Source organism: Tyto alba, unplaced genomic scaffold (genome assembly GCF_018691265.1).
Source record: "Tyto alba isolate M040663 unplaced genomic scaffold, T.alba_DEE_v4.0 Super-Scaffold_10, whole genome shotgun sequence".
Lineage (NCBI taxonomy): Eukaryota > Metazoa > Chordata > Aves > Strigiformes > Tytonidae > Tyto > Tyto alba.
This window is the reverse complement of record NW_024881262.1, coordinates 4,497,765-4,569,853: the sequence shown is the minus strand read 5'-3', so window position 1 is coordinate 4,569,853 and position 72,089 is coordinate 4,497,765. Positions and strand designations below refer to the sequence as shown.

The following is a 72,089-nucleotide window of genomic DNA, read 5'->3' as shown; positions in this document are numbered from 1 at the left end:
TATTTTTTCAGCTATGTCTGTCATAGATACAGATAATACCTTCACTTCATCCATGAATTTCCAGATGCCTTCTTAATCTCTGATGTTTTTTGCATCAAAGTCTGGAATATTTTTGGTGATGACCAGTTCATTACTTACATTTGTATCAGAAAGTTGTATATGGACAGGCACTATTCCGAAGAACACATGTGGCAGGGGGTAAGCAGGTCTTGGCTCGGTGCTCCAAAGGCACATAACACAAAAGCAAACTTTCCAACAATTCACTCTGTTCCTCACTATATCACAAATTATCCATTAGCATCTGTAGAAGCCCTTTGCCAGTTAAAGATTTTCAGATTCTGGTATTGCCAGTGAATCTGTTGTAACACTGGATGTCCTTGGTGGATTTTTTTTCCATCAGGATGTCCTCTCTGACAATTTGGGTCTTGCCTAGATAAGACATCTATTTCCTTTTTTATTGATCTTGGCCTGTGGTATAACAAATAGCTGGTAGGGTCAAGACAAACAACTTAATGTGTGATAGCATTCCTCTTTCTTTCTTTTCCCTATCTAGCACACATACAGGAAAAGCACTAAAAATGTACTAAAATGTTTGTAGGAGAGGGATGGGACAATATTTCAGCATTAGAATAACCTGTGCCACTTGGGCAGTGGCAGGAGAGAAGCATTGCCCCGTGCCGTGCAACAGTGGCAGGTAGATGGTAGCAAGACACTGTCAGAGAGATTAGGCTCTGGCTCTGACCCCTCTTGATAGTGCTGTAATCTCCTGAGGAATTTTCCCCTGGAATCTAAGCACCAATTTGTTTTAAAATCTATCACTGTCACCAAGAAATTGCAAAGTAGCAGCAGTCACCATTACTACCTGACCCTGCAGTATTTTGTTCTTGCTCCTGGTGGAGGCAGACGTCTGACCCACAAAACACACAGCAGCTGACAAAAAATGGCCTTGCATTCAGAAATACTTTTTAAAAATCCCTATAATATTTACTAACTTCTATGTTTACTTTTATTAAACAATTTAACGCATTCATAGAGAATGAATAGGCAGCAAGTTGGGCAGTCATTAGTCTGTATGTTAGAAAAGTCTAAATTAATTTCTCAAATCCATCCCCTACCTGCCAAAAGACAGAAGAAATGAGTTAACAACAGGTTCCTTAGTCTTCTCTGCTTAATTTTCAAATATTTGGGGTGAGGAACTGTATCCCCAGGCATATGTGCAGTGCTTTTAACTCCTAGAACACCTTTAACTTCCAAACGTGACAGCGCTACATCTCCCGAGGGACCACAGAAACACTGTTTTGAATAGATGCCATCTGTGCAGCGTTGCTTTATTTATTAGTATCCAAACATCTCCACGGGCTTTCAGGTCTTTTTGAGGGCTTGCTATGAAGCCAAAAACAGGCATCGTGAACGGCGGCAGTGCTGGTCCTGCGGCCACGGATGTGCCCTTGAGTGCAGGCTTACAAATGCCTTCAGGGCCTTAGAACCAGAGGCAGCCATGTAGAAATCCTGGGAAAAAAAAAAAAAAAAAAAAAAAAAAAAAAAATGCTAGTTTGGAGGTTTTCCTGTCATAATCAGAAGCAAGGAGTACAACTATTTTTTTTTTTTGTCAACAATAAATCCTTTGTATCAAGAGATTTCTAGACTATTTTGGCACACTCAAGTGTTTGATAATTCAAATAATCTTTTGATAAAAAACAAGGAGGCATTTTCCAGAAGACACTAAAGAGGCTGACTTTGCTCTGCTGAAGTCAATGAGAGCATCTGCTATTGATTTTGAAGATATCCATGCTAGGTTGAAAACCTTTTTCCTTGTGTTTCTGTTGACTGTCAAAATCCTACCTGCTTATTCCATGTTCCTAACAGTTATTGGTGTCTAAGAAAAGGAACTTCAAAAAAACCTACTTAAAATTATATCTGGGAGCTTTACATGTGAATAAGAGGCAACTAATATTTACTACTAAAAGGTGAAATGCGTGCATTTTAATGGCTTTAGAACCAGCTAAAGACCTCTGATTTGTTTTACGACCTGCTTACTAGAAAATCTAATTTTATTTCACCTTTATCAATTACCAATTTCCCTTCACATCCAAATCAGTAATTTAACTTAAATGTTCTAGATTAACTTCATGAAATGCTTCTGAATATGTGTAACTTTCCTGCACTTTGAATATTTTTATTGCCAACAGTAATGCAGCCTCAAGTATTTAACCACTCCAGGAGTAACTTTTGACAGTCAGCAATGGAAGTACATTTATTAACATTTATATTTTAATAAAATTGGATGCGTTAATATTGCCTTTAGTGAGAACAATGTAGCCAAGGATAATAACATTTTTATTCCTTCTATGTGGCTTGCAAGTGTATATTTAACAGCACTCTGTTTTCTGATCTTTTTTGAAAGCCAAGCTTGAAAGACCATAAGTAATATTTTCATACTATGGTAAAAAATATTATATCATTTAATCTCTCTGAAAATAACTCAATAATGGCAATTGATTCTTTCTGCTGATGGTGCATCTTGTGACACTGAGCTGTGGTTAAGTAGAGGGTTACAGTTTCACAGAGTACCACAGGAGAAACACAGGTCACCCCAGCCAAAGATATTCACTTGCTAGTCTTACAGGCCTGGCGAAGACATAGGAGAGTTTTCTAGATTTCCAAGCAATGCCCACAAAATAAATTTCACACCCAAAAATACTCTTTCTTTATGTCAACAATATGGATATTTAGTCTAAAATAAAGGAGATCTATATAAAACTGCAGAGTGATAGCCATATTCAAACAATTTGTACATGCCTATCTGTCCCTCTCCCTCCATCCATCCATGCTTCATCTGTTAACTCATTTTCTTCTCTACTGTACATCTGTTACCAGTGGATAAGAGAAATAAAATTCCCAGCTATTGCCAAGTATTTCAGGAAGGGTGGTCAGCACATCTGAAACACATTTACCATCTGGTGACTTTTTTCATGTTAAAAAGACAACAAAGGAGGTAATCTGGAATGACTCTAATGCTTGAAATTAAGAAAAAGCTATGAATTTTTTTTTTTTTTTTTGCCTCAGATAAAGTAAAAGCATTGATCTGGAAACAAAGCACTACTGTGAACCTTATTACAGGGTATTTTATAGTTTACACTGAGGGCGGATCCTGAACAGCACAACTTTGGTGATTCATGTATACCTGCAAAGTGTAAAATAATGAACATGGGAAAATGATAATGAGAGCAAATGTTGTTTTATGGTCCTGCCAGATGCCTGAGGTTGGTATTAGCAGTGAAATGTAGCACCAGACCTCATCTCCAATCTCCCAGACACTTACATGTCACCTGTTGTCTGCCCTTACCCAAATCCATGATCACTCTGCCCACCACTGAGTGACAAAAACAACCAATCAAAACCATCTCAATATTTAGTCATGTATAATGTTAGGTTGAAACAAGAGAAAACAAAGGGCTTTCCCAACCAATTGCACCAAACCCAGGACCTCCATGTGCATCAATCTAGGACAGATTCACAAATTCTGGTTCCAGGTCTTTGGCATTTTGTTGGGTCTGTTTAAGAAATGCATAATCCCTTCTTTCTCTCTCCTGCTTTGACTTTCTTCCTCACTCAAGGCAAGGAAATCTGGCTGTTTGGAGACCATATTTCCTGTGTTAGGTGGCCTCGAGTTCCCCACCTTCATCCCTCAGGCCCTGAGAGCCAGACAGGTGGGTACTCCCCATGCTCAGCATCCCGTCATTCCCATGTCTTGTCCCCACCTGCATTCATCCACATTGTTTCATAATACATGAAAGAGAACAAGTCTTTCTCATCCTTATAATGCAATACTGCGTTTCTCACCTTGAAAGATTTTCCCTTAAACCCAGGATTTACATGATTTTGCAAATTAGCAGGAAGGAGGCAACTGTTTCTGTACATTTTCTCTGAAGCTGAATTTTTAAGTATATTTTTCCATATGTCAAAAAGGTTCCAGAAAAGTCTAACCTAATGCAAGCAATTTTTAATTAATGTTCAGTGGGTTAACTTCAAGTAATTCCTGGTCTAATAGTGCTTATGAGCACTGCTGAGAAATTACAGTGGGTTTTTTTTTCAGTAGAAATGTGAAATAATAGCTGCTCTATAAAATCCCCTCATATCCACAACTTCCCACCTCATTTGTTTAAAGCCTGGTAGTTTTATGGCTTGTCTGCATCTCTCCTGAAATGGGACTAATAAGAGGAAATGATATGACTTGTCCACTGTTTCAGCATAAAAAATCCTCTTATCTCTGCTACAAGCATCTACAACCAGCACATTCCTTTAAAAGATACAACAGCAAATTAATCAAGAGCAAACACAAGTCTCTCCTGCCTAAGGGTTCTATGTAAAAGGGTAAATAATCAAAAGGAATGCTACAGCTGATTTATATTTCTTTATGATGATCAAAGGCAAACGGTCTCCAATTCAGCAAGGAATATAAATGTGTGAAAACTCACTTTTTTCTGCTGCAGATAGAATTGAAAATCCTTCTCCACTGAGCTATATCTAGTTTATGTATCCCCAAAATTTTATGTATACTTCTTGCCGCCTAGCTGGAGATGAATAGATTTTGAGGCATCTGACTTGTTTCAATAATTTTTGTTGTTGCAAAGTTTCTCATATGTAATCAGCTAATGAAGCGTGCTTCTCTATGAAAAATAAAAAAAAAAATCAGCACCCCCAAAAAACCCCCCAGTGCAACAACCAATCAACCCCACCCTGAAATGTGTGATGGCTTTACTCTCTTTGAGTGGTGGGGGAGAAGGCAGGAGCCCTTCGCCTCCCTGGGTCCCAGCTGAGCCCCCAGTTGCAGCGGCGCTGGGATGGATCTGAGGGCAGAGTGACGGGGTCCTTCCCACCTACTCCACGGTGGCACGCATGGGCTGTTCACTGCTGTGGGGGGTTGGGTCGTAGATTAAGCAGGCTAGAAAGTACAAAGCAAATCATCAGCCAGCATAGTTCCAGAGAAGCCGCAGAGCTCTTTTTTAGAACTCAGTGATTTTTATGATTTTTAGATTTTGGGGGCAGTGGAAGGATGCTACTAAACCTGATGATTAGAGGAAAATAAAACTGGTGAAATGGAAAGGTACATACTCCTCCAGTGCTGGGTGTTGAGTAGTTTTAAAACTTTTATTACCAGGAAAACAAAGCCAAAATATTCCACAAAATTTTCTGCAACTGTTTCAAAAAGTATAACAGTATGCTAAACCTGTCACTATCTTAAACTACGAGACCATGTGCTGTTAAATTTATTTCTACTTTCTGTATTCTTTTCTGCTCTATTTAACCTTAAGTATCCAGAACTCAACATTTTATATCAACATTTTCTTCTAGGATCTCCAAGTCCTCTCTTCCTCTCAAGCTTTACATCCCGCAGTACCCTGCAGCACCTTGCAAGGCAATGTTCTACTCTAAAATCTTTTTATGGGTTTTGAATAGCATTACTCTTAAATAGTACAAAACTATTTGAAGGAGGATAGAAATCAAAGGAATGCATTTATTTAGCTTTTAATCTCTTTGGCAAAGGAATTGCTTTCCTCTGATTTTGTATCACCACTAGAAAAGGGAATATTTTTGTTTAGAAAAGGTGGGTTGTGAGGTTGTATGAACCAAGCTGTTTGATAGGTGATTCAAATCTTGATGGTTTTCAGCTATACACTGAAAGTAGCATATTTTATAACTAATAGTCTTGCCTTGCTTTGGCAGGAAGCAAAAATAATGTAATTCTGGAAAAATAATCTTTCCTTGATTTCCAAATAGGCACAAACTGGGAACTTTACTAAAATTTCATGGATGTTCACATAAGGTCAATGGAAAGAATCACACTGATGACAGTCATGAAGAAAAACAAAGCTGTATGTTCCATGTAAAAAAATGCAAAACAGTATGCATGTCCCCTCTACCTGCAATATCAAGCTAGGCGTTCACCTACATAAAAAGCTGTATTAGTTGTTTCATGACTAAAATCCCACTATGTTCACTGGACAAGAAATTATCCTGAATAAGGTCAAGTGACCTTCAAAATTAGAGCTTCATATTCTGAGATGTAATTTTTTTGCCATAAAACATTCCTCACCACAAGGCCTTGTTGTCAGTCCACCCTTTTTTAAGATGGTGACATTTTCAGAAGTCACTGCATTGCCCTAATTCTGCTCCCATCAAAATCAACAGATAATTAATTTGGCCTGGAAGGAGACCGAGGCAAATGCTGAGCACTCCTGAAAAATCCCATCTGTAATGTGCATGGAGGTTACCAGAAATTTATCAGTGGATCAGAGACTTAATTTCATTTGAGACCTTCAAGGAAAGCATTATACAACTGAAATTTATGTGCACATATGTATTACAAGCTTAAAATTCCTGCATGAATGGGAAAGTATGGAAGCTGTCTGGGTTGGACTACCACAGTGTTCAGCTGCCAGTTTCACTGTGCATATTTAATCAAGTGCATTATTGTTCAAAGTGCTTCATTTAAATTCTTCAATTAATTAAAAAAAAATAATAAAATATCTTGTAGAATTATTCTGCCTTTGCCAAGAATAATTAAAACAATTTAGCAGAAAGAGTCTCCATATTTTCTGTATTCAGCATTCTTAGTTCACCATAAAGCTGTAGGTTCCTGTATGAAGCAAATAATTGTTATATCTACCTTATTTAATTTTTTGGTGGATGAAATATAGAACACTTTACTCACATCATCTCTGATCTTTCTGGGGTTTTCTCACATGCTTACTCTTTCTCTCTTTCTCTCTTTCTTAAGTAAAACACCATCAAATTAAAGACCTCATTGTTCTCAAAATGTCTTTTTTAACAAATCAGTTTCTTCATCAGATCTTAATTGATTCACCTTTTCTCTCTTTCATTTTTGCAGCTTTATGAAAAATGAAAATGGGAACTGTGATTGGATGTGGAAAAATACACTTTTAAGTGTTACCTTAGCAGATACAAATATACAAACAAAGTAGATATGTCATATTGTTAGTCTCACTTTCAAACTGCAAGATATATTCTAATTTCCAGTGGGAGCTCTGAGATGCAGATCCATGTCTGGGGCATGCTAAGGGCCAAAGATGGTATCTGCTAATTCCTTGAAGGAGCAATGACTGCAGAAATGGTGTCCAATATTCAAGGAGAGAATTTCCCATAAGAGAGGAGTTACTTTACCTTGCTTTTAGTCTGTGCCTTCTCAAATGAGTCCTGACATGTTTGCAACTATATCTTTAAATAATACATAAACTACCTGAAATCAATATGAAGACTCCTATTGATTACAAGGACCTTGTGTCTAATCTGCATCCTGCTTTCTTTCAAGCCCCTTTCCAAAAATGTCTTATGCCACAAATCTCAGGAGCATGAGCTACCAACAGAAAAGGGATGACACACTGTTCACTGAAAAAGAAAAGTGCTAAAGAAGTAGTTATCCTCTGAGGCTTTTGGACATATTGCCACCTTGTTTACCTACTCAGAGCAAAACTGTACTCATTGACAATAATTCTGCAATTATAAAATAAAAGCAAACTTTTTTAAATAGCAAACATATAAAACACATTTTAAAAGAACGTAGGACCTTGTCCATGTAAAAACTTGTGTAGCTTATAAACAACTGTTTATTGGATACCTAAGATTTAGCTGTTTGAGTTTTTTGTTTTTTTCATTTCTGACCTATTATATCTCCTCTTAGTCAGACATCAGCCTTAGGAGATTTTATAGTCCAATCTTTCAACAATTTACAGACAGTGAAATAGGTCCCTTAGCAAAATTATTAGAAGAAACCTCAACTCATTATTTTGTATCTAGTCAAGTTCTTAAAAAAAAGTTTTTCTTGGGTTTCACTTTTTTAGTGCCCTTTTCTTTTTGAAGAGAGTGGACGTTTCTGCCTACAAACGTTTCAGCTTCTTTGAGGTAATTTGGCATTATATATTAAAACTGGAAGATGGAAAAAAGAAAATGGGTTCAAGGCCATCATTTAAGAAAATGTCATGCAATCAAGAATCATCTAGTCCATCTCTCTTCCCTAAGACCTGATCAACTAAACATCCTTCCTTGTTTACCTAGCTATTTTGTACCAAGATGAAGACCTACAGCCTCCTCCTACTTCAGAAAAATTCTGTCATGCCTGAGCAGAATCACCCTCCCTATAATTTAAGCTCATTGCTTCTTGTTCCACTCTCTGTGGATATGGCAGTTTTTTCCCTTCTTTTCAAGAACATTAAAAAGTAGTAATTCAGCATGGTTGTGCAATTTTTTAAATATTTTTTTTTCCCACTTTAGGAAAGGGTAATGTATATGATGAATAGAAACAGTAGATGGTAGAAATTAAATGATTTGTACTTAGAGCTTTAAATGTCTAAGTCATAACACTGTATAAACACACACAAAAAATTTAGCTGATATATAAAACACTGAGCCAGTGTTGCTGCCCTAACCTTTGTCAAATATCATCCATATTTTGAGCTACTTGTGAAGCATTGCGAGACTTTCTGTGTGCCAAGACCACCGTTATTTTAAACCCTATATTAAGAATTAATTAATTTAGGGAAAAAAAAACAACCTTTTGACTTTATTCCTGAATGTGTCATCTCATGTTGATCGTATTACTGTTTGAGGAGCCTTAAGTTACTTGTTTATTTTTTAATTCTAAAGTACATCCTAAAGGTTAAACAAACCTTTAACTTTGACCTGATTGTTCTATACCAGGCTTTGGATCAGGAATGGGGATGTAAATATGCTGCACACTCAGCAAAATGGAAATGCCATTTGTCTTTTTCTAGAGAAACTACTTACCAGACGGCAGTCACAACAAAGGAACCTAAGGCAGATTTTATGGAGGCATGTTACAAGTGGGAAACATCTCCAGAGACCGAACGCTCATGTTTTATCATTGCGCTTGGGAAAATATAACGATCCTGGAGCCTCTTCCCTCTGGCTGCAGGAAAACACTTTTAGCCCTTGCCACAATACCCTGGGCATTAATCCTTTAATTTATTCACTGCTAAAGTATAACCATCTCGTCCCCTTCCATCACAGATCCCTCACTGCCTCAGTATATTTTGAGGCACCATTAAATTTCTTGTGGTGTTTATTTTTTATTTATGTAGCTTTTGGTAATATCATTTATTGCATGTTTGTGAGAAACAGACATCTGCTCCCACTGGGGAATAGGCTGATGCATGGATGACAGATCCCAGAGAAAATCTTGCAGAAGATAAAAGTAGCAACAGCTTCCAGTGTATTGCCTGCTATTTCTTGTTCATAATAAGATGTTGTGACTCTGGGGCCAGGACTCAGAAATTCATAGAGAGGAGGCGTAAACTTTTGGCATACAAAACATCAAGTTTTTAAACAGAAAAATTCTGCTTACAAATATTTACATGTTGGGAAAGATGAGCTTGTGGTTAATGTATTGAGGCTAGGTGACTGGGATTTAAATCTCCATGCCATAGATTTGCAGTATAGTTTTAAGTAAATAGCTTTAAGTAAAATTTACACCTGCAGCATAGGTGATAGTAGCCATTCCTTATCTACACCCTCCCTGCCCCCATTTCTGAATATTTTATAGCTGCTTTCTTTTCCTATGTGTTCACATACTTTCACCCCAAATATTAATCTCTAGGTGCTGTGACAAGCAACATGTAGAAATTTCTATAAATAGCTGTTTTCAAACAAGACACAGAAATGATGAAGGTCCATTCTCATTAAAGCCATTATATGGTAAGAATAAATAAAGACAAATAACATTAAAAATTACCAGAGGGAGGGGAAGATTTTCAAGTATATTCACATGAAGTGTCTTAAAATGAGTAGCTTACATGGTGGAGGAGACCGCAGTGTTGTCTGAAGGCCTTGCTGGAGCACGTAGAGGACATTTAGATACTCTGAGTAGGGCAGAGCTTGGTTCCAGCAGTGTGTTTTTAAGTGCTTAAAACAAGTTAGAAGGTGGGGGTAAAATTCAGCCAAGGCTTTCTGTAATCTGCATAACAATAAAACCAATATACCAGAATTGCAAAATTTTAGTCCTGTCAGCATCTTCTGCAGAAATGGAACTGTAATATGACGGCTGAGATTTCTTTTTAGGCCAGCTAACGATCCACAGTGCGAATACTTTCCCTGCACAGGACCTTGAGGCATGCCACCCTCGCCCATTACCTTTGAGAGCAACCCGCTCTCAGAAAAGCAGTGTCAAACTGATTTGTGGGATACAGAGGAGTATCGTGACATGGCAAGGTGGCCAAAGCCGAACGAAGCTCTGGTATGGCAGGAAACATCGGCAAAGGCAGTTTGGGTAAGAGCAGGAGTGAGAGCTGGTTCAGGAGGGGAATGTCATCCCCACGGACTCGTGTTGCTCTGCAGGGCCAGGTAGTTTGAATCCTGCAGGTCTCTGAAGGCTGTCAAACTGCCGAGCAGCCATCATGATGGAGTGGGTGATCTCCAACAGGTTCTTGCTGCTCTGCGGCCGGAGGAGGTGTCCCCACGGTGGCCTTCCCACCCAGCTCCAGAGGGAGCTGAGCCCTGGCCAGCTTGGCAAAACAGAAATATCCAACCAGATGGTGTTTTTCTGGGTTTTTTCCCCTTCACGGTTTATTTACTCACACCCTTCATGCTGACGGTCTCGGGGGAGCTGCAAGCACCCATGGCCGCAGGCTACCACCACCTCGAATTTTGGAGGAAGGTTTCAGCATCCACGTGTTACAGGTCACCCCAGGTGCAGCCCTGCTTGGAAGGTTTTACTCCAAAACCATAATCTGGATTTGCTTGAGGGTTTTAGCAGAATAGATCCGCCTGGGGAAATGTTGTAGGGGGAGGATTTAATCACTTAGCCTTCAAACTAGGCTGCTTTTGTGTTCGGAGAGGGAGATGCATATCTGCACACAGATATACTGCCGGCTTCGCAGAGAGACGTAATCATTATTCTTAACAGGAGAACTGGTAATATATCTAACAAAACAGTTTTGTCTGTGAATCATCTTTACTATCAATGAGCTGAATTTTTGTTAACTGTATGTGCTACGTTAAAGTCCTGAAATGCTTAAAAGATTTTTTTTCTTCCTTCTTCCTTTTCTTTATTTTATTTGAAAATGGGCCTCTAATACTTGCAAATTCTTAAACATTTATGGATAAATTTATGAATCTGCAAGCACTTGCAGATTTCCCATGACAGCTTGAATCCCTATATTAAACCTCATCTGGTAACTGCAAGTGTCAAAATTATTTCTACTCTGCTGAATCAGCCTAAGCTTGTCATTGCATCCAAGAGAAGTGGAAAATTAAATTGAATTTCATTGCTTCATAGCTTGCTACATGAAAAAGCATGTAGAAATGAACAGCACATACAAAATTAAAATTTTAAATTAGATTAATATATATTCTCTGGAGAGTTTCTTGTGCCACCAGGCAGGCAGATACAGTCTTCCTCAGTAACCAGTATTATTTATTGATAATTCTTTTTTAAATACTTTAGAAAGAAAATAAAAAAAAAAACTTTTCTCACTTTGTGATGGCACTTCCAGGACTCCAGTTGAATGTTTTCCTAATGTTTCTAAAAAGAATCTATCACATTTAGCAAGGATAGGAATGTAGTGATGATACATACAATGCCACAGTGAAAAGAGGAGCTTAATCCCTGCAGCCACAATGAGATCCAGCAGAGAAACTCTAATTCCACCTAAATTTTTATTAGGTCAATTAGACCTTTTGCATACACACTGCTATTTTCCAGAGAAGGTTGTGAGAAATAGTGAAATGTCAGAAAAAGAGTGAAAGATGGGGAAGCTCCTTTTCATGCTATCTTGTAATTACTGGTGATTCCTCCTTCCCAAGTTGGTAAAATGCCTTAAGATTTTATGTGAGTGAAAGGAAAGATATTAATGTAAATTTAATTCATTCATTCAAAAATACATGCACCTGGAAGTGCTTTTGGGGAATCACAAAACTTGAAAGAGTCATAATATCAAATATTCAATTATTTGTGCTTCTGACATTTTGTGTATATGTTAATATTTTATTTCTCATACCATTTTCTTTCCTACACTTATCTCCTTTTTCCAGTCTCTCAGAAGAATGTGGGTGAAATAAAATGCATTTTAAAGTGTTCTGAAGTTTCCACAATGATTTCTTCCTCTAAGCATCCCTTGGGAGGTGTTGGTTTGTTTTTGTTGTTTTTTTTTTTTTTTTTTTTTTTTGGTGTGTTCAGCAGTAAGGATAGGAAAAGAAAAAACATTTTTTGTTGTTGTTTTGAGGCTTTTCACCTCTCTGCTCCCTGGAGCCAGATTGTACTTTGCCCTCTTTTTTCTTTCTCACTTGGCCTGATTCTCCTGTCGTTTATGTTGGGTTTACAACAGTGCAAGCAAGTTGATTTTGGTGTGCTTGCTCTGATTTCAGTGTATTTGCCTTATATTCATGGGTGTGGGAAAAGCTCTGCACTATAAATCAGGGCTTGATTAGATTTACGTAGATTATTTATGCCAGTCCATATTCTTCTGTTGTAGAAGAGATATTAGTCTCTCATACTAAGAGTATTCTTTAACTTTCCTGGGAAAATAGTATTCAATATTCCTTTTTTATCCTTCATTGCCTAGATATTTGTATGGAAAATGGTTTGGGGAAGACTCTGATCATTCTCTCTTTTGTCTTTGTGCCTCATGTAATAATCTCTGTTCTTTCCACGTTGAGCCCAGGTTTTAGAGAGACCCTGAAGGTCTGACTGAAGCATCCCAGGTCCCCCTGGGGCAGGTTCCTTTTTCACAGCATTTCCAACAAGGAATACATCTGAAATTACAAACAGCACTGAAGCACTTCCTTTTCTAAGGTAAACCATCCAGCGCTAGCTTCTGCTAGAAATGAATTGTGGTTTGAGTTCTCCGTCAAAATGTCGTCATTAACTTTGACTTGATCATATGCTCTTATGTATTGTTCCCACAGCCCTAATAATGAGTAAGCTTTACAGATAGGTCTGGTTCCACTAAGCAATCAAAGCTTTTGAGCAAACTTTTTGAAAAATGATTGCCTTAATTTATACTCCTTAGCTTCACTCAGGCATCTCATTGAATGGTCTCATTAAGGCCAAAAGAGGACATTGGTTACTCAGCATGACACTAAATTAGACCTTTTATTTAGATGTTTGAATGTAGATGTGAAGATCTGAGTGAATCACTTTTCCAAACCCCTGGTTTCACTGGTCCTGGGGATGATTTGGTTCTGACAGTTTGGAGACAAATTTTCTCAAGAATACCTTTCGCACTCCTGCTGCACTCTCAATTCCCAGGACTAATCAGAAGAGGTTGGAGAGAGCCGTGATTTCCAGCCTGACTTTTTACTCAAGAAAAAAACATTTTTCAAGTATTATGAAAGAAAAAGGACACTAAAGAGACAACATTAACATGTTTTAGAAGACCAATTCATCCTGCTTTATAACTTCTCTCATTTTAGTGCAGGCACACATAGAACATATTTTTACCCATCTGGTTGATATCCTCCTTCCTTTAAATTGGTCTTTTTTTTTTTGCTTGTCTTAACTGGAAGTTTAGAAGAGAAGACTACATTCATTTAAAAATGTCATTTATATATGTAAGAGTTTTATCAGCAGAAAGCCTTCATTATTGGAAACACATGAATATGAGCTGTTGAAGAGACTCAGAGAAAATGCAGGAGACAGAAGGTGAGGATTACTGTTACACTGCCTATCAGTGATGCTTAAAGGATGGGGAGGCTAGGGGAAATTTAAATAATTTTCTATCTTTGGAGCATACATGCTGTGTAGGGATGGAGCAAAGGTATGCAACTTAAAAGCTCTACAAATTGGTGCAGAAATGAAACCACCTTTCCTATTTAGTGTTTTATGACCGCTTCTTTCCACTTCATTTTATAGCCTGGCAAGGTAGATAATTCCTTGGATCTTCTCTGTCATCTCATACTAACATTTTTTTGTTTAAACCCACTCATATAATATTTCTTACTCCCATTTTTGCCTTAGGGTTTTAGAGGTGTTTAGATTTATTGTCATCCTTTTGTAATCAAAAGCACAACCACATCTTATATCAAAAGTATGTGTTGTGTTGGACATACCTGCACTTATATATTAATTAGTTTACTGTATAGAAAAGAGAAAAGTGAAATTTGGGGCAAAAGGACAGGCAACAGGCAGTGACTTTCTGACTCCTCACTCTGCAAGAGGTAGGATTGCTAACCTCAAACAAATAGTTTAAAGTCTGCAACTGTTTTTCCTCTTATGCAAAATAAGACAATGTGAAGGCAAAACAATTATGCCAGCAGACTATGAAGGCTCTATATTCTATTATTATCAATATTTATATGTGGTGTGGCATTAAACTTACAAATATCAAGTGGGATTTTTTCATAAAGTATAAATAATTATCATTGTTTTATTTGAACTATGACATCCGCTAGTTCTCTTTTGCTAGTATTTTCTTCCTAATTTTTATGCTTCAGATTCAGAGAATAGAGCAATTAAGTGACATAACGTGCTTAATTTCATAACCTGGGGTAATGTCATGAAAAGTAAGAAAAAAGAAAGATGAAGGTTGAACATCAGGACAGCAGGTAAATAAGCATCATAAAAAAATCCCCCAGGGTATCTCATCACTTGTGAGTCTTAAAACTAGTCTGGAAAATTGACTTCAGTGTCTATTCTAGGAAACAACCCTGCTAGCTTACACAGGATAGGCTGGAAAAACCTCATCACTTTGTTTTCCTGTTGTTTGCTGTGTTGTTCTCTGAGACATGACCGTGCAAGTTCTATCTGTTTGCAACTGACGTCTAGGTAAGTGACATGGCAAATATCTTTCCTTTTTTACAAGCATTATTTCCAGCTCCCATCAAGCCTGTTGGAGCTGCCGTGAAGACCCCGAAGCATGATCAAGCTCAAGGGGTGGCTTAGAGACAGCAGAGAGCAGAGAGAGCAGAAATCCCTCCCTGTCTCCACACTAGGGAGGATGTATTTCCTGACACTCTCTTGCTAGAGCCTGCTGACTTCCAGAATTGCTAGAATCCGTCTTGAGAATATTTATAACAAAAAGCTTTGTAACCACATCTCCATCTTGGTCATAGTAAAGGATACAACAACAGCTGTTTTCTCCCAATTAGTTGCATTTAATGGTGCCCAGAACAGGATGAAGAGAGAGTTCCTTAAAATGAAGATGTCAAAACTAATGGTGTGAACTATAGCAAGGTATGATTAATTCTTTGGTAAACATTTTTCTGTATTAGGGTGCTAATTAGATTACTTTCTGAATTCTCAGTTAATAAAAATATTAATATTTTATGTTTATCTACTGCTAGATACTAATAGCTGCCATGTTAAATAGAAGTTTCCTAGAACTGTATTTTATCTGGTTTTATTAGCTCTGAGCTTTGCCACAGTCAGAGAGGGCTCAGACAGGCTTTATGCTGATTTCAGCATTGCTTTGCATAGTAGTCATAACACTACGTATTAGCACACCAGGGTGCCAAGAAAATCAGAGCCCTATTATCCTAGCTATGCTCTTAGAGAGAAGTGTAGAGCCCTAAAGATCTCGTATCTGAATTGAAGCCAGACCCTCAAAAAAATGAGAGAATGACTAAAAATATCTAAATAATGTGGAATTAATGCAACAAAGAAAGTAAGGCAGCAGTAAAGGTAGGCATCAAAATACACACAGCACGGCTTTGAGTTCAGGCCAATTCTCCTGTGTCCTCGGCTGATACACTGAGGAAAATTATAACATAGGTTACTCAGAGATTTCATTTACAGTGAACTTTCTCATATTATTTGATGGTGGAGAATTGCCTGGGTGCAAATAGAAACATGTCGACATCTCCAACCAGTGAGCTGTCAGCTGGACATTAGTATCTCCAGTGAGATGTCTGAAGTGGGCTTGAGTGGGTGAAGGCAGAGTCAGGTTCTTAAATCTGGTTTTAGTAGCAATACTAACAAAAACTGATAATTATTGATGAAAAAGAAAGAAAAGTAGAAAAATGGACTTATGACACTTGCTTCTTTTACTTGTAAAGTGCTATCACAAAATTCTTAAATCTTTAGATGAAAAGCTTCTGCTCTTTATGGCTGAAAGCTGCAATGTAATAGTTTCTTGTCATCTGTGTCACAAGTTATATCAATAAAACATTTCCAAAAAACCTTATTCCAATGTTGTCACATCTGAGGAACCTGTGAGTCCACAGAGATGTCAGCAGAAAAGTGCATGCTTGTATCTGATCTCCTACAGGCTTACTATAAGTGAACACAATATTGGAATAATCTGTTCCATTGCTCCCATAATATACTTTTTTTCTGAATGTGTCACATGTGGCACATACCTTATAGCACCTTGGTAACGTGTTTAGAAGAATTATTACCACACAGGAATAGCCTGAGTTTGATGTTTTCACTGTAACTGTTGTAAAAACTCGTGCAGGGATGATTGATTTTTTTTTTTTTTTTTTTTTTTTTTAAGGCAAGTATTTAGACATGGTTCAGCAACTGCTAGGAATCCTGAACAAGATCTTTTGTATATGTTGCTCATGAACGAGCTGAAAAATTTTTATATTTCCCATAATTCCTAGAGATACCTTCATTAGGTAGACACACATCAGAGCTGAACAGCAAAAGTGAAATAGAGAACAGCAACACTGGAACACTACAGGTGCTAACAATGTTTTATAATTATCACTGTCCTATCAAATTTTGCCTGGTAAAAGTTTAACCTAAAAAAAAATGAACTATGAACTGTCACTAGAGCAAATTTCTTTGTGTTGCTTACAAATTTCAGAAGTAATAATGCATTATCCAGTGTCAGCAGCTAATAAATGCTGAATTACATATACTGATATTCATCTCTGCATATCATTAATGGTTGGCTTTTTTGAGAAAAGTCTGTTTTGGATGGAAACTTCTTCTACTAGCTGGTTCTCTCCTCGTCACATGGATCTTTTTCACAAAGACATCAACTGTTGTCTTATCCGCAACTTGTGTAAGTCACTTTATCTTAATTTTCTTTTATTTATCGGTGATCTGATTTAGCTGTGAACTTCCAATACAATATATGCAATTATATTTCATTATTCACATTGCTAATAAGGATACATTAACTGATTAATAATTATTATTATTGTAGTACTAATTAATGTAATACCAACAGCTGTACCTGAGCACATTTATTTTTATCTAGAAGGAAGAGAATCTGGGTGAGAATTTTCCCGTTATAAGGAGAGGGGATATAAATATTTTCACAAAAAGTATTTTTTCACAAAGGTTTTCCATGTTTGATCTAAACCAGGCTGTCCTCATTGCCTTGTCTGGTGTCAGTGGAGGTATGCAAATATATCCCAGGCAAAGAAAGAGCTCATTATTTCTGAAAGTGAGAAAAGGAAAGGGATATACTAATTTCAGGTCAAGCCAAGCCAAGACTGAGAACGCATGTAGGTTTTCCTAGGTCATCTGATGGCCCGTGGGACATATGAAAGTGCCACTTTGTGAGAAATTGAAAAGCCATATATATATATCTTGTGTTATTGATTCCCAAAATGGAGTGAGCCATTTAAAAAAAGACTGTGAACCTGCAGCAATGATGGAAAATGCTAGTCGAATCTCCCATCATGACTGGGAGTTAAATGCCATTATTACGTTGTTACTAAATGGAAGTGGGCTGAAGTGCAAAAAATCCAAAGTACATGTCAGTCCAGAATAATTAGGAGGATGAAAGCTGATGCCTTGATGCAGGAAGCTGTGGTGAAACTAAAATCAGGTTTTACTTGTCAGATGACAGACAATGAAAATAGTTCTGAGAACAATTTAATGGTAAACATTTGGGCCAGGAAAAATGTGGTTGATTGATGGCTTCTAAAACCAACTCTTCTCATACACCACTGAAAACCATGAGTAATTACAGTGGGGTTTAACAAGGTAGTCTATCTCCAGTCTTGTGTCAGAGAGCAGAAACTGTGGGCCAGCATCTGTAACGTAAATGCAATCTGTTACGTGATGTATGATACACATGGAGAAACAGATGTTAAATATGATAACCTTAAAAGGCTGCAGACAGGTCTCATAAACCTCACCTCAGACTTTCTCTAAACTGCAAGAGCTGCCTTAGCTGAGCATTGAAACGCAAGCAGGGTGAGATCCACCGTAGAAGAGCAGCAGCTCGTGAGTGGCTTAAAAACAGTCAGGACTGGCCCAAACCGAGCGAAAATGAAATAGCCCTGAAAATTGGGGGAGGAGTTAGCAATGGAGTGAGAGAGGGAAGTCCTGATAAAGAAACTCAGAGAAGGAAGGAAGCAAAAGCTTTTGGGGGGTGAAGGAAACAAAGGCCTTTCTCAGAAAAAATAAGAGAGGGTTTTGGGTAGTGTATTTTTGTCGAGGAGAAAGAGAATAACTAAAGCAGAATATTCACAGGCAAACGTGTTGGTTTAGCTATAAAAAGTTCAGGTTCCTGAAAAGCTCGATTTGCTTACAATGTACTTAATACAAGGAGATACTGTTCCAGTCATGCATCTGGTTGATGCTGTCACTGTGTAAGTAGTAAGGAAAGGAAGAAATAACAGCAACAAACAAGTCAGCTATGCTCTTGAATACAAAGCTTTGCTAATTTTTGTCACTAAATAAAATCACGGTAAAATAGTGTTATTGAATTTCAAGGAATTTTGGAACTCCTCTTCAGAAGAAAATTTCAACTGATATTAAAACAGTGACCATTTCAACAAAATCAGACCATAATATTAAAATATAAAAAAAAGTCAAGATTGATTTCTTTTAGGAACATGCTTCATCTTTTATTCTCTCATGACATTTGTACCAGGTTACACAATATAGTGTCCACTACCATGGGCATGTCATCCTTTTATCTGTTATAGAGCATGATAACCTTTGTTCTGTTATTAAAATCATTAAAATGTGCAGCTTAGCTTTTTTAAACATCATGGTTTTTATAATAAATTATTTTCTGAGTGCTGTAATGAAACTGTTTAGTACTGTGACACTCTGATTACAGAAAAATAAAATCTTTCAGTGTACTAATTAGAGGCACAGCTGAATTACTATGAAATAATTTTTTCCTCAGTGTTGAAAACAGCTGCTCCTGCTCAACTCTTACGTTATGTCATAACATGGCATGTTATGTCATACTGTACTCATCACTGAGGTTTTAACTAATGCTTTTCATTTCACATCTACGGCAGACAACTGCACACAGTCTTTTTCAGTGATTCTCTTGTTAAACTTTGGTAACCTGCTGACATTTGAGCCCTGATTTAGACACCTGAGGGCTTGGCCTTTTCTTTTCATATGCAATAACCTCATTATTACTCTCTTAAATCACCCAGAGAAAAAGATAATACAAGGAACTTGTTTGCCGATATAGAAGCATTCATTATATTGAATTTTTAAATGATTTGATTTTGCACAAAGCTATGTCCTTTTTGCACGTATTCATAATTAATGACAGTCATTTTCTCTTTCTTTTTTATGCTAAGGTTATTTTGAACAGCACATCGGTTCAAAAAGTTTCAGGAGAGAACTTTTATGAACACTCTTGGGTCACCGATGACAAGATCGCTATATAATTCTAATACATTATCTTACAAGCAGTCCCTTGATGTCTCCACTATAGTCTAAACACTGTCTGATTTGATTTCTTCTATTTACAAATGAACTCCTCTGTTCCAGAGTTTAAATATGTTCTACATGTCTGGATTTAATTTATTCCAATAAATGAAACTTTTCAATAAAAGCTGCACTTTGAGTTATAAACATACCGGGATAATCCAAAGTCAAATGAAGTTTTGTGTGCGTGTTTCTGAGCACGGAACATCATCCATCAAACACAGCGTAAGCTTGTAGCCCACGGGACGGTGGATCACCATCCCTGGGAGATGTCAAGGCCTGGCAGGGTAATTAGCCTCCCTTAGCAGGAGGGCTCAGAGGCCCTTCCTGCACAGGATTTGCCGTCGTCTGGTAAAAGGCAGAAGCGTGTCAACGCTCGGGAGAGTTCGGAGCGGTTTGATCACGCAGCAGCTGCCGGGTGGCTGACAGCCAGCCCTCGAGTCCCAGCAGCACCCCCAACCCCGCTCCTGATCCACCTCCCCTGCCCGAGTGCCTTTTCCCCCAGTTTTTATTCTTCCCAAGCTCCAGGAGCCCTAATTCCTCAGTCCAAACCTAGGTGGTATTTTCTTCAGTGTTGCTGCTTGATCATGGTAGAAATTTGAATGACTGAGCTTTTTTTTTTTTTTAATCTACTGCAAGCCCAGCAGTTGGCTACAGCCAGGTCCAGCCCATGCCCTTTGCAGGGTGGGGCTGAAGAAATTACATTAGGAATAAAATGTTTTGAGGCTAATTTTCTGAGTAAAGTGTTTTGTGTTGCTTGGATAAAATAATCCCAAAGGGAGCTTCTTAGGACAATCTTCCAGTTTTCTAAGAGCAAGGATATCTAAAAGCTAGAGCAGATTGCGGAAAATATAGATTTTCTGTGAAGTAAAGGCTTTCAAATATGATTAAATAAACATCTACCAGTAATGCTTTCAGGGCAGGTGACCCTGGCTTGTGTTAGTGATGGACTGAATAGATGTGTTACATCTTTTCTTCCTTTTATTTATTCTTTGACAGGTTTTTTTTCCATTTTTTTAATGCCAGTTTTGACACTTAGATGAATTTCACTGGCTTGTGTTTTGAAAATTTTTGATAAGATTAAAAAAAATACACTTAAGTTTCCTGCAGTTTGTTGAAGTTGACTTGCGGGACATAAGGTCAACAAATGTAGCAAATATTTTTAGATTTTCAGTAAGAGCAATTGAGAACATGCCTATGCCATAGAAAAAATGCAACAGCCAAACTTACTTGATAGTTTACAAGGTAGTTACAAGCTTTTGGTTGAAACAGCTTTGTGCAGTAAAGAGCTATTTGCTATGACATAACTTCAAATGTTATTGACTTCAGTGGTTAAAATTTATGGGCTTTGTCTTTTCTTGAGTGACCCATACCATAATCTCACTATGAAAATTTAATGGCCAAATTCTTGTAACTGCTGTCACAGTAATGTGACACCTTATTGCATGTTGCATCTCCACGGTTTCTTAGGGGACAGATATGGTTATACAAAGAACAAATTTTTAAAATATCATTTTGCCTGATGCACTTGCACAGTGAATCATTGCAGATGGCTTCATCTGGATTGTGTTTCTAGGTGACTTGTTTTCTTGGGCTGCAATATCACATAGTGCATCACATAGTCTCTTACATTACAAATTATATGTAAATAGAGATGTATGAATTCAGGGGATTTTGAACTCACTGCTCTTCTACTTGCATGTTTCCATCACTGAGCTCTAGGTAATAATAAAAACAACACTGAAAAAAATTTTTTTAGCTTAGGTGAAGTGAATCTTGTCCTTTCCACAGTTTTCATGAAAATGATCCCTTTGAGTAGCAGCTGCCAGCTGCTGCATCACTGTCTATCTGTGATGCGAGCGGGGACGGTGCCCAGAGCCGGCCGTGCACGGAACCAGAGGTGCTCAAAAGGGACAGGGTGTGCTGGGAATTGCATCTTCAGCACTTTTGCAACACTCTTTTCCTCTCCTCCAAGTAAAAAATAATTTCACTTCCATGAAATCATTGCAATTAATTCCTATGTCAATTGCTTCATCTGAGGGAACTGTGTTCTCCGCTCCTTAGTGCGCCCCTACAAAGAGGAGAGGGTGTACACTCTACTAACCCTTTCAGATAAAGAAAAAAATGTTTCTCTTCTGTTTCACAGTCCACACATACATGATTTTCAGGGGTGACGTTATTAAACATATGTTGTTTATTATTATCTCTGGGTGAGGGAGAGGCCTAATACCTGCCAACAAAAAAAAAATGTGAATTTTTTTCCCTTGCGCATACCGTCACTGCTTTTCTGGTCTGTCAATCAGACTGGTCCTCAGGAAAATTTTTTGCCCATAGCTTTTCTAAAAATATAGAGACAATTCATATTGCTAATATAATACTTTGACAGTTCCATTAAGCTTTCTAATCAGAAAAAGGATGATAAAATTTTGGGAAAAAATCCCAAGCTAATAATTTCAAAGTTTTACTAAATGAAATGCATTCATCTTTTTAAAAATTTAATATTAAACAACCTCAAACTTTAGGAGCCAAGAATAAGTGGAGGTTTTAATTTCACAAGAAAACCTTTAGTTTTCTGTTTTAGTTCAAAATGTTTTAAAATATTTTTGTTAAAAACAAGCCAAAATTATTTCCCCTGATTTTTCAGAACTGATAGATAAACAGAAAATCAGTCCATATGATTCCTAGGTTATCTGAACTCTTTGTTGTTACTCTTATGCTTCCAGTTTCATTCTCCTGTTTTGAGAAGCAGTTACTTATTTTATTAAAAATCGAAACAGACCTTAGCAACATGAAAGTAATAAAGAAATTCAATGGATTGCATTCACTCAACAGGGTAAAATTCCTGAAGCCTGAAAAGTTCCTGCACTGGAGAATGAAAGGCCACTAATAACCTATTGTCCTTGAGAGCAACACTGAAAATAAAGAGGAAAAAAAGATTTTCTTTGATTTGAAGTGGTGTTTCATTTTCCCTCTCTTGAATAAACTGCAGCAGACGTGCAAAAAAACACAAAAAAAAAAAAAAAAACACCAAAAATTGCTCCACAACAAGTTAACGAGATCTTTGAAGAAGAAAACATACATCTTTCACTATGGTCCCGTTGTGATAAACCTTTAGTCTTATTCTTCTTCAAGGGCTTGCAAGTGATACTTGAAGGCCAATAAAAGTGAAGACTTGCTGATGCAGTTGGAGTTTAAAAGGAAAAGAAAGAGCTGGTGTCGGTTGTATCACCTCATCGTCAAGGTTTGCATCCTTTCCTGTAAATATTGTAATATTTAGCTAAAGTCTAGTCATGTGGGTTTTTTTTTTTTTTTTTCTCATATATCTAGTGAGGAAAAAATTCTCTTTTCTTTGTAAAATTTGTAACTCATACTTAATGAAGGTACTGCTTTGCTTGGCACACAGCCTAGGACAAGGACTAGGAAGTTACTTTGAATGTGCATAAGTGACATTCCACATTTCACAGACTTATTGCATCTTTCTTGATCTATTGCCTTTTGTCATCTGGGGTCTCATCCTGAAGTCCTTACAAAGGGAAAATTCCCTCTGACTTAAAAGCTAAGCAAAGCCTTTATGAATAAATCACCTGAGCTTTTAGTGCCATTGGTCACTGAACCAAACTTCCCAATCATTGCAGACTTTTTGGTAACAGGAGTGTGCTACGAAGCTTTGCTGCTTGGCATTGCTATTGCAGCATATTCCAAGCCCTGCTCCTGTTTGTTGTGTCTTTACTAATTCCCTTTATCTTTTCACTGCTTGGCTTTTCCAGATTAAGTAAGCTTACGACAACTGGTTTAATCTCTGTATTTAAATATTTAAACCATTTGTCCTACCCGGGATTTTCCCCTTATTATAAAAATTACAATCAGAAAGAAAGAATGTTGGAAGCTAAAGAGAAAATAAAATAATTTAAGGGGTATTTTACTTTTATTGAAGCAGCTTAAACAAATGCAGCATCTTGCTGTTACTGACATAAATGGTTTATATTGTTTAAAGTAGGAGCAAGATTCTCATGGGTGTAATCGAGGGACTGTGAGCCCAGGCAGCTTTCCCATTCACAGCAGCTGAGGAAGTTGTCCTCAATTTTTAAGTAACGTGAAATACTATTAGTGTCTGATGGAAATAACGAAGGGGATAATCAGGCGTTTGATGGTAGAAATGGGTGGAAAAGTCCAATAAGCTTTTATGAAAGCTATGCTGAGATTTCTTCAGATGTATTAATAACAAAACCAAATCATTTCATTATAAGCATGATTATTGCAAGAACTATTACACATCCTTCTTTAGCTGTTGCATTACAATTATTTGAAGGCAAAAGTAAAGAGCTGCAAATTAACAAACTTTGAATATTGTTTTTAAACCTCAAGACTTTTTACTTTCTTGTCTGAGAGACATAGAAAATTTCAGAGCTCACAGATAATTTTCTCTACTCTCTAAAATCAAAGCAGCTTTTATTTAAATATCTAGAAAATGCAAGTGAAATACAGCAATGTTTGTGATGTTACTCCTATTGACAGTAACTTTCAAATTTGCAGCTGAACAGATTAACGTATTCTCTCCTTGATTCATTCTAACTTCTCCCAAAAGATTCTCCGATATTTCTTTAAAAATGTAAGTCAGAGGATGGATGTGTGTGGCCCTGGGGTTGAGATGAAGAGCCCGACATCAAAGTTCAGGATCTGACCATGCCACAGCCTATTTTATATGAACTTGGACAAGTCTTTCTGCACAGCTCTGTGTCTGTGAAAGAGAGCGGTGATAATTTTTCTTCCATATGTTTTATCTCTTTCATTCATTCCATCAGATTGAGTGTCAGTGTATGTCTCATTAAGAAGCAGAGCACCTAGTACAGGAGAGCCTAAATTGCTGTTCACTCTTTCAAAAGCAGTAATACAAAGAGATTCAGCATTAGATTAATAAATGTAATGTGTCCCGAAATGAGGGAAATAATTTCTACAGTAAGCATCTTTATTTTCCTTGGGAAACTTTACAGGGACATTCGGAGTCACTGATGAGCAATAGAAGCAATGTTAAAAGACCAATAAAATACATGAAAGTCAACATAGACAGATGCCAGCAGGTCACCTTAGATGGTTTTGTTTAAATTAAAAAGAAATATGAAACAATTTAAAATTGGCCTTTCTGCTAGATAATTCTTTAGAGAATTGATTAGTAATCTCACAGGCTACCCTTTTCTTTGGCTTAGTAATTTACAACTCGTATCATCCATCTACCACCAAAACATATAAGATCAGAAGCTACCACAAATCAGGAGCTAGATAAGATCACAGCATACTCGCTCATTTTTAACAAAATGCACAGAAGTTGACAAATTTGAGGTTCTAGAGTAGTGTTGGGGTCGAGGACAGACTGCACAAGGACAGATGTTTTTCAGAAGTACAACATCCTTGTGCAGTGATGTCCAAAAGTCTGAGAACTCAATACAGACTACTTATATTTTTAAAATTACCCAGTTCCAGTTCCAAGAAAAAAATAAAATGTAATAGAGGCAATTTCCACTGTGAAATGTGAGTGAGCGGGTGTAAACAGTTATAGAGGTGCAGGCTTCGGTTTCTCTGAAATTAGATTCTTGAGGGCTTAATCCTGACCTTTCCTGTTTAAACATACTATCCTGACCATATTTATAAATATATTTATGGCATATATATTCATACTGTTTATGTACTCAGAGAATTATCTTCCAGTCTCAGAGACTGATCATCTGGCAGTGTTATCATTCTTCTTCCTAGCCAAAAAAAAAAAAAAAAAAAAAATCAAGCTGGCAGAATACATAAGTTAGCAGTTATAAAACATCGCTACATTTTTTTAAAACGAATTGCTAATAATAATTAAAAAAAAAGGTATCCACTGCCTGGCATATATTTTAAATGCTCTTAATTCTTGAGTATGCAGAGTGACAGACTTTGCAGCTTGTAATATTAAGGCATGTTCTGCAGCACTGCCTACACAAGAATTTGCACAAGATGGGGCTGAGAGGTAGCTGCATGCTGACATGTTCGCAGCTAAATCCTAATCTTAAATTTTGCTGAACAATCTCCTGCAGCCTTCCATTACCACTGCAGAACTTTGAAATTGGATCGGCTATGGCTTTTCTGATGAGGAGAACATGATGTGATTTTTATTGTACACAGCCAGCTATAGAGTGCCAGGTTATACTGTAATCAGTTTTAATACTGATTTTTAATTATAACTTTGCAGTAAGGTGTAGTGATCGATAAAGTAGTCTGTTTTGTCTGAGTTCCACAAGAGACAATGGCTATCATTCCTCTAGAGAGCAATTCACTAAAAAAAAAAAAAAAAAAAAAAAAAAAAAAAAAGAAGAAAAAAAGGAAAAAAAAAGTGGAAGCCTTTTATTCCTCCTTGAAAAAGGGATGTAATGTATTTCCTTACTGCTCAGAAAATTCACCTTATTTTTTAGGTAACATAAGTCTTACCATCATCTCTTATTTTCTGTCATGAGCAGAATGGTTTATGTAGTCTCTTTGAAACAGCCCTTGTTTGCTTGCAATGTGTCAGTGGGTAGGTCTTGATTTGTATCTGCATTTGCCATTTGTCACGTTCATTTGCTGAAAATCCCTTGGTGCCACAATACAGGCCATTGTAGCAACTAATCTTTATTCCACATACACTCCTCGGAGTTTCCTTTTTTCATCCAACTGGACATTTTCCATGTTATTGTCAGTGTTTTATGAATTCAGCTAATTATAGACTCCAGAAGGTGGGCAACAGAGTCACGGAGTGGCAGGGTGGTGGGAGATGCTCCTTCCCCAGCTGTGCACCCTTTCTCAAGGGTCTGAAAATGCGCTTGCAATTACCCAGTAATTATCCATACATGCTTCTTGCACAGGGAAGGCAGGTGCTGCTACCAGTCTGGGGAGAAAAATCCCTTTATTTCTAAGAGAACTCTTAAATGGTTTGCTGCATTGCAACGTGGAATGATAAAGATCTGTGAAGGGGGGCAAGGTAATCCAGAACTACAAGGGTCACACTTCAAGGGACTGACTGTGCACCTAAAATAGGGAACACTCTTGGAAAATTAGTAGTGGCTACTTTATTCTAATTATTAATATCCTGATTTATATTTTAAGGAACTGAAGTGATTTACTGGAATATATGAAGCAAAAACGCTGCTTTGGACGTGCTGTGCAGGTGAACTTTGCTTTAAAGAAAGAAGAAATAAAATCCTCTATACTGCATTGTCATCACAGAGTGGTATTTATTCACTATCTCATTAATCTTTAGTAACAAATATTAACATACTACAGAAAGTACTGTAAGCCAAACATTGCATTTTTCCTTAAAGATCTGCTTAGACTTGTGAGTTTAGAGGACTTTTATCAGGAGATATTACTTGATAGTCATATTTTCGTCACCCTTCTAGCTTAAGCCAAAACTCTGCATGAATTTCAGTTTTGTTTTTGCTTATCTCCTCTTTGGGTGGCCATTGCTGAGCTTTAGGACTTAATGTCATATTAAGCATGAGGCATAGTTTACCTGAGAAATATTTAATAAGAAATACGCTTAAAGAACAATTATAAAGTTATCATAATACTATATACAGTTACTAAACTTGGAAAGACCTCTTTCAGAATGAATTTTAAAAGGCTTCATATATTAATGTTGCATATTAATGTTGTAATTTCTATATTTTTTTTAAGGATTCCCAAGCATCTTTCTTATGCTTTTCTATATACATTGTTTTAAATAAATAGTATGTTTTTCATTAAATGAGTAAACTTTTCTTCTCCAAACTAAACACGTAATGTTTAGGTTATTAGGATTTTCACCTGCAGGAAACTCTATATTCTAAATGTTGTGTGCTCCATAGGGACAACTGAAAGAGCCTAAATAGGCAGCGATTTCTTAGTTTACGCCAGCAGCTATGTTTGTTATCATCCCTTGAAGTGACAGCTGTTCATCATGTATTCTTTGTCTCTGTTTCACAGATTTAACTCAAAATTGCCTTTTGCTTCTCTTAAATGGATTGTTAGAAAATCAAAGTTATAAATAATCCATCTCTGATAAGATTACCTCAAGAATATGATGCCCAAATGAGCAGATCCTTTTTCAGTAAACTAACAGAACCGTAGGCAGTGTAGACATCTCCAGAAAAACTACTTCAGATTTATACTGCCATCAGTCTTGCACAAAAAGACTAAGGGAAAATTACAGTTAAAAAAACCACAAACTCACACTTAATCTTTCAAATTAGTGTGTAGTTGGAATAAAAATGTTGATTAAGATTGCTAAAGAAAGATATCTTTGCCAAGGAAAATAGCATTACTGTTGCAATACTCCAGGTTTGAGGATTTGGGTTTTTTTTATAGTGAACATAACTCATTGTATTCAAAAGACTTTTTCTTAGGCCAAGGTAATACTGGAAGATGCAGCTCAACAGCACAAGGATGAAAAAAATATACTTTTGCTGGGATAAGCAAGGTTTCTCTTTTTTTTCTTTTTTCTTTTTCCTTTTTCAGATGAGAGAGACTAGAAAATTGATCCAAATGAAAGTTTCATGTTTCATGTAGGACTACACCATACACTTTTTTCCAAAGGTTAATAAAGCAAGGGCTACCTAAAATAAAAGCAGGCAAACAAACAAACAAAAACTCTGTTGGACGAGATCACTTCTCAGGAAATATAATAAACACATGAAATCTGATATACCACAAGGAAAATAAAGATTCATATTTTATTCATGGATTCATCAATGGTTTCAAGAGACTACCAGCACAGGCAGATTTTTTATGCCACATTAATATTTTATTGGTTTTTATGGAAGGAAAAAAAATGAACAGTGAGGATAAAATGGTACAAATAACATTTAAAAGACAGAGGAAGAAAGGGGATTTTGAATTAATAAGACTGAACAGACACGAGAGGGAAATGGTCAAAATATACCGGACAGGTATGGGCATCACATGCAAGCAGGATCTTCACACAGAGCTCACAAGGCTTCTCTTTCCTTGTTTCCATGTGTAAGAAACTCATCAGACTTGGTTCTGACAGCAGCCAGATTTGTATTCAGAAAAGTGGGAAAAATGAATGGCCAGAGAGAGTGAAAAAAAAAAAAAAAAAAAAAAAAAACAAAACACAAACCAAAACCAGTGTATCTGAACCTAATTAAACTTTTTTCAAGAGAAATAGCAAGTGAGGAAACAGATGGGCATGCCAGGGCCCAGAAAAGTGCCTGTCCTGGTGCTTCCCCTATCCCTGCACCATTTCAAACTGTTTTGCAGCTAAGTGGGACTTTTCCCTCAAAATTGTGCTCTCACACACAGAGATCAAGGATGACTATCTCAGTAAGGCCGTACCCTCCTTCTCTCACCCCTGGCAGCTGCTGCACATTCAGCTCATCTGTTGAGAATGGTGTAGCCACAGCAGCACAAAATTTTCCAAAGTGGAAGATGTCTTTACTCCTTAAAGGATCACAACCTCTTCCAACTTTGAACAATTTTTTTTTTTTTTTTCCTAGCAGAGGTATTACAGCTAAAAAATTATAGATCATTGTTTCTTATTTACAGTGGGAAGTCCATGCCACAGCCAAAACTCGCTGGAGAAATAAGTAATTTCTTTTAAGTGGCAGAAAGTGTATTGTTAAAATGATAAGAAAACGAGGAGGCAAAATTAAAGTGCTTTGTCCAAGATGATATAGCTGTTCTACAGCTGGCCGGAGAGCTGATCTGGGATCCGGGAGGGGGTGTGAGCTGTGCAGAGGCAGCGCTGGCTTCACTGCCGGGGCACTGAGACGCTCAGCTCCCACCCGGCACCATCTCTGGGGGGAAACCAAGGAACCCCTGAGCAATGGAGGTTTGACAGACTTAAATTCAGCTTTAACCCAGCTAAAATAACTCTAGCTCTAGTTATTTCTAGAGGCTGGATTTGCTCCTCATATATACTCCCATCAGGATGGCTTCACAAAAGATTATTTCAGACCTCCAAGTCCCTGCTCATTATTCCCCAAGTACCAAGCCAAGTAAGATGGTTTGCAGACAATATTTGTGTGCAGGATCCTGCATCCTTTATCCTTCATATCACAAAATGATTAAGAAGGCTACAATATATTTTGCTATGTATTCTATCACATTATAGTTTTTAAAAATATTATCTCTGACTATGTATAACCTGTCCTGGATGGAAACGAAATAAATTCCTGAGACTGTTTGATCTACGAAACTTCATTGCATTGGTGAATAAGCCCTACCTGCAATATATAAATGTCCTATACTCTTCCCTTACACTTCAGGCTCTCATATTTCTGCAAAAATATATTATACAAGCGTGGTCTGCCATTGTGGAGTAAGAAAACAACTTGGGGGTATTCATAGACGTAGACCGTTTAAATTTATTTCTCCAAATATGTAAAGAAAATTGATCCTGGAAGACTTATGTATTACTGTAATTAGTTAGCCAAATAATTACATCATAGTACTTAATGTTTTTGTTTCTTTGAAAGGGGTCTCCCGAAGCTACTAGACTCAAAATGTGTCCAGTGTAAACAGAAATAGGTACAATCTAAATTCTATCTGTGTTTAAATTTGGTTTAATCTGGAAGTCTGCTGATCCAGCTACTCCAAACTTACACTGAGGCAACTGTTAGCACAATTTCTCCCACAGTTAAATCAATTTAAACATTTTCCATAAATGATTTAAATGTTCTCATTTCCATAGACATAAATCCATCAGCAACAATTTAAAAATTTTCATATTTTTAACAAAATGTTCAAGACTTCATATTAATTTATATTTAAAACCCTTTACAAATTTTGAAAATGCTAGCTGTTTCTCCATAATTTTATAGTAGAATAACAAGATATACTGAGATCAAGAAAAATTAAGAAAGAAAACTTATTATATTTTAAATAATTTAAGGATTGTGGCACACAATTTATATATAAAAGCATCTTGTTAATCTAATAACACGACAACTATGCAGTAATCCATAACAGTATCTTTGCAATGAAAAGAACATTTAATTCTGAATGCGAAATTAAAAAAATATACCCAGCATTTATCATCTATTCTTTGGTGATAATTGTTAGCATTTATTATTTGTGCTATAGCCATAATTACCTCTGGGAATGAGAGTTTAGCATTATAAAAGCATATAGGAAGATTCAAATCCTCCCCTGAGGAGTTTACAACCTACTTCTTTTACCATGAATTGTAGGAAATGGACTGTTTTTCTCCTTAGAAATGTGTTTTGGGTTTATTTTTTGTTTGTTTGTTTTTTAGCCCCTAGTAATCAACTCTAATTTAACATCACTGACTATGATGAACTATGAGAGGATGAGTATGGTGTCACACAGGCAGGAGGCTGTGCCTGTCCTACATGGACACCAGAAGCCTTGTTCCATGTTAGGAAACAAGTTACATTTGACAAAGTCGTTCTTCCCATCCACATTTTCTTTTAAGCCATTCTTACACACGCTTTGGCCTCTACTGGGAATCACTTCAGCCCCAGGATTCCAATAACACATGCACTTTACTCAAGCACTATATATTGCTCATTGAGAGTGCTTCATCCGTGCTTGCAGAAGGAGACACTTCTCGTATGGTTGGCCGAGGGGAAAAGGCAGCCAATCTATTTCTGATAATGGATCAAACGTGGATTAATTCCTAGTCTGGACATGGGGCCCAGATACACCATGCCAAATTGTTGCCGCTCAACTGAAAGGGAGCTTCTGAGAACGTCTCTATGGGGTGGAGAGAGGTAAAGGGTGCCTCGTTCCATTAAAGATGTGATTTTCCTTCTGAAGACTGTTATTTCTGCTATACCTATGCCACTCTAAGGTCATGTGGGATTCATCCAGGCTTGGGGAGATGTGGGTAACAGCATTAATTTTGAAAAGAGAAGGTTTTTTTTTCTATTTTAGGAAATTTAATATAAGCTGGTTTGGATAGAGGCCATTTCTGTCAAGTGTTTTTAAAGCACTTTAATTGTGTGCCTTGTCCATGACAAAGTACTACAGCAATAAGACAAGAATAATTGATGTGTGAATCCTTTTCTTCCATCTCCTCTATCTAGTCCCCTGTTGTTTACTCTGCCACCATATCCCACCCGAGACAAAGGATTAATGCCAGTAATGTCAGGTCCTCCGACTTTATGATACTACCTCAGAGACTGACCTCCGAGGTTGCTCAAGAAATAATATGAATAGTATCAATAAATGCATCTGCTGTCTGTGCTGCAGTTATAAGGTGCTCGGTATAGTTCAATATGTAAAGATTCTTGTTCTTTTATATAGTTTTTTATAGTCTCCATATACAGTCTGTGTATATAATTGTATAATTCTAATGTTAGGAATGAAACAGGTCTTTTACTTTGAAGATCTTGGAATGGATATTGGGTTTATCAGTGTTGGCTCCTGATGTTTTCAGCTTGCTGCATCAGAATTTCTCTCTTTGATGGGTTCACAGATCTCCTCATGTCTCAGATCAGTTTTCTATCCTACCTGGTCCTGGATAACCTAAACCAAAATATTTTGGCCTGATTTCTATCTTATTTTATGACTGAAGTTATTGTTCCTTGATCCTAGCATTTTTTTTGAAAATGGGAACAAAATTTGATATATTTAACTGTGGAATACACTTTCAAAACAAAATAGTGTTGGTGTATGTCCAAAGATTAAAACTCTGGGGTTCAAATCCCACATTTTTTCCTTTTTTTTCCCTTCTTTTTTAAACTTTTTTATTTTTTTTCTTTTCACATAATCATATTAGTAGAAGTATGGACTGGAAAGGACCTCTGGAGGACTCTTAAGTGCAATCTCCTGCCTGATGCATGACTGTCACCAGCATGATATCAGGTCAGCAGTGGCTTTCTGAGTGGGTCTTTAAATTTCCCAAGTCTGGAGATGTCACAGTTACTCTGGGTGACCTGGTCCAGTGCTGCCTAGTCAGGAAGTCTCTATAATGTCTGGCTGTTTCCCAGCTGACAGCACCGACAAGAGTTTGGCTCCATAGTTTTATCATTTCCTTTCCAGAGAACCTCTCAGGCAAGATTGGACCACACTAAGGGGCTAATCATCCAACCCAGCCTCCTTGGCTTTCAGAGGAGGAGGTTGGGGAAAGTCCATGTAGGCTCTTATGTCAGCATGGAGATGAGACAGGTTAGCCAAGCATGGGTTGCTCTTGGTAAACCCTTGTTGGCTGAAGGACATCTCATCCTTCCCACATTATGCAATGAATTCGATGAGGATATGTTCAAGGTCCTTTCTGGGGACTGCAGGGAAGCAGACCAGCCTCCATCAGCTCCGCTAAAGCTGGATATTGCCATTGAATGTGAAACACATCAGCCGATCTACCTCTACAGAAAAAAATGCCCTGAGAAATGGAGCTTAATTTCTTTGAGATATCATAACCATCTCATATATTGCTGCACTACTTTACTAATTATAACAACAGCTACATATTTATTTCCTCTTTCAGTAGTTTCTAAATAAGTTCTTAGCTTCCCAGCTAAAGCTTTACAGTTCAATCTCTCCTGGAGCACTAGGAAAAAAAAAAAAAAAAAAAAAAAAACAGTCATTTGCTGGAATCATGAGCAGCTAATTTGCTGAGTTTAGTGTCATGAAGCCTGAAGATAATCAATCCAGTTCTTCTCTACATATATGAATGCAATACAGCACGCTGAGTATGGTAAATTATGCTGTTCAAAACAAGATGAAAAATCTTATCAGGTGAAACTGTAGATAAATCTTCACTGGCAGAACATTATGCTTCAGAATATCTCCAGATCCTTAGAAGACTTTCTCAGTGTCTCACAGTCAAAATCCATGCACAGTTGGATAATTACACTGAATTAGGATATGTTTATGTTTTTGTCTAGAATAGCAGTTAAATTTACAGCACAACTTTCCAGATTGCTGCAAGTTTTCCTCCTCCAAGTTCAAGAAGTAATTTGGACATAAATAAGTTCACATGGAAATGTTTAACTTTTATGAAAATTCCTTGCTCTTTACTGATTCTCTGTTTTCTTCCATGTACAATTTTTTTTTTTGAGCATTATCTAGTTCTTTCTTACATGAGATATATTATAGCAAAGTTCATCTTCTGTGCATCTAGAAGCCCTCTTTTCTGTTTCATCCAGCCATATCTAAAACAGATTTCTTAGATACATCAGTCAGTAGAAGTCCTTTTCTCTATCAAGCACATAGCTTATCTCATTTCAGGCACTGAGACAGATGATATAAATGTGAGCTGAGCTGGGCAATATAAAACTGCCTAAAATCCTTCTGAGGCTGTATAACTTCATAATTCTCCTGAGGTTCACTGAACAGTCATTTTTCTCTTTCTTCCTCCTTCTTTTAGGTGGGTTTAACTGACGTGACCAAAACTTACTGCCTGGAAGTAAAAAGGAAAAAACCTACTGTATATTTTACAGCTAGGTTGTAATTGGAGAACTGCACTTTACTAGACCTGCTGTAAAACCCCTTCATGGACTTCTGAGCAGTGAAATATATACAGACTTCAGATGAAAAAAACCCAAACAAACAAACAAACAAAAAAAACAAAACAAAACAAAAAAAACCAATCAAACAAAAAAAAAAAAAAACAAAAAAAAAAAAAAACAAACAAACAAACAAACAAACAAAAAAAAACCCACAACAAATAGAGGAACCATTTCCACACAGTTGACATTTAGGGCTGTACTGGGTCTTTAAAGTAAAATCCTGAGTAGGGAATTGATTCACAATGTCCCTCAAAATGCCGAAGAGTTATGACTCTTCAAGGTCTGGAAAAGGAAGATTTGGGGCAGTTTGTACCCTCTCTGGTATTAATAGCTTGCTGCATGATGACACTTCTTCACAGTTGTCCAGAAACTATTTGGGAACCCAGAAATGTTCCATATTTTGTTCTCTTCAGGTTCAGGTTTTATACTCTGCTATGAATAGCAGCTCTTTTGAAAACAAACAGACAAAGCAACCAGCAATATCTTTTCCAAAGTTAAAGTCCCTTGGTCAAGTTTTAGGTACCTACAAAGCAAATGGCTTCCTTCTTCAGTCCCCTGCAGTAGTTCCATGGTAGCAAACAAAGCCAGGTTGCCTACTGGAGAGCACAAAAGGGAAAGGTAAGTTTCTGAATTCAAGTACTTGAGCTTGAACAATTTTTCATGCATCAATATTTGTTGCTTTTTTTCAATTAATGGTTGTGTATACTTTGAGAAATAAAACCTGAAATAACCTTTGATTGCAAATTTTCAGATAAGCTCTTTTAAACAGAAAAACAAATGAACAGATTGTTCAGCCTCACCAGTTCTTTTCAAGTGCATATGTAAGGTCACAGGATTAGAGCAGACTCATATTAAAACACTGTGGCCCACTGGCCTCTGTACAGAAAAAATAAAAAAGAAAAGAAGTGTTATTCAGCCTTATTGCACTGATACACCTTCTCATGGCATCTGTAATGCTTGCATGCATCCAAATCAAAGAGTAAAAACTAGTGTAACAGTGTTGTGCTCTCTAATTAGAGAATTGTGAATAATACTGGTAATAAAAATAGCGTCATAAAAGGGTAAGAAAATTGCTTCCCCATAATAAAAAATGTCTCCATTGGGGTCACATTTAGATTTTATGTACTGACAAGGAAATCAGTCTCAGTAATATATTGTTAACTGACTTTTCCTCTGATCCTGAAATGTCTTCTCCACTCACATACATATTTCTAGCTTGTTAGGGAGGCAGCATGACAGTACAAAGGACTGAGATGTATGTCTGTGCATTGTAAGCATAACTTTTAGATGCTCTGAGTCAGGACTTTATAATCAGATAGCAGAGCTAAGTAAATGGTTATGTTCTACATCTTCCCCCAAAATAATAAAAGGCAAGTCTGAAGCATCTCTGGATAGAGGGAGAGTGTGCACAGCTCTTTTGAGTTTTTAAAATGTATGATTGGAAATATCTGCTGCTTTTTTGTCTCATGTTCCTCAAAATCTGATCAAACGCTAAAGATGATCTGAATTTACATGGGGGAAAAAAAGCACATACTTCCGCCATTATCTCCTTTTCTGCTTCCTTATAAATCCAAACTGGATAGCATCCAATTTCTCATCGCAACTGCCTCTGGAAATGAAAGAGAGCCTGAATAGAGGAGGAGATGAGCTGCTTTAAATGCTTTTTCATAGTTCTTCTCACTGCTATGAAAGCTTCATTAAAAGCTGCAGCTTGCTTGTTTTCTAACTCTTCCAAAGTAATAAGCATATAATTGTGCTGAAAACTTGGGAGGAGTGTATCACTGCAAGCCATTATGACATCGTTTTATTTCAAGGTCCTTTTGCATTTTCTTGGGAATCAGAGACCTCTGTCACTCACATCTGAAGAAAATTCAGTATAGTGTCTTTTTAAAGAGGACATTGAAAATTTGCAATGTCAATATGTCTACATAAATTGCTTCTTCATAGACTATTGACTGTGAGCACATGTTGTGTAGCATAACAATTATTTTGCTTTTTTTTTGTCTTAACCTACATTCAAAATATGTCAGATACAATTCTCACTGCTAACATACTAGGAGTCCTTTTGTGTTTATTTTGATTTGTTGAGATGGAGAAACATGAGTAATGATGAAGAAAATTCATGATGTCAGAATTTATTACAACTTATTCTAAAAAGTTCAGCTACAGTGCTAAGATCCACACATGCTATAAATGATTACATAGGCTTCCTTCTAATATCTACTGTGGTGCAAAACAATCTTGCTTGCAGATGATAATAACTGTTTTTTGAAACAGCTGGAAGGGATCTCAGACTGCACAGCTAGATGCATGCTTTTCATAACACTGAGGATGACAACAACAGTCAAAACTCTTAAATCACCTTCCAAAATGACAGTCCTTCAGTATCGAAAATCCACTTCATGGACTCACCAAATTCAATCCAATCTCGTATTTACCTATGAAGTTCCACTTTTGAAGTCCTGGGACATACTCTGTATGCATGATGGAAGAAAACAGAGACTTTTGCATTGTTCGAGGTTGAAGCACTGTGTTATCTCTCTTCTGATTTGCCCCAGAATGACAGCCCCAGGCATCCTTGTGTGCAACACAGTGTGGAAGGAACATGGTATTTACAAGATTTTAGATAACTCCCACCTAAAATGGAAGGGTAATTCTTGGGATGAACTTATATTAGCCAAGTAAGCCTAATGGGAACTCTGACAAAGGTATTTAGAAAATTAGATTCAGTTTCTGTTAAATTGAATGTACGTTTCTGTAGAATATATTTTCTGTGGAATCTGTTTCCTAGCCATGTTTCCTTGTCTTCTTTCAGGCTGCAGCATTAATTACCCTATGTAAAGATCACAGCACCCAAATAGTCATTCTGAATCTCTGTTCCATCTTTTTGTTTCTAGTTTTCTCTGGGATCTCAGTGAAAAATCCCTTCTAGTTTATAATGAAACAGAATGGATTCATGTCTCATAAAAAACTGAAACGATGAATTTTAAGTGGTTGTTTCTTTCCACAGAAACTCGATAACACCAGTGTTCAAGCTTTCCCCAAGCTAACTCTACACCAGCATTAAGAAATAGGAGAGTATATTTACATTTGTTAATTTTCTTTCACCAATGGAGAAAAATAAATAGGCATTCCAGAATAATAAAGATAAAACCCGTAGTGAGGCCAAACATATCTCCTGCTCCCATTGAACCAGTGGAAACTTCCTGGCATATGAAATAAAGATGGGTAATGCTGGTGAAAAGTTATTGCTTTACTTCATTCTTCTGGCCACACAAAAACTGGCTTTAGGATTTTATTCTTTGATTGAGGAACTTTACTGATAGAAATAACGACTTTTACACTACAGGCTTTACCCTAACTTGGAGGAAAATGTCTTCAGAAGCCAAATATCACTGTAGAATTGAGGATTGAGGGTGCTCCTAGAAGAAAATATCGAGCTACTTTCCCACTGCTTTTTTTTTTTTTCTCCTGAATTCCTAATTTTCAAACAAGAAATGCCCCAAAAGGTGTAAGTCCTTGAGGTTCTAGAAGTAAACCCCAAATTTATGATTTACTCTGCTCAATCAAAAGACTGTCCAGCCACAAAAGCCAACACATCTGGATAGGGAGTTTTGAAATGGACTCCTGAACACAGATGTGACTATTTTTTTTTTTTTTTTATTACTTAAATACAAGCTGCATTTGTCTTCCTTTTGTGCCTAATTTCAAAATCCAGAGAAGAAATGAGTGAAATGTTTGCTTTGCTGTCTCTGTGCCACAATATATGAGTTTTCATCAAAACCTCAAATATTTTCAGGTAGAGTAATCTCTAGACACTCCCGGAAGCAATTAATATTGTCTGGTTTTGTAAATGCATTCTGCCCATGGCTGTTTATCATGTGAACTATACAAATATTATTTTCATGGTTTCTGGTAAAGCTGTGATTGCTTATCCCAGAGTTACAGAACTGCCTAAGCAAGGTAAGCTTATGAAATGGTTTGGTGTTACCATTTGGAGCCAGGACATTTTTCTAATGAGCATCACTGGGGTCTGAGCTGGGTAAGTCTCTGGATTGACACTAAATGTGGGAAGAGGGGAGAAGGATGTTCCAACCTTGAATGGCTGACGTGCTTTTCTTCCCCTTCCTAGACAAAATTGCATGAGGAAAAGAGCTTGGAGGTGTGGTGCGTGGGCAAGTATTTTAATCCATTCCCTCATGGTCGACCTATAAGTAGAGGAACAGAGTTGGCTATTAGAAATTAATAAAAAATTAAGTAAAATGTCTCTGGAATTTTACTGAGAAACAAAAAAATAATTAAAAACATATGACATTATCATAAGCTTATCAACATCCTTTTTATATATTTTCTGTTATGGATAGCCATTTGCAAGTTCTTTTTTACCAATTGCAACAGAGAAGGATCTGGTGCTGAAGAAGAAGTACTTAGGCTTTATCCTTAAATATTTATTAGTACAAGAAGCAATGTACCACAATGTTCTGTCTTTGTGTCACATTCGATTCGCTTGTGTAGGTACAACCTGTAGGCTGCTGTTACACCTAAGAAACAAATCAGTCAAAGGACCAGGAGGCACTAATGTAAACCAGTCCCTGCCAATGATATGCACAGCTTTCTAGAGAAGTTGGCACATTTTTGCTTTGTGCTTTGCATTTTTACTATGTTTCATAGGCTTAGCAGCTTGCAGTGCAGGAATTGAATGTGGCTACATGTCACTAGGTGTTTGAGATGCTTATTTGATTTATATATATTTTTATGTAATGTCAGTGTTTCCCAGGTATGTGAGCAGAAGCTTCTTTGCTCCATTTATTGCCTTGCAAATTTATATGAATTAGGCAGTTATATAAGTTAGTATGAAATAGCCAATTATATACGTTAGTATTTCAACAAGAAAGAAAAAAAAAATCTGATAGGATACAGCAGTACAGAAAACCAGAGCTTATAAGTGCCCTCAGGCCCAGCCAAGGCCTTAACCTTTTTAATGTTTTCATAGCTCTTCCTACAATGACAGTAGTATCCACTGTTTCAATATAAAATACTCTGAAAAAAAGAAAATCGAGTGCTTCAAATCCCTCTGCCTCAGATGTGTCGGTTGTGTCCCGTTTTCAGGATTACTGAAAGAAAAAAGAAATTATTTTGGCCAGTATTTTTTTTCTTGTAAAGCTGCTGCATTCTGGGAGTTGTAGGAGTGCAGAAGGCAATGCCAAAGTCTGGCATTAAGACTAATAAGTCTGTGGGCAAAGGAAAGCTGTGTGGTACCTCCATCAGTGAGTCTTTCATACATAGTGACTTAAATAAATGGATTTGATTAAGGTGATCCAGAGGCAATTCAGCCACCAGCTCATCTAGAGCCAAGAAAGGAGAAGATATAGCTCAGTGGAAGGAAGGCAATGCTCCTTCGTTAGCACTGAGCTCCTCCAAGCTCCAAAACAGCTGCCACGGTGGTAATGAGGAGACCCATAACTACAAGGCCCTCTCTGAGCATCTGCCTTGTCCACAGGTCCAGTTTCCAGATGGTGTGTTTCAGCCTCAGGACCTAAAAGCATACACTGGAGAGGAAGGAAAGTCAGACAGTCCTACGAGCTGTCAAGTAGAGAAAGTGTCCCCAGGAGATGACTGACAGTTTTGCAGAGCAGACGAGACAGTATAAACGTAAAAATGGAGACAAATAGAGCAGATGCAGGGAAGCCAGCTCATCATTTTTCTCTTGTGAAATATCTTGCTCTAGCTCCAATTAGCTAGGAGAGGAGTAAATTGTCATTTCAAATCAGATTTCCAGGTTTGGGGAAGAGAACTGTGCTGAAGATTAAGGAAAACATCTCACAAAGAATATGAAAAAGGAAAAGAGCACCTTTATGGCACACCTGCAGGTGATACATATTATCCTCTTAATGCTTACCAACACTTTCTTTCAAAAATAACAAATTACCAGTTGTGTCTGCACAGTCTCTGCAGTTTTGCATTAGCCTTTAGCAGTGCTTCTTGGCCCAGGGCTTCACCTCACTGCAAGTGGTCTGAGCAACAGCAGTGGGTGCGTGGCAGGACCCACACATCCAGATCTCTTCCCAAGTCTGGAGAGGCTTTGCTCTGGTCCTTCTTGGACTTTGCCTGATGGCCAACCTACCCGTCATTGACACTGCCAAAGAGTTTACACTGAGTAGGCAAGCCAGCTGAAGTGCTAACTGTCCTCTAGTACCTCTCCAGGATTCCACCATGAATGCTTAAAGAAGAAACACATGTTCATGGGCATGAGGATATATGGAAATGCCTGGCCAGTGATACCGTCTTTTGAGGTTACTTCTCTGAGAGAAGTTACCCTTACACAACATATGCTGAATACCTGCTGATGTGTCCACAGGCTTCAGAACTCCAGCTCTGGGCACCCAGAAATGTCCAAATGCACTCTTAACGACTGACGTCCAATTACTCCTTCTATTTGTAAACACACAGTCCTTGGGAAGGTCTTTGGATACATGTAACCAGCAAAGCAGCACTGTAGGGCTGCCTCTTCACTAATCCTTCATGTCTCAGTCCAATATAATCCAATCTAACAGCCTCTTTTCTGGCCACAGGAAGCCCTTTTTATCTGTAGTTAGCTTCACATTACCAGATAATTAGCTGAGCACCTCTTTTCTTCCCATCTTCAGAGGCTAGAGCCTGTGTCCAAGATTTTGTCACTAATGTAAGGGGGGTTGATTCCCTATGTCCCTTGTGTGCCCTGTCTGGGACAATTTCCAAGCTGCAGCAATTCCAGGATTCACCATGTGCAACGGCAAAAGAAATCTGCGTACAGAAAGCAGGCGCTTCCAGGATCTCTCTTGCTGCGGTGGTGACTGCGTATGCTGGAATTTGTGTATGCAGCCACATAACCCATCATGGTAAAAGTAACTAAAGCAAAGTACAGAGTAGAGCAAGCTGGAATTTAATGATTTTATGATGACTGTTTTGTACCCAGACGCAGGTCATTGCACAGAGGCTGCTGATGGTTATAAACACGGGAATGGAAATATGTGGAAAGCACCAGAAGAAACAGCAAAACAGGGGTTAAAGGAATGACATTTTTAATTGCTACAGAAGATGAAGACCAAATTATATAAAGATGAGGTAACAGGACAGTGAAGAACAAACATGGAACCATAAAATAATGAGGCAAAATATCCTGGCCAAAATCAATTTCTAAAGCATATAAAAATCACATCCAGAATTAGTCTACTGTCTTCACTCCAGAAGAACCCAGAAGATAAAGTGAGAATGTCAGCAATGTCCCTTGTCCTCTGTCACACACAAGTGATCCTGACCAGACCACTTGGGCACACACGTCTCCGTGTTCAAGAGTACGCTGGGGTGAGGCTGAGCAGGACAAACAACCATTCGAGAGATTTGGCCAAATCTTTCCCCTTCTTAAGGTTTTGCATTTTTTGTATTGAATTTGTTAGACTGATTTCTTACAGCTGTGCTACTTCTATGTGTCTTCTTATATCATATTTCAGCTTAGTTAGAAAACATGCTCTGTTTTTTAATTGGTCCATTTGAGACATTTCCATCAAAAGCAGTTTTTTAAAAGAAAGAATGAATGCCTTTTCACCTTTGAACCTCTTCACCAGGGAGAGCAGGAGACATAAAGCTCTGAGCAGTACTGGTCACAGCCCCCCGCCCCAGGGAAAGCAGAGTATAAGCAACCGAAATGACTAGCAGAGATTGCAAAACCAGTTTTAACTTAATAAGGTAGGATATTTTTAGTATCACAGATATTTGCTATCATTTGCAACCTATGACTTTTGATTGGATTGATGGAGACACTTTAAATGAATTGCCCATATTTTTATATGCTTTTAGAGAATTACTGAAGCAGTTTGTGGATTAGTGTAAAATAAAAAACTTACGCCATATGAGTTCAGATGTTCATCATCTCCGTACATTTGATTATAATTCCCACTGTGAGTTCTGTTTTATAATTTCACTAATATATCAGAATTGTTTTATTTCCCTTCGTTTTCAGTGCTAATTTTGAAGCAAAGCTTGAACTTTTGCTGGATTATTGTAAAAATCAGAGCACCCAAGCCCTACCAAATATTAACTGTTTTTATACCTCTGTGAAAACTTTAACATTGGGTGGAAAGCCTACATTTATTCTTCAACATTCAATCCTTTTAAAAGGAAAGTCTGATAAAAACATTTGTCACTGGTGACTGCATTATCCAATGTATCTATTTGTTACAAAAATCTGTGCATGCTTTTCAACAAGAAAAGTTTATTTTTTCCCTACTTTCTAATTGTGGGGTTAAATCTGTACAGAGGATTGACAAGAGGAGGCTAATTTGGCTGGGATTTAGAAGATGTTGTAAATTGGAAATCAGCTTTTTGTTGATGAGGCACACAGAATTAAAGGCAGGTTTGTAAGGAGGGAAAGAAGTCATCTTTGCAAATTATTGTGTCAGCTGGGTAGAAATCTTGCTAGGAACTTGTCTCTCCTGCTAGATGACCTTTTTTGGGAGCTGAAAAGAAGAGGAATAGGAGGTTATTTGCCTCACCTGAGAATATTTTACAATAGTTTCTAGTATAACAATTAATAAAAAAATAGACTGATAGGGGAACAAGAGATATATAATTGGCAAAAATTGCTCTGTGGTGACTCAGCTGGGGCAATTGCTAGCTTTAGGTATCTGGTATTCAAGACTTTTGGAGTTTTGTAGCTATTTTCATATCAAAAGCTGTAATTTTCCTTGAAAATGAATGGCAGTTTCTCTGACTGAGCCCACCTGATTTTTATTGTCTCTAGTAAGACTCTTCAGCCATTGGCCTTTTGTATTAACTCTTCTCTGGTGTGGGCTTTTTTCCTTAATTAGAGGTACTATTTTGAAAAAAAGGCAAACTTGTTCCTCCATTTCTCCACTTCAGGATTAAAGATACGGCCACTTGCTGTCTTATTGCTCCTTGACTTTTAAAACTTATGTTTTGTTGCGTGATGACAGTTCAGCAAGCATTTCTGTGCAAGATCAGGAGAAGGTGAATAAGTTAAATAGCTCTTATACTCCTTCTAGAGTAAGAGCTCCAGTAGCAGAAGTTTCCCAACGAAGAGGCTCCAATAACTTACTTAAAAGCTAAGCTTATCTGTTAAACAGCCCTTAATCTTCTTTATCCAGCCCTTTTTAGAACAGAGAACACATGAATTATATGCCTAGCATGAAGACTTCTTTTCTAACTCAAATACAGCTTGCATCTTTGTGGATGTAGTGGGAACTAACTAAAGAGACTGTGTCCAGGTAAGTGCTTCCTCAGAAGGAGCAACGTGGTCACCAGAGGGTCAAAGCTCGCCCTAGTAAATAGGCAGATGTGATTGTGTGATGCAAGACAGAACTTTCATCAATACTAGAAAACTGATTTCTTTAGGACTTATGAAATATATGCAGATGAAGGCTGCCTCAGATCCTAGAAGACCGTGAAACAGTAGTTCTTATTATTTAGTAATTACAGATTTTAAGGGAGAGAATTCTTTTCCTTTACTTTGCTATCTCCATATAATCATACAATAGTTCAGGTCAGAAGGGACTTTTAAAGGTCATCCAACCCTCCTGCAATGAGCAGGAACTTCTTCAACAAGATCAGGTTCCCCAGAGCCCCCCTCCAACCTGGCCTTGAATATTTCCAGGGATGAGGCATTTACCACTTCTGTGGGCAACCTGTGCCAGTGTTTCACCACCCTCCTCTTCCTTAAATTCAGTCTGAATCTACTCTCTTTTAGTTTAAAACCGTTACTCATGTCCTATTGCAAGGCCCTACAGGGTTCTTGGATAGAAGTTTAGAGGATGGTTCACTGTTTTAAAAAATAATTACACCCAAATTCCAATAGTTGAGTCTGTGTATATACTATTTTGTGGCTAACTCTGTCTTTCTACCTCTGCAAAATTAATCTATCTAGAAAGTGGAGAAAGTAGACATGCGACTTTTCAGATGCTGATAATCTATTTATTTATTTACTACCTTGATGAAGCAACTAGGATACCAAGCCTCTGATAATTTTTTTGCTCATCTTACAGTGCTTTAATGTTTTTTTCCCCAGCTGCACACATGCTTGTCCTCTGAGGTTATTAAATGATTTTTCAGGAAACTGCAATATTCTTTACGGTTGTCATGCTCATACATATGGATAAACTGACTAGCTAATCCATTCTTTGTCAATTAAACTGAGTGGAAGGGGTGGGGGTGAGGAGAGGATCAGCAGTAACCCGAAAAAAATAAATTAAATAAGAGTAGGTCATTTTTGATAGAGCTTCCTTTATGGGAGCTTGGCTGCCCAAGAGTTTTCCTACACTGAGCTGCATTTGAAATTAAAGTCTCCTCTTTGGTCAAACATGAATTATCTACTGAACAATGGGAGGACTCAGTCCCTTGAGTGTGTTTGATTACTTATATCAGGTGATGTATGCATGCGCATCAGCAATTGGTGGTCTTAAACTTATAGAACATACTAATTAGATATCCCTTCTCCTGTTGTCTTTGGCAAATAAATTGCTGTCATCATTTTCACAGATTATTAAAAAAACCCTGCAAATAGAACATCTGTTTTTGATTAAACACACGCAGAGCTATTTCAACACATACCAATTAAACAAACTTAAACTTTGCTTTTCACCTCTTTTAATTAGTCAAACAATTGTTATAAAGATCTACTTTCTCTTCTGTATGGCAATGGTTAAAAATTTACAGGGGGGCAGGACCAGGAAACATTGGACTTTTTTCCCCTCACTTGTACAATTCACTTTGGTCTAATTTTCAAAATGGGTGACCAGCTATTTGAGATAACGTAGCTAGGGCTGAATGCCTCTAAAACCGGCACTTCTAGAGGTTCATCACTGCCAGCATTACTAAGCTCATTGCCGAGGAAAGAATGACTTGCTGCCTGCAGAAGTAACTGCAAAGCTGATTTGGGAGCCTTGGGAAGAGTCATGTGAGGGAAGAGCTGAAGGAACATTTTCTGTCTTCATCTCTCCCGAGTTTTGTCAGAATTAGCTGGAGTCAAAGTGGACAATGCCTTAAATATGAAAGTAGAATGTCCTAAAATGCAGGGTCAAAATGTGCTAATTAGGTAACAATTAATTTTGAGTGACCTCTAGTGGTGCTTTCCCACACTTTACCTTCACGCAGTTAACTCTGATCCCCAATAGTCACTGAAGTTCAGGCTCTATATTTAATAGCACTTCCCCAGCAACAGGGTAAAGAGGAGGCCACGTCATAGGTTTGTTTTTCTGAAAACAGTTCTGATAACTTGATAAAGAAAATAAAAATGTTCTTTATGTATACCTTTCTGCTAAAATCATTGTTTATCATTTATTATTACATCAGGTAAAGCAGTCCACAATGCAAGATTTCATTGCATGAATAAGGACGACTATGCCTGTGCAGCAATAGGAAAATATGATTTTTTCCAGATGCAGGCACACTGTTATTAGCTTTAACACAACCTGTATGGGCAATAAGATCTGTGATGATCTTTAAATCCATCTCCTGTGGTATTCCTACCTGCAGCAGCTACAACAAAGCCAGAGTGGGACTGCAGTCATGGCTGTGCAGTTTGCAAGTTGAGGACCAGAAGAGAGCTGTGCATAGCAAGAATTGAGGGATTTGCCATCTTCAAATGAGGTGTTTCACTCTAACAATTATTTGGGTTTTCAGGCAATACGAAACTATTTTTTATTACCCTGACATTTGAGAATGCACAATCTATCAGTGGGTCAGCTGTGAGTGCTTTGCAGAGATTGCATTTACCACCTTACGTATCCCATGGGAAGGCAGGACAATTATTAGCTAATTGGCCATCATGAGTTCAGAGATCTGTATGAATATTGGTGGCTCTGTTGCATTTCTCAGTCTCTGTCTCAGCACTTCCACACACCTGGGATTCTTCCACTAATACATGTGCAATCCAGATATCTCGTTCCAAAAACATAGCTGGTAACCAGAGAAGTGCCAAAAGGTCACCTGGAGGTGACCTCCTCTGATGAGACATAAGACCAGGTCCTTCACTAATTATGACTGAAAAAAAATCCCATGAGATGGTTTATAGATGTGGCAGAATGATCCCAGGTGTCCAGATAAAAAGGATCGAGACTTACTCTCCATATTAATAGTTATGCATCTCAAAGTGCTGTCAGGAGAGGCTGCAGACAGACAGACAGACTGCTCCTGTGGCTACCCTTGTTCTCCCGTGAGGTTGTCTAGAATTGTCTTGCAGGCCAGCAGCTTCCCTGCAGTCAAACCTGCTCCCCAAAGAAGAGATAAATAGGTATTAAATCACAGGAAGGTCAAAGTATTTGCTCAAGATAACACTGTGCAGTGATGGAGATGATGGGAGCGATCTGATGCTCAGGCTCCCTGCGCGTCAGTATCTAATTGCAGGAGGTGAGGCTTTGTGCTAAGTGCAGGTTTCAGCTAAATGTGGCAAATCTTATTTTTTCAAATGCTCCAGAACACCAGTTGGTAATAAATTCGTCCCCTTAGCTTTTCCTAAGTTTTTACCTTGAAGTGAATTTTGAAGCACTTCCCAAGCAGAAATGCTGCGTGTTTGTTCTGTAAAAGTAAGGGGCAGTAAAGTATGTCTCATGTGGGCTGAGAACTTCAAAATCAACGAGCAAGTAATCATAGACTGTGAAGATTTACTGTCTTCACAATTACAATCCCACAGACCCATGAAAAATCACAGTGAAATATATGAGTTAGTTCTGATGTACAGTTTTGCAGACTTTAAATTTGCACAGGTACTGACATGGGCTTCAGAATAGGTGAATAAACATTCCAATGCCTTCCTCAAAATGCACCAGACCTGTATGGTGACACGTGACCTGTCATTTAGATGTTAATTTTTATGAATGGTCTTGAATTATTGCGGTACATAGAAAAGTGACTTTTTATTTTCATTCCCTAGATGCAGTGGCTTTTGATCAAGATTTTTGATCAAGTTGTAGCTGACTGACAGTTTCCTTCACTAAAAAGATTTAAGTCCAAAGACACTGTTAGAATATATGACATAATTATTTTGCCTAATGGAAAAACATTCATTTTGATAGCAGTCTTAAATTACTGCTGCCTTAAAGGCAAATGCTTTAGTATATTAAGGATTTGAAAATTGGCTGATTAGTGGTGTAAATCTTGAGCATGAAGGGAAAGGAAGGCTTGTATTTGGTCCATTATTTAATTCATCATTGAACAACTTGCAAGTATTTAATTATCTCTTTATTTATTGGGGTTTTTTTTCATGTATATATGTCCTGCCTGTCTTATGGGCTGAATTTACTTGTTTCTCACTTAATTAAAAATCTTTTAGCTCTTGTATTTCATGAATATTGGAGATATCCAATAGCACTCTGTGGACAATGCAGTGTTTTGCTAAATACTAAAAAAACGGTATTTTTAATCTTCTTAAGGTGCAAGTATGTCTATAATTAAACCTGGATCTGTAAGGTAAAAGGTCATAGTAATTTGTTTAAAAATACAGGTTTTAATTCTTGATTATTTCCTAATAATAGTCATGTTTGGTTTTAATATCAGTGAGAGATCACTATTAACTGACTCGGCCCTAGGACAAAGTTGTGATCCTTTCAAAGCACACAAGAGAAAAAAATGTCTCCATTGCTTTATGGCAACATAAAAGTAAGCAATTTGATCTCGTTCTGTAGAATCTTACCATTCTGAAAAAAACTTTTAAATCTATTTTACTTATAGTCAATGGTTAACTCTGGTGTGACACGTGAGTTTGCACTTAATCAATGTTATTGCGATCAGCTCCTTTTTCACCCTCTACAACAGAGTGGGAAAAACACGGTTAAATGAAGGAGCTGATGGAAACTCTTCAAATGAAACTTCAGTTTTCAGAGCAAGGCAGGGCAGCTCTGAGAGCCAGATTTGCCTGTCAAAGCAGAGTAAGTTGCTATTCAGTGGTATTGACTACAGGCAGAAATAAGCATGAGGATTTTAGGCAATAATTTAGCTTTAAAAAAAAAAAAAAAAAAAAAAGGAATCCAAAAAACAAATCACAAAATATGCAAGAAAGAACCGTTCAGATTTCCAGGCTGTAGGTAACTTCTACAAAATCATGGAAATAGAGAAAATGTTCTTGTACAGCTCCTGCATGCTAGCACAGCCTTTGCAGTGTGATGGCCCTGCATTTTGGGGAAAAAAAAACAAGACCTTCTAGAAAAAGACTGTGTCCAGAAGCAAAAATCCCATGCACTTCCCTAACAATTGTGTACCATTACTGACCATAGTCTTCAGTCCTCCGGGTACGGGGGGCCAAGCTCTGTGAGCAGGCTGTCAGGGCTCTCTGCCTGCAAAATCTATCCTCTGGGCATAAAGCCAATTAAGGATAGTTATGTTTTTTGTGCATCCCTTGAAACAATTCTTCCTTACTGGCATAAATCAGAAGAGACTGCACAGGAGTCATGTTAGGGGTTATATTAGAGCACAATGAAAATGTAGGAATTTTTAGTGATTCTGTCCTAATTTCCTGCTACTTGGGTAATATGTAGGTGAAGAAGGGAATCCAGCAATACACTGAGGGGGTGAGAATTTGTTCTCACTTATAAGTGTGTTTATTTACTGTTTTTAGGGGAAGAATATAATCTGAATCTTTTGGTTTTGCTTGGGTTATGGTGTAAGCTTGCAAGGGTATGGCAGGCTCAGCTGAAACTCGGGTTTGTATTAGGATCCAAGATGATAATTTTCCAGTAAATAAAGTGCAGCTTTGAAGTTGCTTCTTCACAAAGATTGCCACTGTCTTCTGCATCTGTTTTGTGGGGATTTGTTTTTCTTAATTCATCAGAAAAATAGCAACGAAAGAAGGATTTTCAAAGGAATGTTCATAGATAAAAAACCCATATATGACAAACTTTCCAGTGAAATGAAAAGAAAGATTTCAAAATATTCTTATTGAATAGTATTTTATGCAACTACTGCCGAAAACACAACTATGCAAAGGAATTTTTGCTTACCAGTAAACTTACAGTTTAAAGAGTTATGTTGCAGTTGCAATGCTCAAAGTCTCAGGCTTTCTGCAAGGCAATGAGATGGATTCTGAAGTCCTTATAAAGTCTCTGCAAAACATCATGTGTCTACCACAGATTCCTGAATAGAACAATTTAAGTTGCATCTCAGAAAACAGCTAGAAACTCTGAATTTTTGGCGTGCTTTAAATGACTGTCCTTGTTGTTATGGTAATTCTATGAAAAAGACTCTCAGAAATCAATTTGTTGTTTGCGTATAATTCCCGGAACTGAGAAAGAAGCTGCTGGATGTTGGGTAGATGAAGGAACTGCCACTAGATAAACTGTTGAGCTCAATTTAAGCCTACTAAATGTGCCAACATTTAAAAATCAATGGGCTTGATTGCACCATGCCCAGAGGGTGGAGGGAGTGAAGATGCTAATGGAACAGCTCGGATGATCTCAAAGGTTCTCTCACAACATTTCTTTCATAAACTGGGATGCTCTAAACCCAGTAAGGGCAGGACCACTGACTACATTATTGCAGGATATAGAGAGAGGAGGCTCTTGGTGCCTACAGATGTGAGCCATTAAACTCTAAAATCTAGACAAAACTTTGTGCTCGATTGGAAAGTAACATTATAATGTCAATGGGAAAAAGACAGAGTCAAAGTTGAATTTACCAAGCCAAAAACTGTGCTGAAGAAAAAGTAGTAAGAACATTTACATTTGTTAAAGGTATAATTGTACTGAGCACAGGCAAAGAAACTATGGAAAAGCAATAGCAGGGCTTGGAAGAGTGGGAATAATTTTACATGTGGAGGTCAGGGTGTGAGTTGCATTCAGTGTGCCAATTAAAAATCCCCAAACCACAGGATTTACTTAAAATTGTCAGAGGGAACAGAGTTTTCCAAATTGCATTTGTCCAAAGCCTGGCAGCAACATAGGAATCAGATTTTTTAAAAAATACTAATTCTGACTGAACTCACACATACGTGCCCATTGAAGTATGAAGGATTACCCTAGGGGGGAGCCAGTTACCTGCAGGATTTCAGAGAAGAATGGATTGAGTCCTGCAGAGAATAAATAGTATTTTCTGGATTTTGGATGACATACTAATACCTGGGAGGAATTCAGACGAATATTTACAAAACCTTGAGGAAATTCCAACGTGTTATAAAGTTATGCTTTAAAGTGAACAAAATGAGATAGTAGGTGTGGGATTTTTTATTTCATCTTCCTAAAACCAAGTTCCTTGCCTAAGTTCCAGGAATAAAGTCTTTAAAAGAGAAGAGAAAAATGGAGTATGTATATGCTTGGTGTTGCACAATTTCTGTTATCTTTATCCATGTTAAATGTTCCTTATGGAAGTTCCAAATTAACATTGCTCATTAGGTTGATGTGTTTCCTGATATAGGAAATATAAAATAGATGTAGGTGGAGCATTAAAATAAGATTTTTGGAGGAAGACGACAACAAAATCCAATATCCCTTACCTACAAGGCTCTACAAGTCTCTCCTGAGGAACACAGTGGCCTCAGGGACACTTGTGTGCACTTCTGCCTTGGCCTCATCCAAGACCTGCTGGAGAGAGGCTCTTTGGTTATGTCCATTCACTCCCTAGACTCAAGAGAAATGGGATTCCTGCGTATTTTAGTACAATCTTGTGGCCTGTGTGTTCAGCTTAGTAACAGGGAGAAGAAAACATTATTGTCCTCAGTTAATTGCTTCTTTGTGACAGAATACACTTCAAAGACACTTTAGTCTCAAGTGCATCTTAGCAGAAAAAAACCCATATTACTGATTTTAAAACCCCCTATTTCCAGCAACACAGATGAGTGAATTCCACATAATAGAATATTCTCCACCGAGCATCTCCATATGCAGAAGTGGAATGTTAAATTAGTTTGGGGTTTGGTTGGGGTTTTTTTGTTTTGTTTTTTAAAGTACTGTTTTAATGAGGTGTTTAGTTTAGCACATTTGGCTCCTCCAAATTACCTCAAGGGGATTCATATGTTAACGAACTACACAGCTGTTGTTTGTGAAACCAGCCTAGCACTAGCAGAGCATGTTGTGCAAAGATTTAAATGCTCTTTTGGAGAGGTCACTGTACTCCTTTGTCTGCTGTCAGTTATTAATAAAGAGCCTACTACTTAATTTTATACACTAAGTTAATTTTTTTTTCAGCATCAAATATGTTCCAGATTGGTTCGGTATGGTACTGAATGCCTGGGTTGAGATAGGAAAGTTGCAATCAAAGGATGACCTGATTTTATGCAATCGACGAAGCATTTTGGGGTGGGGAAGATTGGCAATGAAGTTTCAGGCTTTGGTGGTGGCCTGAAGAGGCTGTATTGAGCAGAGATAACGTTTGCAATGATAATTGTTTTATAAACATGCCCTGATATGCTTCAAAAGCTTTAATTCTGAACTTCTTATATTAGGCAGGCTTTGCTCCTGGCAAGCAATAAACTGCTTTCATTTTAGAAATGTCACTTTACATTTAAGGAAATTAATAACTGAGGAAAAAAGAAAAACAAAATCCTGTTTGGTAAATAAGGGGAAAGAATCTATTTTTTAAAAAAATTTCAATTCAAGTATCCAATTAAAATTAACAGAAATCATCATTGAACAAACCCTCAATTTTTAAGAGCCAGAGTGACAGAATTTATATGCTAAAACAGGAATCTCAGTTCTCACCATCTCACGGGAAGCAGGATTGGCCGAGTGACGCTGGCAGTGTCCCACTGTTCCTGGAGCCTGCGGGGCTGCCGTGTCTGCAGCATCGCCGTGGAAAACCCCCTGGGCACCAGGTTGTCCAGAAGACATGGGCTAGGGAGTGCTGCTTCACAGCCTACTCACACATAGCGCTTTTCAGGCCATTCTGGCTTGTAGATCATTTAATCATTTAAATATCTGTGTTTGATTTCCTTCATGTGCTTTATTGCTGGAAATAAGTTCCATGATTAATCATTAACATCCGAGCAGCCTCTGCTGGCTGGTGGAGACAGAGCTCTTAGCGGCATAACATGTTAAAAGATTTGATTTTGATATATCTGCTGCTCAATCCAGTTTTTTTTGTTGTTTTTTTTTTTTTTTTTCCTCCCTCAAAGGCATTAGTATTTAAGTAAAAGAAATTATATTTTGCCTAGAATTTAGGTAGAATATAAAATAGATGTATGACTGGAGCTTCGCCAGTTTTAAGCTCTCCATATTGACACTGTAGTACCAAGAACAGTGGCTTCTGTCAAAGCAAATGCAAACGCGGAATGACTTTCTTGAACACAAAGCAGGAATTTCATCTAGGCCTCCATGATACGGTTCCGAAAACATAATTAAGCTCAGACTTAATAAAGCCTTTCCCTTGCTGAAGACAGAGAGGTTACCAACTATTGTCAAGGTTTCTTTGTAAATCAAGTTTTCAGACAGATTTGATGTTCCTCAAAGAGCCCTTCTAAAAAGAAAACAATCCACATTAGGGCGAAATACAATAATGTTTTACCGACATCCTTGTATTGCTATTTTACAGAGGAGGAACTGAGGCAAAGAGTGTCCCAGAGACCCAGCTCTCCCAGGTTATTTAGCTTGGAAATAACCTTGGGGATCAGTTCAAGCTCACAGCAGTTCAGAGCAAAGTTAGTTTTTAAGACTGTGGGACACTCTCTCTCCTATGCCAATGCAACCATCTGAGAAGAATAGTAGGGATGACAGTTAATGTCACCTACAGTGTCTGCTCATTGAATGGTCATCTGTCCCCAAGGAAGTGAGCTAAAATCAACCATTCATTTAACATAGGCTATTGAAAACCATCCATGCACAAGCTTTTTACTTAAGCAGATGAGCTGGATGCAAACAGATAAACTGGATTGCTAAAATTATAACACATCCTTTCCTGTTTGCAAGCCCCTCTTCTGAATGTTCATTGAATGGGGATATACGGAAAATGGTGGGGGATTTTTGCTTTATTTTTTATTGCTAACTATGTATCATGGAAATACACCAAATGCAGTGTGCAGGCTGTTTTTTGGACATTATGAGTATTCAGTGCAAAGATATTTGTAATATGGTGAATAAGAGGCTGTTCCCTTGCTCAGCATGGAGCTAGAATGACTGCCAATCGTGAATGAAGTCACCTTCCATTTCAGGCTCTTTTATTGAAAAAGGATGAGTTTTCCTGCAGATCTGGATTTGCCATGTATGTTCCCTAGGAACTGGTTGAGAAACCCAGCATCTCTGCAAGGTGGGGAGCTTGGGAGTACATTTACACCCTCTTTCCCACTGTTCAACCCAGTCACTTGTGTTCAGCTCACAAGCAACCTTCTCCTCCAGAGGACAGCTCTTGTCCCCACTGTGACTTTGCAGCTCCAGTAGTTTTATGGATATTTTCAAGGACATGAAAAGCTTTTTCATAGGGAGCTAGGACTGGTAACGAGTCAGCAGAAACCATTAATGATTTCAGGTCCTCCAAATACTTCACCTTGTTCATTTATGGATTCACCCAAATATATATGTTAACAGAGATTAGAGGTTCGGGTGGGGATGGATGACTGGCAGATACCAGGAGTTCAGTAATACTCCTAAAAGTAAAAACTCCTAGCCAAGACAGAAGGATTTCCTATAAATATTTAAGTAACAAAATTAAAGATTCTTTAGTAAGTAATGACGATTTTCTAGATAATTCTGCTGACAAATCTAGAAAAAAGCTAATGACATCTGAAGGCATAACAAGTCCTGTGGAATGGAATTTTGTCACGTCCTTCAGAAGAGAACATATCTAGTGATAAAGGTGCAGAGTCATCTCACTTGTGGCCATTTTACATAGCAGCTAACATACGCAAACATTTTCCCATTTATATGAATGAGAACTGACTTTATGAGATGGTTGTTAGACCCTTGTATTTAAATACTAATAGCTCACTGATGCATCACTACTGATGCAGGGTGTCATTTCTGATAAAAACCCAACTCTTCCTGTATCAAAATGCACTTATTGTGCAGTAATTTAATGACATAGCTCTTCCTTTTTATGAGCTCTGAAAATATCTCATTAAGAGTTTCACAAATTACCACAATAACTTATGCTGACACGCTCATTTGTTCTCATCTCTGAATAAATCTGGTTGACAACTTTAATAGAATAAAGTAGGGATTTCCCAGACTGTGATTCAGCATTGAGCTTCACTCAAACACCTTGATGTTATCTTGAGCTCGAACATTTGATTAAGCCAAGGTGTGAGATTCCACTTCAGACAGGCTCAGATGAGACCTGTGCGTGCTGTATGGCGCTAGCGTGAGAAAACTTGAAATGTTTTTCCTTCTCTCTCAGATCTACTATTTCAGCACTCTTCACCATCTGGTGAAACACTTCAGAGAAGAAAACAGTCTTGCAATGTCTAATTTTGCCATGTTTTTGGAACATTATTTTAATGATCTTTGTGTCATTTAAGTATGATTACTTGTCCTCCAAGGCTTTTCCTGTTTACACTTAAATAGTATTGGCACATAGCCAGATACACTTTAAATGAAATGGTACAAAATATTACATTTTTATCATAAAAGCTTAAATGCAACATTCACAATTAGGGGACATAGCTGGCACTTTGCATTCTGGTAGGTTTTTTGTTTTGATCTTATTGTAGTAGTAGATAAATAAAATTAATTAAGCAAGCATAATTACCAGTTAAATTTTACAAAATACTGAAGAAATGGAGGGCCTAATTCAAAGGGGTGGTAATGGTGTAAATAATTAAGTCAAATTGTTTTCATTTTCATGCTGCATATTGTTTCCTTCAGCCTGTAATGGTACAAGGCAAAGTATACGCAGTGCTAGAACTAGACAAATAATAGATAAATTTATTCATAAACACTTTGTGGATTGTAATTAGAAGTTCACTGCAGCAGCTTTCACTAGTCTTTATTTATTTATTTTTTTTCCCTCTAGTTTCTGTAAATATTTGCCCAAGTAAATTTTTGCTTTGAAGAATGTAGATGGAAGCAGAGCACACCACTGAAGTGTTGTCAAACCGTCTTTGCTTCTTGGCTGGAATGGCAGCCGGGTCCCCAGCATCGTGTGCGCCGAGGTCTGGCGTCCTCAGCACGCACCGGGCGAGCAGGGCCCTCTGCCTGCACTAACCTGGAGGAGATTGTGTGTGGGAGGGGTTTTTTGAGTCGGTGTGAGATGAGTTTCCCTTCTTTCATTGCTTAATGCCCTAAATAGAGCTTTTCCAACCAGGAGACACAAATTATCTGGCAGATACTGCCAATAAACCCACCGAACCTCAGGGCTTTTAGCAGTGATTGCTGCTAGAAAATGGGGCCTGGCAAATGAAATGATTGTGCAGGGTAAATATAGCGCTGAATACAAGAGGAGAATATGATCGCTCCAGTTCAGTGCTGGTGTACTTTTCTTCAAGGAGCTCGTTTTGGTGCAGAGCTGCGATAACACAGGGAGGATGCAAGCTCAGGAGCTCCTTTGGGGGCCGGCGCTTACCACGGCGAGGCTTTGAACGCCGGGTAGCGATGCTGAAAGGAGCATTCAGAGCAAATACCACATCGGCAGCTCCTGGGCTGAAACCTGTTTGTGTAACTACCTCTCAGCTTATTTTAGGCAGAGTACAGATTTATTAAAATTATAGTTTTGAAAATTCAGGGGCACAGAAGCAGGTGAAACCTATTGAATAAAAATTTGCCATTCAGCATGCTTTAAACGCATTCACATTTAATGAAATCAGAGATAACATTAGGATTACCTGTACTTCCTCAGGTTAGGGGGACCTTATTCCACACCGATGCATCCACCTAGTTCCTATTAGTGTTATTAAGCTGTAACGTGAGTGGCAGAAGAGACTGTAGAACTGCTTGCAGCTCTCACCCACAGGTAGCCCGCACGTGCCGATACCTCGATCCCCTCACGAGCACTGGAGTGCAGTGCTAGGTGATGCAAACCACTGCCTAAAAAAGCTCTGGATGGGGGTCAAAACGACAGACTCCTCGGGTCTGCTAATACATGGCGTGTTCTTCCAGCAGCCTGAGGGAGAGCTGCAAAATAAGGTGGTGCTTTCGTTCACCCCTCGCCGCAGCGGAGCACAGCTTCTGCATAGCACTACTGGCCTCTGCTGCCAGCATGGGAGAGGAGGCGAGGAGAAAGGCTGTACGGGGACTTACCACATTTCTGCTTCTCCAGAGGGCCTCCTGATCCCTGCGTATGAGCTGGAGGAAAAGCAATCTTTCATCTTTACCTTATTTTCATGCTTACAAATAAAGGTCAAGGCTCCCATGCTGTAGTCAGCGCCGTATGAGCTTTAAACAACCACCCTGAAATGTGATTGTAATTAGTTTCCTTTCAATCTTGATATGAACAGTGATCTTAAAATGCCAGGACTGTAGCAGTGCATATGATTAACAAGCACACAGAAAGGCAGTCTATGGAAAAATATGGATAGAAATGAACAAAATGCAAATGTTGCACTGCTTTAAATTTTATTATCCTCCCAGCTCTTCATAAAATACTGTAGACATCGTTTGATTATATTTTTAGTCTAGGGAATTAATTTTTAACTAGGGAACTCGTTTCTGTCTTATGATTACTCTTCTCCGCAATGGCCTGTAGGTCTGAACTAAAAAATCACAGTTTTAATTGAGCTAATGATGCCCAGAACTCAAATTAATCTCACTTATGTGTGTGTCATGCCATGCAATATGTGCTATAGCTGCAGGCAACGTGTGCATCTTTTCATATCAATGACTCCTTCAGGAGACAGAGGGTGTAAATCCTGGTCAGGGGTAAGTCTGCATCCTGCTATTCTCACCTCCTGGGAGACTCCTCAGTGGCTGATGTCTGTGCAACCAGTGGAGGGGAAGGAAAGACAACAAAAGCAGTGATATTTTGTGATCATTTCTCTGATTTCACCCCAGTTCTTTCAAGGGCAGGACTGTAACTTGCAGAAGAGCCAAGGGAGGGTGAAGACGGGCGCTGAGCAGCGTGCTCTGGCCACATCTGCCCCCGGCCCCGCTCCCGTCTGCACCCACAGACGGGTGGGGACCGCTGCCACGGAGGCAGCAATTCCCTTACCCAGCTGAGGAAGGACAGCAAGGCTGCTTCTATTTTGCTTGTGAAACTATTCGGGCTGTATTTTCTACCTGGGAAAACTTTTTTTTTTTTTTTTTTTCCCAACTGCCAGGAGTATTCACTTCCTCAAGATACAGGTCTTTAAAAAAGTTTTCAGAGAAAGAATAGAACTAGGAGGTCATGATAGAGGCGCAGGGGGTTTATTTCTATCCTGAAATAAAACGGAGGAGGAATATGGTTTAACACTCTGCAGGTAGCTGTTGCTTGCATGCCCGGCAGGCTAGGTGGTCCTACAGCACCCTGACCCAGACATGCACAGCTATCCTAACCCTGACATTAACACCTGAGACAAAACTGCACACCAATACCTCCCCGAATATTATTTATTCTCTTCTCCAAACAGTTTGAACTTAGACACCACTGTTTTAGAACACCATCATGTCTTGATACAGCTGAGACAGTCCCCTTACTCGGAGTATGTGGTTCCCAACATCTGTAGAGCACAGCTCTGCTTGTTTACCCGACCCTGTGCCCAGCACCCTGCTACCTTGGGCTTTCACATTCCGCACTGAAATCCGCTTTAAACAGAACAGTGAAGTTCTAATCGTTTGTTGTCAAAAAGTTTCAGTTTTGTGATGAAAGACGTGACCTTTCTTGCCAGCAAGAGTCTTTTTTGATTGATTAGTAAACATGAAGTAAAATGCAGGAGCACACCAGTGTTAACCTGATACTGCCACAGGCTCTGTGCTTCAAATATTTTTGCTTTATTTTGAACAACCTGTTAATGAGAAAAATATTCTAATCAAAGAAATGTGTTTCCTTCGATTCTCTTCGGAGTGTTATTTGCAGCTTCAGAATAGCATGCTCAATTATGTCTGTTTTATTCCTAAATTAAGAAAAAAATCTTCAGAAAAATATTAAGCCTCTTAGCAACTGTTAAGCAACATCCAGTATTAATTATTTAATCACTTTTTTATTATTTTTCATCAGGTAAGAGAATAGCATACTTGCTCAAAGTATTTTTCACAAAACACCTTCGCACACCAGACCAAGCTCAAAGCAAATGCAAGGTACGATGCCTCTGCCTACGCAGATAGGCAGAAACCTTTTTTAAATGCTGCTGGAGAGGCCAGTGTAACCGAGAGCAAGAAGCAGTGTTTTTTTTAATGTGTTCTGGCACTTCAGTGAATGGCTGGTAAAGGATCACATCCAGACTGAGCATGAGATGTGCAAATGCTGCAGAGACAGCATCAGGTGGGGGTTCCTCGGTGCTTAGCAGCTTCTCAGGGTGGACTCCGTCTCTCTGGGTGCTGGTTTTGTTTCACGGAGAGCAGTTACCTACCCTTTGGATGAAGTTTCTTTCACCTCAACTCTCCTCGGCTGCTGGGAGAAGCCTCTCACCCCGCTATCGCATCACATTTCAGGGAACCCAACTGCGCCAGGGCTTCGCCTCCCAGTGATCCCAGCTCTGCATCCCCGCGGAGGCACCGGCCCACGCTCAGCTTAAGGACAAGGCAGCAGAAACTGCTGATTACGGATGCAAGATCCCAGCCCATCACCACATCTCCAGGAGACTGCCTGAGGCAAGGAGGCTCCTGAGGTTTCCTGAGAAGAGTGAACAACGTCAGCACAAAATGCAGCGATACTGCCTGCTTGCAGAGCAAGCATCGGCAGGGGATTCACCAAGTGTTCCAGGGGCTCATGCAAAAAGCTCCTGTTTCCCAAATTTCCCATAAGCCAGGCTGAATTAATTCCTCAAATATAATACATTCTAGCATCATTGGTTAAGATGGCAGAGACCAACGTAAACTTACAGTTAGTGTTATTCCTTTTTTCTTTTGCAACTAGACCTTTTCTCCTCAGCTCCATTTGGGTCATGTGCTAATACCTGTGTGAACATGCAGGGAGGTTGTGCACATTTCAGCCATGAAATGGGCATAGGTATTTCTGAGGTGAATTTTCCAATCATTAGCATTGTTGATAGCATGTATTGCTATTTTTCATAAAATACATCTGAGCAAATGATGAGAACTGCTGATCGCGACTGAACAGAAAATGGCTAAATGAGAAGAGTCTTGAAAATTCCCTCTGCAAGGGCTGGGATGGCAAAGGACCATGGATCCTATGAATTATTGCCATAATACAAACTTACGTTTTGACATCTGTAGCTTTCTTTTCAGAATCCTGCAAATTGTTGGTTGTCTTGTTCTTTTCTCTAGAGTTGCATCTATGCATTTACCACTACAGTTCTGTATTGGTGGCATACTGAAAATCACATGGCATCTTGGCCTGTCTCTCTGTCTCCACCACCAGAAAAAGGATAGTCTTCAAGTCCACATGCAAATATTTTCACACTTCAGCAGCCAGGCCTTATGCCATTAAGCCACTTTCACTAGCATTGCTGAAACTCTCTTTGATACTTGGAACCAGGTTTTCTCATCCTAATTTCTTCTAGGACAGATGTACAAAAACACATCATCGCTCCGTAGGTGTCCAAGACCCACCCTATGGGTTGCAAGTCATCATCTAGGTCAGGACCGATGCTTATAAAAATCCTTGTATGGCAAGGTCTGTACCATAGCTGCCTGGCTTATACTCGATTACTTGATTTACTTATCTTCATAAACATGCACTTGTTTCCTAAACTTTTTTTAGAAGTATTAACATGAAATAGTTCCTCCAAGAGCAGTAAAGAAGTCTCAATATTTTTGAGTCCATCAAAAAGACTTTGCTACACTATAAAATATAGGTGCCTTCAGGGATAAGCTTCTTGCTACCTAAAATAGTCCCTCTCTACACATAAATATGAAGTCCCAACACTTTTTTTTGCATAGTTCACAATTTCACTCTCATAAAAACTATTTATAACAATTCCATCAACCGTCATTTAACAGCACTTCTATACCAAGTATACCAAGATGTGATTAGTTCTTCATGTGAAAGTCATGAGTTATGTCAAAATAACTGACAACTCACTGGTCAAACTACTTACAGCAGGGAAGAAAATGCTGAGAAAAAGGAGCTGAGGACGGTAGGAATCATCAACAGGGCAAGTACCAGGAACATGACAAGAAACTTTCAGATTTACATTGGGTGATGTTCCTTGGTGCGTTCACATCCATCTGTCACCTTCATTTGGGACCACACTCCTTGATTCAAACCGATAGCAAGTATCTGAGTCAAATAAGTGAATATTTTTGCTAAATGTTGTCTGTCACATCATGTTACTCCACTTTTGTTTCTTCACCATGTACTAACATGATGTGGTGTAACATAGCATGATGCAGCATAAATGATGTAATGTGACATGACAGAAAAACATTGCTTCAGTTTTTGGAATGAACACCTAATTTTAGCAGTTAATTTATCTGCTGGAAACAGTTTGTTAAAACATGTAACCTGGGTCCTGCTAAAGTACATTGCACTTTGCAGTTTGCATATCTCTAATACTTTCCATAATACGTCCTTTGTTTATTTTCTTTTATTCCAGAAGCCATGTTCCTTTATAGGGTTGTTTTCTTTGTGTTTTTAATTTTTATTAGAAGGAAAATATTGTCTCACAAAAACGGGGGAAGGGAACTAATTTATGTCATGAGTGGAGACACATATGGAAAAAGTCCTATTGTATAATGAAAACACTGGCTCTATTAACAGCAAAGAACATATTTACCCACAGGTAATAATAACAACAGTAACAGAGTTTAGGAGAGTTGCTTTTCCTTCAAAAACTTCAGCAGAATGTTATAAGTGAAAACTGGGTAAAAATCATCTCTCCTTGGAGAAATACGAATGCAGATAAGGCAAACATTTAACTGTTGATTTTGTGTTTGTAGATGTAGGTTTTATGAATGGGAACATTTTCAATAAGACAATCCAAGATTTGGGTGAGCCTTCCTAGAATTTTGGTTCATTATCCTTGTCCTGACTGACAGAAATATTAGCAGTGGGAAATAAAACTGCTGGTTTAGTTCTTTAAAAAATAAAGTCAGTTATTCATATTGAATATATTCTTTCCTTCCAAAAATCCTTCCTTCTGTGTGTGGATGCGTGAAAGCTAATTAAATTGGCAGCCATAGCTCTGTACTTCTCATTTGGAGGGCCTTCATCTCAAGCCAGAAGAGTTTCATCCTTCAGGTCCTTGTTACAGAAGAGGGAAGGGGAATGAAACGCAAGTGACCTTCAGCTAATCAGATCACAAAGTTCCAAATAGAGACAGATTTCAGGAACAATAAAATAAATCATCTTGGATCATCACAGTCTCTTCAAAAGGAATAAAACTGTTCCCATGAAGATAGATACGTGGTTTCTGCAAGCTGAAGCTCGTTTGGCACGTTCTTCGTCTACCTGGCACTTTCTGAAGAATAACCTACAACTGTCACTGGGTACCTGTAAGGTTTCCATCAGCTGTCCTTCTCACCCCTCGCCCAGAAACATCCACCTTGATCCATGGCATACAACCCTAATGTTAAATTTCAGAGATATCACAAATGTGGATCTGGGGCTGTGGCCAGCAAGGAGGAAAAGGCCTTCGATGCTGAAAGGAGAGAAACAGGCTGATGGTTGCACAAAATCTGTCCTCCCATGGGGATTGTGCTGTTGTCCCAGCACTGTGGTGGCCCTGGGGACCCCTGGGGTCCCCAACCAGCCCGTCCTGGCAGAGCAGCTCCTCATTGGGAAGGGGATTTACAGGGCTGCAGGTCTGATAGCACTCCGAGCCAAATCCTGCATTTTGTCCAAATGCAAAGCACCTTTTGACCTTTGGTAAAAATTAAACACTCTGAGGGATTGGGCAAAGCAGATTTTAATTTATAATAAAACTGGGGACACCGTTGCCTATATTTTTACAAAGACCCTGAAGAGCCCTCTTGCTAAGTGAGCTCAGCAAGCTGGCAATGTATTTTAATGTATTTATTTGATTATGCATTCATTCTTTCATTCATTCATCTATTCAGTCATTCATTCAGACAGTTGTTCATTCATCCCTGTCCTTTTGCAGGAAGAGAACATAAGCCAGCAGTGGCATCCTTCTTCACTGTCCTGATTTACAGTGATGTCTCTGAGTTTGTATCAATAAATCTCTTTGGCCCTCTTCAATCCAGCATTATCCCTCATTAGTGACTGGGATTTAAAAAAAGGATTAAAAATAATATCAGATTATAGATAGATAGATAGATATGTATATTGGTTGCAGTGCTTTGATTAAAGTGCTGGGGTGTTGGTGGTTTTATTTCTTTTATTTAAGACCTCTCATATTCACAATTCTGTATATCTTGCAATTATTTTAAGACAATCCCTGACTTTTTATTAACTGGCCCAATAATTTTGCTATCAGTGCTGAATGATAAGGTCCCCATGGCCCTCCCAGTGCCTGCCCAGTGGCTGTTGATGTAGAGGGTTGCTCCAGTGAGTCTGGCTCTTGCATCTGCCTTCGTTGCTGCTGTTGGATCTTTTGGTGTTTTCTGGACCAAGGAAATATTTATTTAAAAAATAACCTTTCTGGAGAGACCATCCCCGATCTGGTTGCTAGCAGGTAGCGACTGTATGGTCTGTGTCTAGAATTGCCTCACCATCACTGTACTTCTCAGCCCAAACATGTACATTTTATCTGCTTCTGAGTGTGCCTTAAACACGAGAATATTTCCTCTCAAGAAGACTGAAGTGAAGGGGAACCACTCTTTGAGTTGGGATTACTGACACTCTAATAGCTGCTGGGACATTTTTTCTCCCATATCTCTGAAATATCCTTAATTAATCCTGCAGACAACTTGCAACATAATTGTGTCCCTAAACCGTTAACCTTGAAAAATATTTGACAGTGTACTAACATCTCAGAAACTTGTTATCACAGGGAATATAATAAATCCATAAATATCCTAGTTTCTCTCAGAAGTCCCAGAATAATTGTTTCCAGTTTTGTTTTTTTGTTTGTTTGTTTGTTTGTTTGTTTTTTTCCCTTGGTTTCCTGTTTGACCTGGTTGCATGAGATGTAGCGGAGAAAAAGGGCATGTTAAGATAAAGGGGCTGTTTGGAAGAAAGGCAGTTATGTGTCGTATATAACTTAGTATTTTTTGTAAAAAAGGGCTGTCCCTCGCATTTTTTACTCATTTGAATCTCTTCAGGGCACCAGCGGACAGAAGCACTGGATGGCACAACCTGCCATCTGCAATTGGGTCAGAACTAGTCCCTGGTAGACAGAAGAGACAACACTGCAATTCATCTAGTGCAGAGCCATAGTCGGCCTACAGTTGCAACTGCTTCTTCTTAAATAAACACCTTGTATTTAAAAAGAATTATGATGCTGTATTGGTTGACAATGTGTATAAATGCCATGTTCACTTTGGTTGAGAAAATGAGAAATTTAAAATGCATATATTCCTCTGTCATCAGTGGCCTTATTAAAGTAATGGAAATCCTGCATAACTGAATAACTTTAATTAAAGTTATTACAATTTCTTCTATTGGTTAGTCCTTACAAGCTCAGAAACTCTGTTATATTTAACAGTCTGGCATCAACTGCTGTTGATAACAGACACAGTCCTCTTCCAGGCCTGTCTGCTGTTCTTACTATGCTGCCATTTGAAATCATCAGGAAAAATAATCATAAGCTTAAAAAAGCTAAAGCAGACAGGCTGTTTCAGATTATTTCAGTATGTGTTTGCTACAACAACCGAATGTTCCTGTTAAAATCACAGTCTGATTTTCCTTCTGAAAACCAGGCTATAAGCGAAAGGATTAGACAAAGACAGACCCAGGGAGAGAATTTAGATCTGGGTTCAAATGTGCACTGGAAATTGTGGAAATGCTTTGGTTTGAAGCCTTCTTTATTTTAATAATAATTGTTTTCCTAAATATTTGTATTCTTTATGTATTTCTTTATCAGGGATTAACTATGTAGCTTAGTAGAAAACAGAAAAGGAGATCATTATTTTACAATTTAATTTAGAGGAATTTGAAGGCTCTGGATCAGTAGGGAAAGCAAGCACAGCTGCATTTCTTATAATTTTCCCATTAGAATATACTAATTTCCACACTGCTGCTCCCTTATTTTCGGTGTGTTTGTAGATATTATTCTCAAATTTGGATCCAGCAGCCCAGAAAGCCTGAAAAGCGTGAGCCTGTTTTTCACCAAAGGAACACTTTTTCACTTAGGTCAGACATGCCTTCCACTTTTCTTTGCCATAAAATGGCAAAACCGTGCTGCTAAAATTACATTATTATATGTTTGTGAACTTGTAACGCATATTTCAAAAAAGAAACTCGATATATCACGTACTCGTAAAACTTGGCCATCCTAGAGGTGCTTCACACTCTGGACTGTGTTTTGCCTTATAACAAATCTTTAAGATAGGGAACAACTTTCACCTCCACTGGGAGAAGAGCTGGAGCTGAGAGTAGGGGGACTATGTTTCAGGAAACGTGTGACACTGCAGGGAGAGGAACCTGCACCTTTAAAGCCTGGACACCCCAACTGCCTCAGCATCCTCCTTTGTGTATGACTTTTCTTCCCAGATGCAACTGCCTTCTCCTCAATCCCCTCAAATGCAGGTTTCCAAGCCAGCAAACAGCCAAAACTTTTACATGGTTTAAACATTTAAACTATCCAACGTGTTAAAACATTTACCAGGAAAATGTCAGGGCTGTTGTGTATACACTAAGCATTTCCTCACCTATGGTATTACATTTTGAAATGCTGGATCTCCTCTTCAAGGAATAGATTTATTCAACTCACTCCTTTTCACATACTAGAACTCATAAAAGGAGCTTTTTCACTTCTCACAAGATGTAGTCACTAAACATAGCAGATGACTGAAAAAAAATAAAAAAGAAAAGGCTTTTTAAATATTTGAATTAACACTGACAGAACACATTTGATCTGGACATATTTCTAAGGTTATCATCTGAACTATCACCAAATATCTGAAAGCCCTCAAAAGGGGTATTTATGAAATCTTTATAGGAAGTCAGACATTCCTATAAATGTAATTATCATTTAGTAACTCACTGTTCAATATTATCACATGGCCAGTGATACTTATGGTATCCAGGTGTGGTATCTGGTGATATCTTTTCCAGATATTACCCCTTTGACTGAAAATAAAGTCAGGTGATCTGAATGCATAGATTCCCCGCTTGACTGCCAGTTATCTGATATAAGCTCAGAGGTCACTACCCGTTCATTCAGGCTTTTGCATTTTCAAATATTTGTTTTAAGCTTGAGATTTATTTCCAAAGATTAACAACCCCCCTACAACCTCTTATTGGCTTTTTTTTACTTCTTTAAATCAGATATCTCTAACGATAGCGATGTCATCATCAGTACAATACCAGTCATATCAATATATTTACACCAGAAATACCTTCGGCCCAGTGACATGTTAGGCTGCATTACCAGCTCCTTTGTTAGAGAATTTTTTTTTTTTTTGCACAGTGTTCTGTTTGTCCTACGTATGCCACAGCTGCCTATTGAAGCAGCACAGCAAGGCTTTGGGGATTTCCCAACAATAAAGTTGAAATCTCTTTCCTGGTTAGTATTCAGCAACACTGTAACATTTAGCAGACATTTTCCCTTTTCCCAGCTTTCAATGGGCTACATTTATCAGCATGGAGTAGCAATCAACATGTATTTGCTCATGTATTTATATAAGTCAGCTGTATGCTTCCTCATTATTTGCAATTCTTCCTTTAAAAAACTTTGCTTTCTTTGTCTTCAGCAAGGAAATTCTGGGTATAGATTATGTATATATGGTTGTGTGTGGAAAGTACTTTTTGGTGTATAATAAATATATCAGTATTATTATAGGTATTTCATTAATAGCTAAGTGAATTATTTACATAACCCTTTAGTTCATACCCAGATTTATTTAATGTTGGCATTATAGTATTAGATAAGTTATCTCAAAAAAAAAAGGATCTCTGCACTTAAAACGCCATTTTCCCACTGGAAGCTAAATTCTAATCCTACTGGATTCTTGAGAAAGATAAAATAATATATCTGCAAACCTCTGAATGTGATCTAAGATAGCTGTCCTATTTATAATTAAGCTATGAACGGACATCATGGACGTTCTGAGAATGTAAGGAATGACAATTCTTGTTGAACAGAACAACCATGGACTACTTTGGGCGCCCAAAGGCATTCAATTTCAGAGCTTGCAAAGGTTCTGTATTTTGCCAGAACTAAATATTTCCCATCCTGTGAATGAGGCACTTAAAACAGTTGGGTGAAAATGGAGGAACTCTTTCTTTCTGGACTGGTTGTTTTAAAAGAAGGAAAGGTCCTTGAAAATTGCTCGAGGGCTTGGAAGAGAAGTCATTCCAATGATAAGACACTGGTGGGCAGGGTGCTGATAAATATTCAATGTTTTATTACATTTGAAAGACGCAGGCACTGCTGCAGATGCTCTCCCAAGTCCAGCACACACATGAGAACAAGAGGACATAGCAGGACCTCAAAGGTGCTGGTACAACAAGGTGCTCCTTGCCACAGTGTGCCCACAGTCACTCTCTGCTCGCTCAGCTTCAGCTGATTCTTCACACATGGTTTTACCATCACAGCTGAGGTGCTGAACAGCCAGCCAAAAACTGGGGGGATGATGAGGAGTGGGAGCAAAGGCTGCTTACAAAATGATGGTGACCCCAATCTACCTACTTCAAAGTGGCAAGATTTGACTTCCATTTGTACACTGATGTATACTGCTTTGCACCTCTAGTAATGTTTTTCCAGGGTAAAAGATGTAAAAACATACTATCCTTGAGGAAAGCTTTGAGAATTTAATTTTAATAAGTCACAATTTTATTTATTTAGCACAGCTTTTCTCAACCAGTTGGTTGCAACTCTGAAGGGTCATGAAAGGCAATTAGAAGACACAAGGCACTTAAAATCTTATTGCCACCTAAAATAAATGTCTAAATCCTACTCCCTCATTCCACTTATACCATAATCCCCCAAGGTCACACCCACAACCTTCTGAAACACAAACTACACTACAGAATTTAGAATTATGGTCACAGATTGGAGGGAGTTCAATTTCACTGTAAAGGCAAGAGTGTCTTAAATATGTTATTCATGAAATAAAGACCCACTTGTCTGGAAAGAGTGAAAAATATTGAATTAGTCATTAAATAAATGTGCAAATTATGCATTCATTTATCTTCCCTCCTTATCTCATTGACCTGTCTCATCAAATAGTTAAATACAGTCCTTGCATACTTTTATATCAAATGACAAAATTATTTTTTAAATAACAACTAATTCAGAAAAGCACTTTGGCACCTGTCTGGCCCTCACTGTCTCCAACTTAATGGCCATTAACTGTCCCAACTAAGTTTCCGGAATAGAATCCATTGATCTGTGTCAGTCAGGATCTTGAAAACTGGAGACCTGAAGCTTAAGATCCTAGTCTGCTAATATGCATTAAAATGTTCTAGGAGCCTTCACTGCACTTTGGTTCAGGCTCTGACAACCCTAACTCCAGCTAAAATTCATCCAAGTAAACCTTGAAATAAAACTAAACTATTTGCCTGGGCATGATAAAAAAAATCTCTTAATATTATCATTACTATTACTGTGACTATTAAGGAATAATTCTTTCTCTCTATTCAGTGGGATATCCCTCTTGGGGCTGCAGTTTGGGATTTCCATTTTACAGCCCGAACACCAAATGCAGTGAAATATAGACGAGCTGGTGAAAGCTCAGTAAAATGACTCAGAGTTGAATGGATTCATTCATGATGTTTTCCTTGTTTGCTCGTACATATAGAATATGTGTAGCTCAGCTGAGCTGTAATTATAGGACAACATCAAGAGCGGTCTAAAAGTACCTGAGGCAAACACCCTGAGGAGGGGAAGCTTCCTTTGGGACAGTACGTGGAGCTACAAGTATGATGAATGGGATTAGAGGACAAATGGAGTTGAATATTAAGAAGAAATTATTTGCAACAGAAGATCAGCTGAACTAAAATGGTCTCCCAAGGGAAGTAATAGAAACGGTGCCATTTGACATCTCTAATGCTAGATTTGGTAAACTGCTATATACACAGTGTGGAGAACAATTTCACATCTGCAGAGAGGTGGTAAGGACGAGCTAAAACAACCACACTGAATCCCTGACCTTTCTAACTGCCTGTGCTTATTTGTAAGTAGTATGGCTAAGGTCCCCACAATGCAACACTGCATTATCTACATATACACACGGTAGATCACAGTGGGTATGCAGATTTAATGAAACTCTGCATTTTTTTTTTTTTTTTCAAGATGTGGAAAATTCCCACATACCAACTGGGGTTAAAAAAAAAAGGTATATTTGTTTAACATTTTTCAAGAAATGCTGTTCCGTAGAGGCCAGCATTATAGTTAACACTACTTAATTCGATCCTTTGAGATCTTTCCATAGATACTTCCTATCCCAAGGCAATCTGAAATACAAACCTATTCAAAGTAAATCTGTCAGGTGGAAACCTGGAATGGCTTTCCTGATCAAATCCCAGTGGAACAGGCTGAGGTTGACTCCAGCTGTGCCAGCCCCGTGGCATTACTGAGAACAGGGCTGTGAACGAGGAGGTTTGGTGTTGCAGGGGTTGGCAGCAGCTGGGCAATCTGAAGGAAGCATCTCACGCCCTGGTGAGATGTCCAGGGCCTAAGGAATAAGAGAATTAAGTCTGGCCTTTATTAACTCCCCAGTACCAGCCTTTTAATATGATCAGTCTGTTTCCTCGATTATCTAAATCTTAGTTAGCCTCGTCACATTGTATTTCTGTGCTAATACAAAAACCAAGACACAACAGGAGCTTTGCAGTCTTCTTTCTCCTGCCATTGCTGACAACTCATGATATTTCTTAGTGGTTCTAACAATGCAATACTTTCTCCAATTCACTTGTTTTAGACTGACTTCATTAGTGACTTCACAATGCAGCATTTTTCTTATTGAAGTCAATTACATTTCCATTGTAATAGCAAGCTTGTAAGTCTTGACACTGGGCTGTGGCAAGACAGGCCTTCAAAAGCCTCGGGACGTGGCTGGTGACAGTTTCACCACCCCAACATGCGTGTCCAGAAGGCAGAAGAAAAATGCCAGCAGCTCTTCTTCATGAACCATACGCCAACCTCTGTAACAGCCTGGCTGGCTCACCAGCATCTGGTGCCCCAGGGAGATGAAATTTTAACGTGGTCATCTCCCAGAAGAAATGTCTTTCTAACTCTCCAGATAGACCAGCTACAAAGAATCCCCAGCGACAGGAACAACACAGAGCTGCAGGGTACAATTTGGCATATGGCCAGACTCGTGGTGAGGCAAAGGTTATCGGGAGCAGTCTGAAATTCAGGTAAGATTAAGGGAAACACAAGGCAGCAGAGAATTGCACAAAAAACTACGGAGTGTCAATATGGATCTTGAAAAGGAGGTGCCCTCACCAGCAGGCACAGCCAATAGAAGCCCTGAAGCTTTCCCTGCTCAAATCAAAACTCCCACAGTCTTGAAGTGAGACCAGGGGCAACGCTTCAGTCCCAGTAATTTACATTACTCTTATTCATATGAACTCTTAAGAAGTTTGGAATGTCTGAAGACCCAATCCACGTAGGTGTTTGCTTATATGTATGACTAATAAATGTTAGATAATGTAAATTATGTATATGTCACCAATCCTTCCCAGACAAAATGTATTACTGAGATTTGGTACCAGCTTGTATCAGACTTGTTGATGTCAACATTGGCAATGTCTTGTCCTTGCACTGGAGGACGTTCCACGAGAACGGAACAACTCAGCTGGTCCAAAAGGATTAGGAGAACTGATGGAGAAAAAAATAAATTTCAAAAAAACTTGAAAATGGCCAGAGACTTACTGCAGTGCTGTATACAAAGGAAAGTAAACAAACATGGCTTCATTACACAGCTCACTACACTCAGCAACTGATATGCAATCCCTATTCCCTGGCCACATACAGTATCTCATCAGCGATTTCTGTCCAGGAAAGTCAATAAAATAAGAATGTATGTTGCCAAGGTGAAGTTTTAAGAGTTACAATTTTAAATTTCCTATTAGGGATAAGGTAAGATTTATGGATGATATACTGATTTATAAACATGTTTAGACAGTAAGCATTTTTGGCTTTAGGCTGGAATCAGAAAGCTTGGTGTAAAGAAAGATTTTTAAAGGTTTTGTGGTACATAAAATAAATCCAACTTACGCTTTCAAAGAGCTGTCTGGCTGTATAAAAGATGATGACAGTGACAGTGAAAAAAAAATTTGCTTATATCTACAATGCTCCATTATTTTCTCATTAACTTGAGTTTTAAAGGGAATCATATTAGTGCCTCCAGAGGATGAGCTATATAAACAAGAGCTACAAATTTATCTGTGCATTAAAATGAATGCTATGGTAACAGGTTTGATTGCTTTGGCTGCAATTTAAAAACCTAAAGGGTGTATTATCCTGAGATAATCTCACCCTTGGGTCCTTATATATATTATATCTCATACCTCTAATCCTGTGAGACAGTGCCTAGCTAATAATATCCCCTCTGCCTTTGTCTGCTTTGTCGTACTGCAACTGAAATGTGCCTCTTCCAACTTCATATAATATATTAGTTAAGTAATTGTATTTTGATCACTCTGAATCATTAGTTTATGTCTTGAGAATGTGTAAAGATTTATTTCCTTGGACAGTAAGAAAAATTTTCTTAGCAAGAGCGTAGTGCAGCATGCAGTACTCAGTGGAGCAGTGAAATTGCCATCCTTCGAGGTGCCCAGGACTTGGCAAGGAAAATCCATGGTGGAGCCATCTGCTGCAAAGCTGTGCAGTCCTGGAGGCCAGTTTTGTACCAGTGATGGATAGTTAGTGACTTGGGTACCAGTACCTCACAGCCTGGATTTGTTGGTCTTCACAAGGGAGACATCAACGGTTGCAAACCTACCCAACATGTTTGCTCCTTTGGCCACGTCTTGGCACAACGTGTCTTGCCAAGGTCCCTCCAAACCCACCAGGGCATGGATGCAACTTAGGGTCACTCAGGTCTACACGGTCTTTCCAACCATCCGGGTGCAACTGAAGTGGAGATGGTCTTCCATCAGGCTGTGAAGTTGGTTTTTTCTTAAATCCTTATTTTGAAGTCCTTTGGGTATAGATTTACTGGAAAGATTAGGATGACTTTATCCTACATCAATTTTCAGGTCCTCACAGCAATCTCTTTCCACTGAAATCTGACCTGCATGTGGTGAGGGATCCTCTGTGCATTGACTGGTGGGTGACTATGTTGGGCCAGTGTTTGGACATGGCCACTGCATGTCAGGAGAGCACACAGGGGAGGAGACAGGATCCAGTTCTTTGTACTGAGGATGAGTGCCTGAAAGGCTCACATCCCATTATCCATAAAACAACAATCTTGGAAGATTAAGACATTTTCCATACTCCAAGCCTGAGCCTTTCAGTAGCCAAACCGCTCTTAGAAGAACCCCAAATCTTACAAAAGTTGAAGGAAATCAGCGTCTCAGTACATGCACTTCATGCCTTGAATTAGTCAAGAAAGTGGCAACAGGCTGTTTTCCTTGTTTTTTTTCACTCAATCACAGCTCTCCTCATACTGTTTATTGCAACACAATTATTCCCTATTAGTCATTTTCCTGTATAAAAATATATATAAACTGCAACATGCTGATACTGGAGTGTGACTTAAAGATGGAGACAGTGATACCTTATTAAAAGAAAACGACCTTGCTTTTCAAAATCAAAGTCAAATCCTAGGGGTTAGCAAAGACTCCTCAAGGTCCCAGTCAGCTGTTGCACGGCTTTTATATACTGCTCCTGGCATAAATTGTGTCTGAAGATACCTTCACCTGTCAGTTCTGTTGAGATATTTTTGAGTGTCATAAACTCCTACATCTTAAAGCCAGGTGTTAAAAGAATCCCTATTATTATCACTACATTGTCAGTGACAATAACAACAGTTAATAAGTGATGATAGGGA

General features: G+C 38.3%; 3 long non-coding RNA genes across 3 annotated transcripts; all 3 read right to left on the bottom strand.

Moving 5' to 3' along the window:
* Positions 1 to 31,552: 31,552 nt before the first annotated feature.
* LOC116960039 lies at positions 31,553 to 35,720 on the bottom strand. The gene is made up of 4 exons (XR_004406169.2): positions 35,621 to 35,720; positions 34,887 to 34,962; positions 34,614 to 34,682; positions 31,553 to 33,977 (listed from the first exon to the last, which is right to left on the bottom strand). It is a non-coding gene; the product is annotated as an uncharacterized LOC116960039 (long non-coding RNA).
* A 553-nt stretch (positions 35,721 to 36,273) lies between these two features.
* LOC116960038 lies at positions 36,274 to 49,134 on the bottom strand. Its single transcript, XR_004406168.1, has 4 exons — positions 49,083 to 49,134; positions 46,200 to 46,343; positions 38,183 to 38,294; positions 36,274 to 36,560 (listed from the first exon to the last, which is right to left on the bottom strand). It is a non-coding gene; the product is annotated as an uncharacterized LOC116960038 (long non-coding RNA).
* A 7,389-nt stretch (positions 49,135 to 56,523) lies between these two features.
* Positions 56,524 to 64,929, bottom strand: LOC116960040. The gene is made up of 2 exons (XR_004406170.2): positions 64,797 to 64,929; positions 56,524 to 58,734 (listed from the first exon to the last, which is right to left on the bottom strand). It is a non-coding gene; the product is annotated as an uncharacterized LOC116960040 (long non-coding RNA).
* Positions 64,930 to 72,089: the final 7,160 nt, after the last annotated feature.